Genomic DNA, 70,722 nt, shown 5'->3' on the forward strand with positions numbered 1-70,722 from the left:
ATAAATTCCAGATCTTTTCCCATAGGAACTATAGGATAATCATGACTCTGTCATACAGTATTTTGAATTTAGGGGGTTTTATTGTTGGTTTGGGGGAAGAAAACTTATATGAGTTAATATGGAGCAAAGTAAGCAGAACCACAAAAACAATATACCCAATAATCACGACCATGTAAAGAAAAGGGAGGAGACATAAATTTATTCTGTGTGCAGGGACTGTGCTATGTACTTTATGAATATTATCTCATTTCATCCCTACAACCACTCTGGTAAGTAAGAGCTACTGCTATCCCCATTTCATATTTGAGGAAACTGAGGCAAACAGGGTTAAGGGACCTGCTCAGGATCACAAAGTCAGAAATAGTCTGAGATCAGATTTGAACTCAGGTCTTCTGACTCCAAACTCAGGACTACTGTGTAGCTACTGTGTCACTAAGTAATTGCAGTAGTTAATCCTGTCCCAAAGAAAAGAGGAAAAGTCTCCTGAGAGCAAGAGACTCTCTTCTTATATTTTTTTGTGCCCCCTGAGCTTAGTACAGTGCCTGGCACACAGAAGACACTTAACAGTGCTTTTTAAAAATCCTTCATTTATTTGTTAGAGAAGGGGGGGTCTAGGGGTTTGAGTTGTTGCATATACCATCAGATGTGGTCACAGAAGTGTTGTTGGCTTGACTCTGCTTATTATTATTTTTTAACAAAGAAGTCTCTAATGAAGGGGCTGCATAGGGATCAATCAGAAGGACAGAGAGTCAGAAACTGTGGCTTCATTGTTTATTTTGTTTTGCTTTTAAATCTCCAGTGCAAATGAATATCAGTCTGTAACTTTGAACTTGAGGGAGTTGTTTGGCCCTCTGAGGAGTTAAATCATTTCCCATGATCACACAGAAACAGTAAGTGTCAAAATCCGGACTTAAATTCCTGATTCCGAGACCCACCCTCTATCCACCACAACATGCAGCCTCTCACTGGGAAATTATTGTGGTGTGAAAAAAATATATGTGTGTGTATGTGTGGGGATGTATTGAGTCAATCGCCCCACCCACGCTTAGAGTAGCAACCAAAATGCTCTAGCCCTGATACTTTTATCAGGTGAGATCATCTCTATTGAATCAATTAGCTAGAAGCACTCAAGTCATAGTCACCCTGACATATTTTATTTTTTGAGTCTTCTATAAAGAGAAGTCCAGATCAAAACCTAGTGTTGGAGAGAGCAGATCCAACCAAGACACTGAGAGGAGATCCCTTCTGAGAAGAGTCAGAGGAAAGGCTCTCTCTCCTTCCCCAACCTTGGTCAGAGAATGACCTTGTGATCTCAGAGGATCCAGGGATTTGGATAGCTCTCAGGGACCTTTACAATGTCTGTAGTGGGGCCCAGAGACAAACCTGACATCCTGAGTGGATATCCTCCTTTGTCACAGCTATCATCAACTTCTGATGATGGCAGAGCATGCCACAGAGTTCAGAAGGGACGTCTTGTACCCACTGTTCTGACCATATTATTTTTTAAAAACTCTTATCTTCTATCTTAGAATCAATACTGTGTATTGGTTCCAAAGCAGAAGAGCAGTAAAAGCCAGGCAATGGGAGTTAAGAGTCCTGCCCAGGGTCACACAGTTAGGAAGTGTCTGAGACCAGATCTGAACCCAGGATCTCTCATCTCTAGGCCTGGCTCTCTATCCACTAAGCCACCTAGCCCTCCCCCCCCCCAATTTTAAGTATCTGTAGTGTAGAAGGCACTCTGAAACTTTTGGCCTTTGGAGAAAAAGGAAAAGGGGTCCGAGAGACATAGTGAAGAGCTAGGATTCCAAAGGCACCTGGCTTCCTGTCTTAAGAGCTAAATTTCAAAGTGACTCAGTTTCCTCAGCTTTAAAATGGGGGTAATAACCCCTATACAACCTACTTCTTAGGTCTGTTGTAGTGATCACGGGGTTAACACTATGTAAAGGATCCCTCCTGCCCCTTTCCCTGGAGGCCCCAGACACTGTCTCCTTTAAGAACCTCAGCTCCCACTGGGGATCTAGGCAATGGACCCTCAGGCCCTAGACCTCGGGAGATCCAGCCCAAGTTTCTTGTGGGTCCAGGATCTTTAATGGCAGGTAAATCCTAAGGGGCAGGACCAGGCCTGAGGGTGGGGGCAGAAGCTCTCCATCTGCGTTAGGTTCAGTGGGCAGAGCTATAATTCTGGGGGGGAGGGGAGGAAACTGGAGTCGATGAGGACTAGGGCGGTCCAGAAGGAGGGGACTTTGGAAGAAGAGACCGACGACTAGGGTGGTCTCTAGTCTGAAAGCCTGGAGAGAAATATTCATGGAAGAGCACTGGGGAGAAGTGGGGTAAGGAAATGGTTGGGAGCGGGGTAAGACCACCAGACCCGGGTGTGGGCGGGGCTGGGCAAGGTCCCGCCTGGACTGGAGGATGTGGGCACGGAGGGTAGGACTTAATGGATTGGGGGCAAGGGGCAAAAGGAGCGGAGGGTGGAAATAAGGAGCCACGGGAGGCCTGGGAAGGCGGTACAATTTAGGGTGAGTAGGAGCACAAGAAGACAAGGAGCGAGGGGGCAGGGATGGGCAGGGCACCGCTGGGGGCGGGATGAGAATGCAGGGTTGGGGGCACCGCGGAATAGCAGGGCAAGGTGCAGGTGCCGGCTGGAGCTGAGCCAGGAGCACAGGCGGACCCGAGACCCAGGAGGCCGGGGAGGGAGGAAGGACGGGTCGTGGCTTGGCTTTTTCGAAGGTCGGACGCCCAGGAGCACTGCGCCCTTTATGGAGACTCTGAGAGCATCTCGGGAGGCATCTGGCGTCTCTGCTCCTGGGGCTCCTCCCTGCTCAGGGGCCCCGCCCGAGAGGACGTGCTCCCCGCGCCCTGGCCCCGGGACGGATTGGGAAAGAGGTGTCGCCGGGAGGAGAGCCAAGGGCCACCGAGGAGAAAGGGGAGGCTGCCCGAGTCAGGCAAAGGGGAGAACCCAGAGAACGCGGCCGGAGACAGTGGGGGCTCCGGTGGGAATGATGGCAAGGGGTCACCGAGCCAGAAGGGGAGAGAACCGAGCCAGAGGCCGCCAGAGATTCTGAACCTGAGGAAGAGCCCGGAAAACAGAAACAGCAGAGGCGCTGGAGAAGAGACAAAGACCGAAGGGGGGAACGAGGAAAGGACAGAAACAGACAGACACAGAAAGGAACAGAGAGGGAGAAGAAGAGGGACAGGAAAACAGATGGACCCAGATGGAGCTAACCATTGAGCAACACTCAACGTCTCCCCGAACCCAATCTCAAGGAAGGACTCAAGGAGAAAGAGAAAGGCGGACCCAGATGAGAGCCACATACTGCCACCACGGAGAGCCCTGGCTTCTGCCTCCATGGGCCAAGAGCTTAGCAGCAAAGTGCGGTCAGGTCTAGGGGGAGCGGGGCCCGGGCTATGTATTTATTGAGAAGGACCCCCCTTTCCCCATCCCTGTCCATTCCATTCCCCTGCCAGCCCGCCCTGGGCAGAGGGCTCAGTTAGCGTCCATAATCTTCTTAATCCAGGCAGTATAGCGGCAGACACTGGTGTAGACGCCTGGTTTATCCACTGCCCCACAAGGGTCTGCTCCCCAAGATGTGATACCCTGGAGAGCTCCCCCGCACACCAGAGGGCCCCCTGAGTCACCCTGAATGAGAGAGAGAGAGAGAGAAAACAGCCTGAGAATCCAAGACTAACACCAAAGGGAGTTCTGGTCCAGGGGAGGCTCATTATTGGGGGTGAGTGAGGGTGGCTTCCTCCTGGATTCCAGCCTTGACGTCCTGAGACTGCTTGAGGTCCCTCCCCAGGAAGCTTTCCTTTCCTTAGGTCTAGGGTACAACTGGCCTGCCTTAGCCAGTGGGGAAAGGGCTTTGTCCTGGTTCTTGGCAGTGCTTAACATCTAGCCTTAGTTATTGGGCCATTGGCCCAATCTCTGACTACTGGAAAGGGGGCACTGTCTCCTTTAGCCAATCCCTTGGGAGGGGGAGGGACCTCAACCAAGAAGCTTTAATTCTAAATAAAAGAATTAGTGATTCCCCTCCACCCCATACAGAGACACTGACCCTAAACAGCTTCCCTAGCTGCCTCTGTCCCCTGAAGAAGTGACCTTTAAACAAGATGGAGGAGAGACTCCCTGGTCTTCTCTTGTCCCAAGAACACTCTTCTCTCTCTTCAGATCATATGAGCATGACTGAAAGGGTCTGTTGAGGCCATCTAGCCCTACTTGTTTTACGGATGAGAAAACTGAGGTCCAGAAAAAGAGAAAGGCTTTACTAAAACCTTGCAGATAGGGAGGACCATATTCTGGATTCAAGCCCAGGAAGTTTGGTTTAGTAGGAAGAGGTATAGATTTGAAGTCAGAAGACATGGGTTCAAATCCCAGGACCTGCCATCAATTTATATCCACCACTATGACCCCATCTCTATGCCTATTTCCACATCAGTAAAATGGCAAGGTAGAGTCAGGAAGACTCGTGTTCCTGAGTTCAAATCTAGCCTCAGACACTAGCTGTGTGACCTTGGTAAAGTCACTAAACTCTATTTGCCTCAAATTTCCTCATTTGTCAAATGAGCTGGAAAAGGAAATGGCAAGCCACTCTAGTGCCTCTGTCAAGAAATCCCCTAATGAAGAGAGCTGGACACAACTGAAAAACCATTCATAAAAATGACTAAATGTGATCTCCAAAGTCCTATCCAGTGGCAAGATCCTATAGCTATGAGACATTGGAAACAGTACTGATGTAGAGTGAGAGGACCTGACAGAAATCATTTAACTCTCTGGGCCTCGGTTTCTTCATATGTAAAATGAAGTGGATGGCCAAAGGGCTTCTAAGGGCTTAAGAGCTTCTCTGGCTCCAGAGCTATCTGCCTAGAAATCCAAGCAAGGATTCCTTCCCCTGCACGATGGTCCCATGTTTCTGTGCTCCTCCAAGTCCTTCCATCCAAACCCAGTCTCACTCCCCTCTCCCCCAGCAGATTTCTTTCTTGTGAGCTCTGACCTGACAGGTGTCCGCACCATTGTTGTTCCCTGCACACACCATGCCATCTGAAATTTTGTCTGGGTATGCCTTTTCACAGCGATCCTGGGACCAGATGTACAGTTGTGCACAGTGCAGGGTGTCTGGAAAATTCTCTGGGAATTGGGTTGGGGAGAGAAGCTTGATTAGTTATGGAAGAACATAAATTATATCTGCAAAGTTTGAAAGACCAGCGACTGGAGACCTCACTGTTCTTGTAAAGTGAAATTCATTTGGCCAACTAGCTTGATGGTTGAAGGCATGACCCACTCTTCCTAGTCCCTCTTTTATATGGGAGGGGAGAAATGATTGGAGAAATGAGTAAATTGAATTTTTGAGAGGCTCCTATTCATGAATGCATATTATGGGGTAGAAGGACTCAGAAGGAAAGAAAAATAGCAATAAAATCAAAATCCCCAGAAGCCAATTTGGATTTGCTCCAAGAATTCTCAGCATATAAAGTTCAGGAAGGGAAATAAAGGCAACTCCTATTTCAGTAGAGATGGAATTAAAATCAGTTAAGGAAGAAGGAAAAAATAATAAACTTAAACCTTGACATTATAAAACATTTGGTGGAAAATCTTAATAAAACAGCTGATTTTCCCATAAGGAATACAGTACAGATAGATGGAAGGTCAAAATGCAGAAGGGAAAGAAGAAATAATTAAACAAGGCTTTTCAAAAAACACAACTTGAGGGGGCATCTGGGTAGCTCGGTGGATTGAGAACCAGACCTAGAGACGGGAGGCCCTAGGTTCAAATCTGGCCTCAGCCATTTCCTAGCTGTGTGACCCTGGGCAAGTCACTTGACCCCCATTGCCTAGCCCTTACCACTCTTCTGCCTTGGAGCCAATACACAGTATTGACTCCAAGATGGAAGGTGAGGGTTTAAAAAAAAAAACACAACTTGAATATTTGAGATCTTTATAAATGAAGGCAATATGGTACAGCTAAGTAGCTTGGTGGATTGGGAGCCAGGACCAGAGAAGAGTGGTCTTGGGTTCAAATCTGACCTCAGTTATTTCTTAGCTGTGTGACCCTGGGCAAGTCACTTAACTTCCAATGCTTACCCCTTACCACTTTTCTGCCTTGGAACCAAAACACAGTATTGATTCTAAAAAAGGAAGTGGGTGGCTTTTTTTAATAAGGTAATATGTTTGAAAGACAAATCTTGATGATATAACCTGTATATTCTGGTTATAGGGTGGCGTAGGAGTCAGCTAACAGAGACCTTTTCCTGAATACAAGCTTTTTACCATAACAGGGTAGAAGAGCTTAAAGTCCAGATACTTTACCAAGCCACTCTTTTATAACCATGTCAAATAACATTACTCTTTTATCCCCTCACTATCCCAATTTCTCAGTCCAGAAAAGTGACTGCTTAGCCTCACCTGCAAAATCCTCCAATCACATCATTAAGAAGAATTCTTTAACCAACTGACCCTTTGTCTCTTTTTCTATCTCTTACTACTTCTGTGTATACCTTCTCGGTATTATTTTTCTCTAACCCCAGAGCAGTTCTCTCCTCTCCTCCCCTTCCTTCTCTCCCTCCTCTTCTCCTCTTCTCTCCTATCTTCCACTTTTCTATCTTTTCTTCTTTCTCTTCTTACTATCTCTCTGACACTCTTTATGTCTCTCCAACCTCTTCCTAAATGTGTTAAGGATGAAAAACTCACTGCCTTATAAGGCCATTACACTCTTAGACAGTTCATTTATTAAGTACCTGCTCTGGGCCAGGCACTCTAACCTTCCTTCAAGCTGAAATTTGTCTCTTTGAAACTCCTCATTATTTCTAGTTTTGCCCACTGAGACCAAAAAAGAACCAATCTAATTTCCATTCCACATGATGACCACTGGGAGGCTTGAGGACAGATATCATGCTCTCTCCCCTCTCCTGGCCCCACATGTAGACTTCGAGGTGCTGTTATTTCCTTTTCCAGGCAAAACATTCTTACTTTTTCAGGCATCCCCCCTTATGCCCTGCTTCCCAGTGTCTTTCTTGTCCTGGTTATTCTCCTCTGCATCTGCTCCAGCTTTGCTAAACTGTGTCTCCCAAGAACTGGCCAGCAAATACTGGAAGAGTCCTGATCAGATCTAGCTCCAATGCTAGATACCCTTTGTGTGGCCCAAGAGCTAATTAACCCTTTGGGCTATGTCACACTGTGGAATCTCATTGGATTTTCTGACTAACTAGACACTTTGCTCCTTGTCACAAAATATGATCTCTCTATGCCTTCCCTAGAATATGCTCAGCAGACTTAAGGATGAACCAAAGCTGGGAGGGATGTCTCAAACACTAGAGGACAGGGTGTCAAGAAGCTTCACAGACCAAGACATGAGGCTAAATCCTGCTGCAGCTGCTGCTCCAGCTACTACTACCACCTCACCATCACCTCTACTACTACTACTATTACTACCTACTGCTAACTACTGTTTCATATTATTTACTTGGGCAATGGATAAAATACCCAGTCTAGAGTCAGGAAGAATCATCTTCCTGAGTTTAAATCAGATCTCAGACACTTACCAGCTGTGTGGCCCTGGGAAAGCCACTTAACCCTATTTGCCTCAGTTTCCTCATCTGTCAAATGAGCAAGAGAAGGAAATGGCAAACCACTCCAGGATCTTTGCTAAGAAAACTCCAAATGGGATCATAAAGAATTGAACACATCTGAAATGACTGAACATTACTTATTACTCCTATTATTATTGTAATTGCTGCTGCTACAATTACTACCATCAACTCCACCACCACCACCACCACCACCACCACCACCACTACTACTACTACCACTACTGCCAGAACTACCACCACCACCATCACTATTACTACTACTACTACCACCAAAACTACTACCACCACTACCACTACCACTACTACTACTACTACCACCACCACTACTCCACTACTACTACTACTACTACTACTACTACTACTACTACACTACTACTGAGGCAGTTAGATGGCACAGTAGATGGCCCTAGAATCAGAAAGATCTGAATTGCAACCTGATCTTAGACAGTAACTGTATGACCTTAAGCAAAGCATATAACCTCTCTGCCTCTGTTTCCTCACCTATAAAATTAAGATAATAGCACTACCTCACAGAGCTGTTTTGAGGATCAAATGAGATAATCATTGTAAAGCAGTCAGTACATTCTGGTACATAGTAAATATTAGCTATTATTATTATTACTCATCATCATTAAAAATATGTACAGTTGCCAAACACTTTGCAAATATGATCTAATTTTATTATCACAACAACCCCGGGGGGTATAGCTATTATCCCCATTTTTATAAGTCAAGAAACTGAAGCTAATATTGGCTAAGTGACTTGCTCAAGGTCCTAGAACTAGTAAGTGTATGAGGTCATATTTGAACTCAAGTCTTCCTCACTCCAGGTCCAGTACCTACTGTCTAGCCACTTAACTATAAAGAAGATGAAGTTTACTAGGATTAAACATCATTTGGGGTTCAGAAGAGTTGGTGTTGCCTATTGGTTAGTTTGGATGTGAAAGATCCAGGCAGGGGCGTGAGGGAGGATAGTTAATTATAAGTTCAATATTGTAGACAAAAATGCTAATGTGATTTCTGGTCACATTTAAGTAAGAGAGGAATCTTTCAGGAATAGAAAGTGATAGTACTACTGAATTCTGCCCAGGCCAAAATAAGTCTACTGTTCAGGTGCAAGCACCATATTTTAGAAAAGACTTTGATATGTTAGAGGGCATTTATATGAGGTCAACCAGCTTGGTGAAGGGCCTCCAATCCATACACTAAAAGGATTGATTAAAGGAATTGAGATGGAATTGCACCCAAATTCCTAAAGAAGAAGTTACAGGAATTATAGAAGGAAGTAGATAATAAAACTATATTAGTAGGGGACATTAACCATCCACTCTCAGGGTTAGATAAGTCAAACCAAAAAAGTAATGGAATTGAGGATGTTCATAGAACTGATGAAAGAGAAGGATGATAACTGCCTTTGGGAAGATGAAAAGCTACAATTGGGAAGAGCAGTTTGGTTTATTCTGTCTGGGGACAGGAACCATGGGTAGAAATTACAGAGATCAATTTAATCTTGATGTCTGAGGAAATTCCCTAATGATTAGAGTTTTTCCAAAATGAAATGGACTGCTTCAGAAGGTGATGAATTCCTCCTTCACTTGAGCTCTTCCAGGAAAGACTGTATAATCAACCACTGGTCCAGTAGATAATAATAGGCATTTTGTTAGGTACATATTAGACTATAAGGCTCCTGCCGAGGTCCCTTCTGATTCTAAAACCTTATAATTCGCTTTGTGATTTTTGGTATGACTGTTGTTGTTGTTGTGTGTGTGCTTAATCAAGCTCAAGAACTGATTACTTATTCCTATAAAAGTTCACCTATTTATAGGCTTCAGCCCATCATTTCAGCTTAATGAGATATTTTTGAGTCCTAAACAATGATCTTATATCTAATAATGCTACCGTCCATTCCATATTCTATCATACTCAATTTTTAAAATTGATTTGGAATGTCAGAGCTTTGCTTGACTTGTTCTACAAAAGTCAGCTCAAATCTCATTTGGTTCTGGATTTAGGATAGTAGTATAATAGCAATAGGAATGACAATAACAGCTAACATTTAGATAGTACTTTAACATTTCCAAGGCACTTTGTAAATGTTATCACATTTGATACTCATGACAACTCTGGGAAGTAGGTGCTATTAATGCACCATTTTACAGATGAAGAAACTGAGGCAAACCAAAGTGACTTACCCAAGGTCGCACATATGGTGTGTCTAAATCACATAGTAAAAAAAATATCAAATTTGTCTCTGTATCCCCAATACTTAATAATCCAGTGTCTATGCAAAGTAGACATGTCAATGAATGAGCAAATGAATGAATGAATTGCAGTCACTGGGTGTGGTTTGGAGTCCTGACTTTGTTACCAACTAGCTGTGTGGAAAATCATTCTGTGAACCTCAGTTTCTTCAGTTGCAAAGTCCAAGTAACACATTCCTACATCACAGAATTGTTGGGAGGATCAAGCTGGTTCACAGGTGTCAAACAAGCAAAGTGTCAACCTGTCAAGGATCTATGATTTTCTCAGCATGCTTACTTCTTTGCAAGCCTATTCTTTCGATGAGTTTAGTCTTAGAGATTCCCCTGATATTCATAAAGCTTGAGGGATTTTCCCAGGGTCACACAGCTAGTAAGCGGTAGAGGCAGATTTCAACTTTACCTTCCAAGAAGCAAGACCATCACTCAGTCCACTCTGTGGGGCTTCTCTTACCCTTTCAGAGTGGTACAGAAATGTTACTACTTTCCCCTATTTCATATATCATTTGGATGAACTACTACCATGAGGAGTATGCACCATCTAATTTCCCATTTGGTTGCATACTACTAAGATTTCTTGAGACACCTAGGTGGCACAGTAGATAGAGCATGGGGCCTGGAGTCAGGAAGATCTGAGTTCAAATCTGGACTGAGATACTTACTAACTATGTGACCCTGAACAGGCCACTTAATCTTGTTTGCTCAGTTCCTCATCTGTAAAATAGGGACACACTGGAGAAGGAAATGACAAGCCACTCCAGTATCTTTGCCAACATGGACAACATCCATGGCATTGTGTACAGTTGGACATGACCAAAGGACAACAATAGCAACAAGGGTTTCTTAATTCCATACCTATGTTTTCATTCTTGTAAAGAAATACTAGTGTAGAAACTCTCTCCCCAAATGCAGAGTATCAGCTCATGTAAAACTTAGAGTATTAGAGAGCCTGAGCTGTTAAGTGACCTGCCACTGGGTTCATAATATTTGTGAGAGAGAGGACTCGAACTGACAGAGTACTGCATTACTTAAAGGAGGGCCATCGACCAACTATACCAGTCTTCTGTATGTTAACCTTATTACCTCATTGGGACTGTGAAGATTTTTTTCTGTTTCCCCCAAAGTGTGGAAGGAAAAGAGGAAGGAAGGGAGGAAGGAAGGAAGGAAGGAAGGAAGGAAGGAAGGAAGGAAGGAAGGAAGGAAGGAAGGAAGGAAGGAAGGAAGGAAGGAAGGAAGGAAGGAAGGAAGGAAGGAAGGAAGGAAGGAAGGAAGGAAGGAAGATAGGGAGGGAGGAAGGAAGGAAGGAAGGAAGGAAGGAAGGAAGGAAGGAAGGAAGGAAGGAAGGAAGGAAGGAAGGAAGGAAGGAAGGAAGGAAGGAAGGAAGGAAGGAAGATAGGGAGGGAGGAAGGAAGGAAGGAAGGAAGGAAGGAAGGAAGGAAGGAAGGAAGGAAGGAAGGAAGGAAGGAAGGAAGGAAGGAAGGAAGGAAGGAAGGAAGGAAGGAAGATAGGGAGGGAGGAAGGAAGGAAGGAAGGAAGGAAGGAAGGAAGGAAGGAAGGAAGGAAGGAAGGAAGGAAGGAAGGAAGGAAGATAGGGAGGGAGGAAGGAAGGAAGGGAGGGAGGGAGGGAGGGAGGAAGGGAGGGAAGAAGGAAGGAAGGGAGGGAGGAAGGGAGAAAGGAAGGAAGGAAGGAAGGAAGGAAGGAAGGAAGGAAGGAAGGAAGGAAGGAAGGAAGGAAGGAAGGAAGGAAGGAAGGAAGGAAGGAAGGAAGGAAGGAAGGAAGGAAGGGAGGAAGGGAGGAAGGGAGGAAGGGAGGAAGGGAGGAAGGGAGGAAGGGAGGAAGGAAGGGAGGCAAAGGAAGACAGGAAAGGGAGAACCCAATCTCTGATTTATCTTCTTTCCTTTTATGATCTTAGACAAGCCATTCTCCTCTCTATGTCTTAAGTTTCCTAATATGTTAAATGAGGATGTAGGGCTACATCAATACTTCTCAAGTGTTTTCATCTTAGGACCCCTGTACAAAGTTATTGAAAACTCCTCCCCACCAAAAAAAGACCTTTTGTCTATATGTCTATTGATAGAAATGAAAGCATTTTAGCATTATTATGAAAACGTTTTTGACCTGGTGTAAACTCCATGATATGATTTTGGGGAACCCCAGGGATCTCTGGAATAAACTTAGAATTATTGGCCTAAATGAAACTAAATTTTCTTCCATTTCTGACATTCTAGGTTCTGAAGGTTTGCCCAGCTCTGACAGTCAATGTTCTAAGGGCTATGTGACCACCAACATTCCAAGTTCTATATTCTAAAGGTTATTTCTAGCTCTGAGTCCACATAGACACTTCCAATTTTAATATTCTACTTGCCAAGAGCTCAAAAAGGCTGGACATTCTATGTTCTACAGCCTAAAATCTGGGATGCTTCTCTACTCAGTATCCCTGGTTGGCCTGGGGTCTCAGTTTCCTCACTTGTAAAATGAAGGGATGGGATGCCATAACTTTGGAGGACCTATTTTCAGCTCTCTTAGCCTATTATCCCTCCTCTTGGAGCAGTACCTCGGGGGCTGGTGGTGGTACCCCAGCCTGACACCGTACATTCCTGATTAGGCTGAGGGCATCTGGAGGCAAGTCCAATGGGTTGCACATTCCTGTTCACCTCAGCTGGTTTGCGAAGTCTAAGCAGCATCAGATCGTGCTTGTTATTGGATGAGTTGTAACAGGGATGAGGGATTGATTGAGCTACTTCAATCTCTTGCTCAGAGTCTTCTCGTTTCTCCAGGCTATTTTCTCCCAGACGGACTGAGTAATTCCTGGTAGGGGTGTGGGGAGAAGTCCATGTATCAATACTCCCAGCACCCACCCTGGCATCTGTACCCCTACCTATTTGGGAACTTTGTCTCCTTCTCTTCTCCCTCAGGGATCCAGGTGACTGCATCCCTAGCCTTTCTCCCTCAGAGACTCAAGCATCCAGAATCTCAGTTCCCACCCCTAGGGACGAAGGCCTTTAGGTGCTCAGTCCCAATCCCACTTAGGGACCCAGGCATCTGCACCCCTGCCTCCCACCAGGTCTAGCCCCTGTCACCTCAGAGACTTGCCTAACTATAAAACCAGTCCATGCCCCTGAGGACCCACAGAGCTGTGATGCCGGCTCCTGTCCCCCTCCCCCAGAGCCGAAGGTCTCTAAGTCCTAGGCCATCCTTCCAATAAATCATTCCCTCAGCAGCACAAAGGAGCAAAGACACACCCTGGTACATAGACACCGGGGGCAGATAAGCCAGTCCTTCAGAGAGGCAATAGCTCCTCCCATCTTCCCTAGTGAAGTAGCCACTCCATAGCCCCCTGCGGGGACCCAGGCTCTTCCTCCCCCACTACCTATGGAAAGTTTTTAATCTAGGAAGATGAAGAAAGGGTCAGAAAGAAGCCTTTTTCTGAGGTGCCTGCCCCACCCCCATGCCTCGAGGCAGACACGTGGTCCCGGCTTCAACTTCCCTCCAAGATCAAGGCATCATCCATCCGCCAAGTCCCAAAGCCCTGGGAGGAGATTCTTCCCCCACCCTTCAGTGAAGTGATCTGTCACTGAGACAGAGAGGTAGAAACCAGCCTGTTTCCCCCAGGCTCTGCCCCCTCCTTAGGGACCCAGGTGTTCTCCTCCCCCAGTCTTGCGCCCTTAGGGACCCTTGCATCAGGCTCACGGTTTCTGACAGTGGGCTGCTGTGAGTACCCACTGAGGGGCCACCAGGACCCCCCCACAGAGGAGCCGCACGCCCTGGAACAAGCCTGCTTGCCAGGGCTGGGAGTGGGGTTCACAGGGTTGTCCCTCTAGCACTCTGGAATCCTGCACCCAGAGGGACCCTGCAATAGCAAATGAGGAAGAGGTGGTTACTGAGGTGCCCAGAGCAAGAGGAAGGGGGGCATGACTGCTCTTTCTGGGGTACCCCCCTCAATGCTACCCTTAAAATTCTCCCTCGGGGGTCAGCTGGTGGATTAGTGGATTGAGAGTCAGACCTAGAGATGGGAGGTCCTGGGTTCAAATGTGGCCTCACACTTCCCAGCTATGTGACCCTGGGCAAGTCACTTAACCCCCATTGCCTAGCCCTCACCGCTCTTCTCCCTTGGAGCCAATACACAGACGGAAGGTGAGGGATAAAAAAAAAATAATTAAAAAAAAATTCTCCCTCGGCCCATGAGTCATCCCAAAACTGGCCCACTGTGTTGTTGTAGAGCCTATCAGAGACATTCTCAATCCCACATCGACATAGGCATTGGCACCCTCCAATGGGCTCTCAGAAAGGGTCCCATAATCTCTCCCACAGCCCCTCAATGCTCCCAGACTAGCCCCCCCTCCTTCCCACAGGCTCCCATCTGTTTGTTTGCCTCTTCCCCCCAGCCCAGTGTTCAGCCATATCCCTCCACCGTCCCACATAGCCTCAGAAGCACAAGGAAAACTAGGCTTGGTACCGGTCCCCCATGCCAGAATCCGCTCCCCACCCTCACCTGCACAGGTTGTCAGCAGCAGCTGGAGGAAGGCCCAGCGCTTCCAGGCGTGGAAGCAGGAGCTCCAGGAGCCTGAAGAGGGTCCCATGGCAGGGCCTGCTAGGCTGGGCAGTGGGAGGAAAGTCAGGGGGAGATGAAGCAACGCAGGAGGGAAGAGCTGGAGGGGAGAGGGGCCCCTGATCGAGTCCCAAACATCTAGGAAGGGGCCTGAGGGTGAGAGATTGGAGGAGAGAAGGGCCACGAGCTGGAGAACCTGGGTGATGAGGCCTCTGACGGGGGTAGGGGACGGGATGCCTGGGTCCCTGTGGGAACCGTGGCCTGGATGTCTAGTGCCTGAAGGGGAAGGGGAAAAGGGGAAGGGCTAGCAGTAAGGATGCCTACAGGTCCCTGCTGGGAAGTCTACTCTCCTGAGGCTCTAAGAGAGGCTGAGGGCTGCTCAGTCTTGGCTTCCTCACCTTAAGAACTCCTCCGGGGGGAGTTCTGGGCTCAGGCTCCTGGCTGGTTCCCCCCTTAGGGCTCCTATGATGCTTCAGGTCGCTTGGTCCCCAGCTATCACCAGCGTTTGGGGCCAGAGCCTTTTAAGGGGCGGACCCAGCCCGCCCCGGCCCGCCCCGGCCCGCCTCCGCCCGCTCCGCCCCTTCTTGCAAGGCAATCCCTTTGCAGAAAGGCGGCGTGGGAGCCAGAAGTCTGCCTATATCCGAGGGACTGGGAATCGGTACTCCTGGGTCCCTAAGAGGCGTGACGCTTGGTTTGGTGTCTCCGTCACTACAGGAGGTCCGGAGGGGGTAACCGCTGGCCGCATTCGGACCCTGAGCAGTAAGTTTAGGGCGCGGGGGCGGGTTAGAAGTCCGGGGGACCTGAGTCCCAGGAGCGGCGGGTGGAGAGATCCGGGACGGCTGGTTTGGGAGGCGCCATGACCCGGTTTCCCCTTCCCCTCCTGCCGAAGCAGCGACTGGGCGGGTTAAATTCTGACCCTCTCGCGACCGGCCTAAGAGAAGAGTCGAGGCTTCGCCGAACTAGAGAAAGTCAGCTCGGACGCGGCGCTTAGAGATCCGCCGCCAGGCCACCCCGTCGCCAACTAGTCTTCGCCCGCGTCACCACGGATTGGTGTTCCACAGAGAAGGTAACCGAGGTTCAGCTGGGTAACGTGAGTCCCCGGGTCACACAATCCGTTTGGGACCAAGCCAGGCTCCTCGGCGCCCAGGTCTGGGGTTTTTCCCCATCACACCTGCTGCCTCTGAGCCAAATACTGACAGTCATCTGCAGAGATCGGGAGGGAAATCTATAGTGATGCAGTCAGGTTGGGTCAACCCTAGGAGGCTTACAGAGCACCCCGTCCTGGAGTCCCGAACCTGCAGTTCCGCTGCAAGTGGAGAGATTGCGGGGCATCCGGACATTTGGTTGGCGGAAATACCTCCTTATCTTCCCTAACCTCGAACTAGCATGGAGCATTTCCAGGCACAAGAAAAAATGTTTTAGGGGACAGCTGGGTGGCTCAGTGGATGGAGAGCCAGGCCCAGAGATGGGAGGTCCTGGATTCAAATCCGATCTCAGACACTTCCCAGCTGTGTGACCCTGGGTAAGTCACTTAACCCTCATTGCCTGGCCCTTACTGCTCTTCTGCCTTAGAACCAATACACAGTATGGATTCTAAGACTGAAGGGTAGGGGGTACAAAATGTGTACAAAATATTTCTAGCAGCTCTTTTTATAGTGACAAAGAATTGGAATGTGAAAGAATGCCCATCAGTTGGGGCTTGGCTAAACAAGTAGTGATATACGATTGTGATGAAATACAGTCGTGCTATAAGAAATACTGAGAAGAATGTGTAGCATCTTGGAAGTATGATTGGTGTATTGATATTATATCTTATGTGTTCATATACCAGATTCCTGGTCATGTTACTTATTGATTATTGTGTTTCCAAATCTTCAATCCAAAGGACAAAAGAGTTCCTGAGCAGGATATTATTTGGTGCAGGGTCCTAAAGCTCCCACCTTGTTAGACCACATTCCTTACCAAGTCACATGTTTGATTAACCTCCTCCCCTTTGATTACCTGATTGTCAATTGAGCCAATGTCAAAGCCTATGCCATGTCCCATGTTCATTAGCTACCTCCCACTCCACTTTCCTAAACTCTCCAATAAAAGTTTGAGGGCCCGTGTGGAGCTCTCTCTCAATTCCATCAGAGGGGCATGCACAATGGAGACGATTTTTGTTAACCTCTTGTCCCTGAGTCTTTATTCCTTTGTCTCTCTCTTTCTCTCCTCTATCCATTTTCCCTCAGTTTCCAATCTCTTTCTCAGGTATCCACCCACAAAAATAGTAATATGTAGCTGCAGGAAGTTACAGAATTCTTTCAGAAAAACCTGGAAAGACTTGCATGAACTAGCAAAGGGAAGTGAACCAAGAGAACATTGTGCACAGTAACAGTAACACTGTCCAATAATCAATTTTGATTGCCTTAGCTATTCTCAGCAATACAAGGATCCACAATTCTGAAGACGCTATGATGATGAAAAATGCTATCTCCATTCAGAGAAAGGACTGGTGGAGTCTGGATGCAGAACATAGCAAGCGTATGGTTTTCTTAAACACACACACACTTTTTTTGGTCTGTTTTCTTTTACAATATGCCTAATATGGGAAAAAAATGTTTTGCATGACTATATATATATATATATATATATGTATATATATATATATATAAAACCTTTATCAAATTTCTTGCCTTCTCAATGAAGAGAAGGGAGGGTAAAAGAGAATTTGGAACTCAAAATGGGGAAAAAAAACCCTAACATTAAAAATTATTTTTACATGTAACTGGAAAAACTAAAATTTTAAAATAAAATATTTTTTTCAATTATCTAAAAAAAAATCTGAAAAAGTACCCATAGGCTTCACCAGATCCCCAAAGGTGCCCATAATACCCACACATACAGACACACAAGGTGAAGAATTCCTGATTTAGTCAAACCTCCCTTCTTTTTCAGAGGGGGAAACTGAGTTCCAAAGAGGCCTAATGATTTATCCAAGTACCCACAAGTGGTAGAGCCAATGTCTCTTGTCTTTTCTTGATTATTCCTACTAGACCACACTGCTTTAAAGGAAGAAGAAAAGAAGGGGGCTTCTCTGCTTGATACTTCTTTCTTCCCCTGTTCCCCTCATCTCCTCTAAGAAAGGTCTCAATAGAGGCACTGACTAGATGCTCATTACCAGGAGGGATTGTTTCATTTTTTTGTACTTGTAGTTACAATGCCTAGACCTGTGATGGTGAACCTATGACACAGGTGTCAGCATTGACATGCATAGCCATACAGAGAAGTATGGTGCACATGCCAAGAAGGACAGTTTTTTCTTGAAGTGACACACCACCCAAGTTATGCTCTTTTTTTTTTTTTTTAGCAAATTTTGACACACCAAGATCAAAAGGTTGCCCATCACTGGCCTAGACTATAGGTTTTTGATAGGTTGATTTACATAATACTTTCCAGACAAGAAGTATCCCTCTTCCTCCTTCCGTCACATCCTTTTCTCAATAAGACACTAAATATAGGATAGAACAAACTTGAGTGGGTCAAGGGAGGGTGGGACACCAGTTACAGATTGTCTTGTGTTTGTTTAGTCATTTTTTAATCATGTCCAACCCTCCAAGGCTACCCCCCTTTTTTGGGCAAAGATACTAGAATGGTTTGATATTTCTTTCTCCAGCTTATTTTATAGATGAGGAAACTGAGGCAAATAATTGATTTGTCCAGGTCACACAGCTAGTAACAGACTGTCTAGAGTCAGATATCAAATGAAATAGAAGGAGCTAGGAGGTGGGGGTGGGGAGCAAGGAGCAGAAGTCCCCAAAGGAGTGGAATCTTTGGGGAATTTGCCTGGGGAAAGGGGCGGGGGACTCCATGGGGAGTAGAGCCTAAACAAAATGTTTCCTGTGAGGAACACATTTATACAAGTACAAAGCCTGACACTTCCAGTTCAAGAAATCAACTTCACAAGTGTGAGACAGGGTTAGGTGTGCCCAGGTAATCAAGTTTTCGAAAGACCTGCAAGTTTTGTGAACCACAAGCTCATCATGAGGCAACAAGGTGATGAGGCAGCCAAAAACAGCTATTGCAATCTTGGGCTATATTCAATTCCATTCAACTCTACAAATATTTATTTTAATGCTATCTAGGTGCCAGGTACCCACTATGCCAGGCCCTGGGTGGAGTTTTGAAGTATCTCCCCATCGTACATTGAGAGATGTGGTGTCCAGGAGTGAAGGAGTAATAGGAGCGTGGTGGGGGCCCACATTTAAAGAACATCGATGAGCTGGAGGGCATCCAGAAGAGGGTGGCCAAGATGGAGGAGAGCCTTGAGTTCATGCCACATCCAGACTGATGGGAAAAATTTGGAATGTTCAGTTTGGAGAAGAGAAGACTGGAGGAGATGCAAGGGAGATGAAAGCTGTCTTTGGGATTTGGAGGGGCTGGCATACTTCAGAAGGACTGTACTTTTTCTCTTTACCTCAGAGTTGAGGTCCAGTGGCAATGCTCAGAACGTGCAAAGAGGTACCGTTAGGCTTGATATCAGGAAAATGAGAGCTGCCCCAAAGTGCAATGGACGTGCATCTCAAAGGTTCCCGAGTTCCTCATCAGAGGCGGGATGACCCTATGATCCGTGGATTCCTCTTCAGGTTTGAGTGGATGATAGTCACTTAGTCTTTGCAGCTGTGAGATTCTGAGCCCTCTCCTCTTCCCCCCGCCCCCCCTCCCAAATCCACATCAGAACGCTTCAGAACGTGGATGGTATGGTTAGTGTATGGTTAGTGTATAATTAGTGGGTGGCAGTGGCAGTGTTCTCAAGCGTGGGTAGCATAAGAGAGGACAGTTCTTCCCCGCTCATTCCATGGAGTCCCCAAGTTGCTCCTTGGAGTCTATTAGCCAATAGGTAAAGCCCTCAATAGGAAGGAGGCACGTGGAGGGTCTGAGCTGGGAGGCTTGAGTGGGTGGAGTCAGAGGCTGAGGGCGTGGTCACAGTTGCGGGCTTCACAAGGGAAATTCCCCCATAGGGCAGGACCTGGGGGAGTAGGGCAGAAGGGGAAGGTCCCAGAGGAATCCAGTCACGTAGAGTTCTCCCTCATTGTCTTGCTGATCCATTTTCTGTACTGGCAGACTGAGGTGTAGACCGATGGTCGTTTGGGTTTAGAGCAGGGCTCGGCTCCCCCCGACACTACGCCGGCTAAGGCACCGTTACAGACCAGAGGGCCCCCGGAGTCTCCCTGTATCCCGGGGGTGAGGGCACGAAAGAGGCGGAGGCAGTGGAGAGAGGAGAAGGGAGATGGTCATATGAGAAGAGAAGGGCAGAGACAGAAATACAAAGTATGAGGTTAATGTGCCCGGCAGAGTCCGCCACCCACCTGCCCCGGATCCCGCAATTTAAACTAAGTGCCTATTTCTAGAGCCCCAACCCTGGATCCGAACTGGGAACCGGGTGCTCTGCCTCCTCTCGAGGATGCGCGCTCCTCCCCAGCTCTCAGAGCTCGTGGAAAGTCAGAGGTCCTAATCCCCCAGTTCCTGCCCCTCTGGGGCCCGGGCATCCCCCATCCCCTACGTCCTTCAGGAGCTCAAGTTCCGCTTTCACCTTCCCCTATCTATCCCCCAAGGGTACCCAGAGGCCTGATCCATAGCCCGCCCCACTCCCTCCTTCGAATCCCCGGTTCCTGATCCTTTGAAAGACTAAGGGACCCTGCTGTGTGACCCTGGGCAAGTCACTTGACCCCCATTGCCTAGCCCTTACCACTCTTCTGCCTTGGAGCCAATACACAGTATTGACTCCAAGACGGAAGGTAAGGGTTTTAAAAAAAAAAAGACTAAGGGACTTCCCGGTCTCACCTGGCAGGAGCCTCGGCCTCCCTCCCAAAGACCAGCACAGACCATATTGGAAGTTATTCGACCAGGGTAGGCTTTATGGCACAGTCGGGGATCCAGAACGCTGATGTTCGCGCACTGAAGCGAGAGCGGGTACTCCACTGTGGGAGGACAGGAAAGCAGCACTCAACAATAGGGAAAACAGGACACAAGAGGGCACCACCACCCTCCAGCCACAACGTAGGCTCCAGGAGCTCCCAGGCATTCCCAGTATCTTCCCTAGCATCAGCCTCCTCGTCAGTTCAGCTCCCAAACCTATCGCCATTCCTGTCCTCAACCTCAAGCAAATTGCCATCTCTAACAAATTGGCATCTCCATTGCCGTTCTCTCTTTACCCCATATCCGCCCATTCCCGCCCTCATCCTCATCCTCATCCTAATCTCTGATCTTTATCTTTAATCCCAACTCCATTTCCAATCCCATCCCCATCCCTTTCTTCTTCCATCTTTGTGCCCCAGTTCCATCCCTGTGCTCATGCCTACCCCTCTTCCCTCCCTCTTTGCCATCCCCATCATCTTTTATATTCACCCCTCCCAATTATTGACCTCCAATCTCATTTCCATCCTTGGCTTTCTTTTCTACCTTTCCATCCATTCCCTCTCTGCCTCTATTCTTGTCCTGATCCAGATGCTTTCTTTCCATTGACCCTCATCCAATCCCTCTGGCTTCATCCACTATCTTTCCATCCCCATCTGCCTCCTCCTCCCCATCTCAGCGCCCACCTTCAGGACTGGAGGTGGCCCCCCAGCCAGAGATCAGACAAGTGGTGCCAGGTCGGACACAATTATTGCTGATGTTGAGGGGCTGCACAGCTGGACCCAATTTGGCTGGACGCTTCAGGCGGATCAGCATAATATCATGGTTATGATCATGGGCACTTAGGTCACTGTTAAAGCCTGGGTGGGGGAAGAAATCAGTGACACGGAACAGCTGCTCTGGACCTTCCCATTTCCACAAGTGATGTTCCCCAAGCCGCACCCATAGGTACCTGTGGGGAGAAGGGAGTGTGGTGGGAGGGGGCCACTGAAGGAACCTGGATAAACATCTAGTCCTCTCAGGGCCTCAGTGTTCTACTTCTGTCCATCACCAGTGACAAGCCACACCCTCTCATAGCCTCCAGCCTTTCCAAAGTGCTGTGTGTGATCCTGAACCAGTCACATGCCTTCTGTGGGTTCCCCTTTCTTTCTCTCATACCATGGAGTGAATCACCACTGTTGTGTGATTAGGAATGCACACCCTCCCTGGGCTTCCACTCATAAGCTTAGATGAATCAGAGATTCATAATGTCAAAGCTGAAAGGATTTGCAGAAATCATTAGGTCTACCCTCATCATTTGATAGATGAGGGAACTGACAGAGACTGATTTGCCTGAGTCCTCCTTTGGGGTGGGAGCCATAGGCTAGGGGCTAGAAAAACAAGCTGACTTCTATAGGGTTTTTTCTGTTGCTGTTTTTTCTGGGTGGTCTCCATTAAAAAAAAAGAATCCTTATATTCTGCCTTATAATAAGTACTATATGTCGGTTTCAAGGCAGAAGAGAGGAAGGGATAAAGAGGTAAGGCAAACTTGGGTTGGTTTGCCATTTCCTTCTCCAGCTCATTTGACAGATGGGGAAACTGAGGCCAACAAGGTTAAGTGACTTGTGGGAGCATATGGCTAGGTAGTATCTGAATCCAGAGTTGAACCCAGGACCTCTCGTCTCTAAACCAGGTTCTCAATCCACTGAGCCACCTAGCTGCCCCCTTGAGAGATCTCTTCATTGAGCAGGTTGGAAGATAAATGCCAGCAGAGCAGGAATCCCTGACTCCAAGTTCTGGAATTTTCCACAGTATCCATCGTATCTCCATGGGAAACTAAGAAAAGCAGCCTCCCCAAGCTTCCCTCCTCCATTTGTACAATGGGATGAATTACATCACTGCCCTTCTTTGGGCATCCATTGTGTTATTTGGTACCATAAGTGTTTTGGATACCATGTAACAGTGGGTGTCATTCACTCCCTCTGGGCCTCTGTTTCCCCTGGAAACAAAGCATGAGACTTGTAGTTTTAGACCAGTCCTATACCTCTGTACTCTGGGTAAATTTTCTTTTTGTTTGTTTGGTTTTTTTTTGTTTGTTTTTACCATGATGGAGAGGGGGATGAAGGGGATGGGAGAATCCAGGGCATGGTGAAATCTGGGATATCAGAGACCAATGACTTACCTTTGTAGAGAAATCAAGTCTCTCTCTCTCTCTCTCTCTCCCTCTCTCTCTCTCTCTCTCTCTCTCTCTCTCTCTCTCTCTCTCTTTCTCTCTCTCTCTCTCTCTCTCTCTCTCTCTCTCTCTCTTTCTCTCTCTCTCTCTCTCTCTCTCTCTCTCTCTCTCTCTCTCTCTCTCACACACACACACACACACACACTCACACACTCACACTCACACACACACACACACACACACACAGATCCCAAGACTCTGGTGCTCTTGTTTTCTCGGCTCCCTAATAATTTGGGGACCTGCTAGGCCCAACAACAGGAACATTTAGACCTGAGCAGCTTCAGCTCAATCACCCTTTAAGTCCCTAAAAACTCCTAGCTCCTGACCCTCCAAGCCCCCAGGTCCCACATCCCTGATCCCTCAGTTTCCAGAGCTTCTTGGTTCCTGGATGACTTGGATCCCATGACCCTTTTTGATCTGAGATGGATGTCTCATTTCCTTGGTTCTCTGGACCCTGACCTTTTAACTCTCAGATCCACTGGTTCCTAATTCTCTGGCCTTTCAGACCCCAGATAGCTACTCTCTTAGCTCATTGACCTCAACTCCACGACTCTCTGGACTCATGTTCCCTGGCCCTCAATTTGTAGCCATCTTTTAGTTTCTGAACCTCAGTCAGTCAATCAATCAAAAGTTACTACTCTGCTACCATTATGGGCCAAGCACTGTGTTAAGCAGTGGGAATACTAAAAAGGGGTAAAACCTATTCCCTGCACTCAAGAAACTCACAGTCGAGCAAGGGAAACAAGAATATAATATGTCCAAGCAAGATATATCCAGGCTAACCTGGAGATGATCAGTAGAAAGAAGACACTGACATTAGAGGGGATCTGGAAAAACTTCTCACAGAAGATGAGATTTTTAGCTAGGAGCTGGAGGAAGTCAGGAGGTGGAGGAATTCCAGGCATGGTGGAGAGCTAGTAAAAATTCCATAGGGGCAGGAAATGATGTGTCTTATGGGAGGAATAGTAAGGAGGAGAACAGGGTCACTGCATTGCAGTGTTATTGGTACTGTTTAGTCGTTACAATTGGATCTGACTCTTCCTGACCCCATTTGAGATTTTTCTTGGCAAATATATTAGGGCAGTTTGTCATTTCCTTCTCCAACTCACTGGACAGATGGTGAAACCGAGGCCAAAAGAGTTAAATGACTTGCCCAGAGTCACACAACTAGTAAGTATCAGAGACCATATTTGAACTGAGAAAGATGAGTCTTCCTGACTCTGAACCCAGCACTCTGTGCATGATGGTACGTACCATCTAGCTGCCAATAACCATAGTAGCTGTTAATTATATGGCACCTCACCATTTATATACATTATCCCATTTGATCCTCACAACAATCCTGCAAAGTAGACCACAAATATTTCCCCCTGTTTTAATAACGGACTCCAGGCCCCGTGCTCTATGATGGAGAAATGGAAGGAAATAAGCCATAAGATTCACTGAAGGGTAAGAGGGAGACAGAACTTTGTATGTGATGGATTTTTTACATTTGATCCTGAAGGTCATAGGAAGCCATTGGAGTTCATTAAATGGGGGATAGAGGAGGAAGTGGTGAGATCTGCAACTTGGGAAGATGACTCTGACAGCTGAATGGAAGATGGACTGGAATGAGGAGATATTTGAGACAGGGAGACCAACCAATAGGTTGTTTGCAATAGTCCAGTCAGGAGGTGATTAGAGCCCAGAGCAGGGTGGTGGCAGTGTCAGAGGAGAGGAGGCATATTAGAGATATTATAAAGATAAAATCAACAACATTTGTTAAGAGATTCTATATGGGAGGAGGTAAGCTAGCAGGGTTGAGATGAAGCCTAGGTTTTAAACCTGGGTGACTGGGAGGATAATTCTGCCCTCAACCCTAAGGTTGGATAGTCAAGGGGACCATTTCCAGCCATGAGAGTGGACCCCAGTCTGAAGTAGCAGCATCAAGATGGAAAGGGGGGTGGAGATGGGAAATGGGAATGGTGTCAGAGGGAAGGGTCAGGATGAGAATGGAGATGGAGGGTGGGGTAAATATGAAAACACAAGACAGAGATAGAGATGGCCCTAGGAATGGCGGATAATAGGAAAAACAGGAAAAGGGAGAGTTCTGGGGGGAAAGATACCAAGTTCAGAACACATTGAGTTTAAGACACCTCAGGGACATCAAATATGAAATATTCAATAGGTGGAAATGGGAGCCTGGAGTTGGGATGGAGATCAGGGTCAAATGAATAGATCTAGGAATCATAGCATAGCATAGAGATAATGATTGAAATAATCCAAGCTGATGAGATGACCAAATGAAACAATATGGAAAGAGAGGAGAAGAGGGCTGAGGAAAGAGTCATAGGGGACATCCTCCTTTGTTGGGTGTAACCTGGACAAAGATTCTGCAGAGGAGTTGAAATGATCAGAGAGGTAGGAGGAGAACTGGGATAGGGTCGTGTCATGGAAATCAAGATAAAAAACGATTATCAAGGAGAAAAGGGTGAATCAATAGTGTCAAGGCTGCAGAGAGGGCAAGAAAGACCAAGACTGAGATGGGGTCTGGAGACAGGAAGACCAGAGTTCAATCTGGCCTAAGAAACTCTTTAGATTTGACAGTTAAGAGAATATTGGCAGCTTTGAAAAGTTTTAGTTATGATCACATGGATTGATGGGGACTCTAAATGATCACCTGAGTGCAAATATCAATAATATGGAAATAGGTCTTGATCAATGACACATGAAAAATTTTAGTTAAATGATAAGGGCAAGAGCCTGGCTGCAGAGAATTAAAAAGAGAAAGGGACAAGGAGTGGGGGCATTAAATAGACAGCCTTCTCAAGGAGGTCAGCTACAAAAGGGACAAGACTTAGGGGTTGATGATGGGTATGGATAGATCAAAAGAGAATTTGAAGATGAGGGCTTGGGGGTGGCATGGCTTGGACATGTTTGTGGATAGTAGGGAAATAGCCAGGAGATAGGGAAAGATTGAAGATAAATGAAAGGACAGAGATAATGGCAGCTGTGCCTCAGTGGTCCAAGTCCTGGTGCTAAGTAAGACAACCTAAGTTCAAATCCTACTTCAGATATTTCTGAACCTGGGCAAGTCATTTAACCTCTAATTACCTAACAAAAGGATCCTGGAGGAGGAAATAGCAATTCACTCCAATGTCCTTACCAGGAAAACCTCACCACTTGCTATACTTGGTCCACGGGGCCATGAAGAGTTGGACATGACTGAACATGGACAAAGTGATAATGGAGGGGAAAATCTGCTGGAAAATTTTAGATATAATGTGATCATTTGTATAGGTAGAGGGATTTGCCCTGGTAAAAAGGAGGAATCCCCAAGAATCTGACCCTCCGAACCTCAGCTCCCTGGTCCTCTCAACTATCTTATCCTCCCAACTCATGGCTCCTGTGGGCTGCTGTCCATTATACTCACTCCCTATCACTCCCCTCACTTTCAGTCAGTTCCTGCTCTGTAATTTTCTCTAATGCCCCTCATTTCCAAAGATCTGAGATCCTCCTCTTATCTCCTTCTTCTCTTTCCACCCACTATAGCTGGATTCTAGAATCCTTTAGTCTGACCATTCTAGGTTCTCAGGGGATTGACCTTTGCCTCCATAAGAAAAGTTCCTTGGGCAGGTTCCTTGCACCTCTGTTTTCTCTCTAAGTATCACCAAGAAAAACCTGGGTGCTCCCTCATCTTAGTCACATGACTCTCTGGGCTTCCATTCAATCCCCTAGAATAGTAACATGAGCTGCACTTAATACCACTTAATACCAGGGATTTTTGTTTCCCCTTCTGTGAAAGGAGGGTGAGTCTTGGGTGCTCATATGAGTGCTGACAAATCACCCAAATTCTCTGAGCTTCCAACTCTAATCATTAGCCTTCCAACTCAGAAGGGAATAGTAGAGGGAGTAAACGGCCAGAAATCATAGAATCAGCTGGAAAGGACCTCAGAGATCATCCTCATTCCACATAGGAACAAACTAAGGTCCAGAGGAGAGAAAAAACTCACCCAAGGTCTCCTAAGGTCAGCCAGTCATTAAGTGGCAGTGTGAGGACTAGAAACCTAGACTTACTTCCAAACCGAAGGCTCTTTCCAACCCATTTGGCTTCTCTCTGGTGGGTTCTCCAGAGAATTTTGTTGCAATCTGGGAACCACATTTTAGGAAGGATATCATTGGGCTGGAGAGTGTCTGGAAGGAGCCAACCAGGTATGTGAAGGGTCTTAAGTCCATAGCATATAACTGGGAGTGCTTACCCTGGAGAAGAGAAGGCTTGTGGCAGGTTGGAGAGTTTTTCTAAGTATTCAAGAGGCAGTGATATAGAAAGGGGGCAGCTAGGTGGCTCCATGACTAGAGCACTGGTCCCAGAGTCAGGAAGACTTGTGTTCAAATCCATCCCCAGCTACTTCCTACCTGTATGATCCCAGGCAAGTCACATAGCCTCTTCCTGACAAAAAGTTTCCACTAGATCCACTAGAGATGGAAATGGCAAACCACTCCAATATCCTTGCCCAGAAAACCCCATTGACAGCTCTGGCTGACTAAGCTACAACAGGTAGGAAACCAGCCTTCTTCTGATTGGCAACAATGGAAACACCTTGGAGCAGTATGTTATAAGCTAAAAGGGAAGTGGGGATATGAGTGCAGATTTAGCTTTGAGAAAAGCAAGTATCTCCTGCTGCTCTGGATTCTATTAAAGATAGGAGGACTCCTGTAGGAGTCAGTGCTCCTTCCCTTGAGGTCCTCAAATGTAGGTTGGACAACTACTTCTCAACACTTTTGTAGAAGGGCTCCCTATCCAGGGGTGGGTCAGGCTAGATGCCTCTGGTGAGCTTCTGTGAGCTTGAGCTTCAAAAAAATAAAGGTAATAACAGAAAATGCAGTTGTGAGTTTAATAATCATAATGGTGTTATTCAATCACTTTTCACTCATGTCTGACTCTTTATGAACCCAAACAGGGTTTTCTGGACAAAGATACTAGAGTGGTTTACCATTTTCTTCTCTGGCTCATTTTATAGAAGAGGAAACTGAGGCTAACCAGGTTAAGTGGCTTACCCAGGGTCACACAATCAGGAAGCATCTGAGACCAGATTTGAACTCATGAAAGTGAGTCTTCCTGACACCAGACCCAGCACTCTAAACTATGGTACCATCTAGCTGCCAATAACCATAGTAGTTGTTAATTATATGGCGCTTCGCCATTGACATTCATCATCTCACTTGATACAATAATCCTGCAAAGTAGACTGCAGATATTTCCCCCTATTTTATGAATGGGAAAATTGAGACTTTGAGAGCTTAAGTGACTTGCCCAGAGTCCGGCAGGATTTGAACCCAGGACTCTCTCAGGCCCATACTGTCTCTCAAGCAAGGCTATCATAGAATCTCAGAATTTTATTTAGAAACAGAAGAGACCCTACAGAATATCCCTCTTCTCAGGTTATAGACCAAGAAGACAAGGCCCTGAGATAGGAAGTGACTAACATGAAGTAATATAATTGGAAAATCATGAAGGCACGATTTGAACTTGGATCCTCTGGCCCAAATCCAATATTCTTTTCCTGCACCACAACCTTACAGTTTATTTTGTCCAACTTCTTCAATGTCTTTGTCAACTGATGATTTAGAAACTGTTGAACCCCTTGAATAAAGTGGATTGGAGCCCATTCCTGTGTGACCTTAGCAAGCCACTTTTTCACTATGGATCATGGTTTCCTCCTTCTAAAATGAAAAGTTTGGAATAAAAGCTTCAAAGGTTCCCTTCTCATTCTGACATTCTCTGATTCTCTAATCTCTGGCTCTCAGAAACCCTGGTCTGCTCTTCCTGACATGGCATCTCTAAAGGAGAATCTTCCTTCTATGGAGCTGACATCTCCCTTTTGGCAGTTTCTCTCCTGGTGTTCCTAGTTTTCTTCCCTGTGAGAAGGTAGAACAGGAAGTGTCAATATCTCCCCCTCCAAAAGATATAGAATCAAGGGAGGCCCTCTAGACCAATCAGGGGAGGAAAAAAAAAAACCAATGATGGGGAGATGCATCTCTGGGTCTCTGGAAATGCTTGCAATCACTCTTCCTAGACAAGTCTTCAGTTGTGTCCCCTTAATCATCTCTTCTCTAAACCAGCTATCTCTATTTTTGTTTCTGTGTGTCTCTCCATTCCCCTCCCTTTCTGATCTCCTCTGCTTCTGTATCTGGCTTATACCCCTTTTTTTCTTTCTCTTCTGTCCCTGTCTCTGGGTTTCTGTCCTCTCTTCTGTCTATCATTCTATTTCTGCCTTCATCTCAGTCTCAATCTTATTTCTCTGGTTATGCCCTTTTTATTCCATTTTTTTCTCCTTATGACTGTCCCTCTGTCTATGTCTCTATTTAACCCTGTTTTTCTATTTCCCTTTCTTAGCTCTGACCCCATCTCTTTCTTCTTTCTTTTTCTCTTTTTTTCCAGATCCTTCAGCCCACTTCCCAATTTGTGGACTTTTGTTCAACCCTCCCTCCTCCTTATCCTGTGTAAATTGGGCCTTCCCCATCTCTTTCTGGGCCCAGAGAATGTGTGGGCTGGAGGGGACCCCACCCACCAGAAATAATCACCCTATCTCCAACAGGTCTGGTGACTTAAAAGGGGAGTGGCCCCATGGAGGGAGTGTGGAAAGTCCCCAGCTACAGTGGTGGCCCTTAGCCCTACAGCTAACCCTTAGCATCCAGGACTTCCTGTAGTCCAACACCAAGCTCTGTTACAATAGCAGAATTTCTGAACTTAAAGGGACATCAGGACCATCTAGCTCAAGACACTAATGTACAGAAATCCCTTCTACAACACACCAGTAAATGGTCATCCAGGCTCCACATAAAGATTTCAGTAACAAGGAAATCAGTACTTCCTGAAACAGTCCATTCCACTTTTGGGAAACTCTAAATGGATGGGTAATTATTCCTCCTCCCATAAGAAATCTTCCTCTGCAGTTACCTCTCCCTACTACCACCATACTCCTTATGATGTCCTCAATGGCCAAGCAGAAACACCCTAATCCTTGATCCCTTATGCCAGCCCTTCCTGTCCCAGGCTTCTTTCCTCCAAGATAACTCTCGATTGAATCTACCAGTCCATGTATTACCCTTCCTCAATTACCCTCAGCATCTGGGAACTGCTAGTTCCATCTAACTAGTAACCAAAGCTCAAGCAAAACCACCTGATTAAAAGGCTAATGCCCCAGTGGAATAGCACAAACCTGAGAAATGGAGAAGAGAGAACCACCTCCATTTTTCCTTTGGAAATCTGGTCTGTCTCTGTTCTTTGTGCATGTCTCTGTCTCTTCTCTGTGCCTTTGTCTCTATCTCTGTCTCCCTTTGTCCATCATTCTGTTCTCTCTCTCTCTCTCTCTCTCTCTCTCTCTCTCTCTCTCTCTCTCTCTCTCTCTCTCTCTCTCTCTCTCTCTCTCTCTCTCTCTCTCCCCTCCCTCCCCCTCCCCTCTTTCCTGTCTCTTAATCTATCCCTGTTTCTCTTTATGTCTATCACTGAGCCTCCCCTATCCCTATCCATCTCTCTGGGTTATCCAGTGCTTAGTAGAGCGCCTGATACATAGTAGGCACCTAATAGATGCTTATTGACTCTCTAACTGATATTTCATCCTTGTCTCTGGGTCTCTCAGGTTTCTCTATTCCCTTAGGGGGAACCCCTTTAGAATGGAGTTTGGGACCCAGGCATCCAGCTGGGGACCAAGGCTGAGGGTGTTCTCACTAGTGAAGAGGTGCAAGATGAGATTCCTTCAGAATATGTGGAATGGCCTTCTAGATCAAACTCTGAAGGACTTTGCTCCTTTGTCCCAAAATAATCTGCCCTCCCCACAGACCCTTCTTCCTCACTGGGCATTATAAGAGGGTCCTCCCATCCTTGCCCCTTTCACCCTTTCAAGCTCCCCAGACACCCCCCCTACTATCTGACCTGAATCTCTTTATTTTTTCAGCTTTCTTGATTTTGCCTGCTTCCTATACCTCCTGAGTTTGTGGATCTCCTCATATCCCCCATTTCCCTGTCTCAGTTTCCATTTCTTCTGCTTTCTCTCCCTCTCTACAATGTGGATTATAATAGTGGGAGTCAAGACATCACTCCCACAATGTCACTGGTTTCTCTTCCAAAATGAAATGATGAACCACCTCTACCAACAATGCCTCTGTCCCTTAGGCTGCCTCAACACATTTGATGTTTCATTAGTCTCCCCAGTCTCCTCTCTCTCCCTAGCCTCCTGGATTCCTGGGGGCCCTAAAATCCCTGGTTTCTCTGACTTCTTGAGCCTCCTGGCCCCTCTCTACACTCTTAAACTTTATATATTCTCTAATGCCTTTTCCTCCTCAAATGTCCCAAATCCTCAGTCTGAGACTCCCTTATCTACCCAGCCTCCTCAGTCTCTCCCACCTCCCAGGCTTTTCCCAGCTTCTTTAGATTCTATAATCTCTCTAATTCCTCCAGGCTCTGGACTTCCCAGTCTCTTCAAACTCCCCTCAGGTGTAGCCTCCATGACTTTCCATCTTCCTCAAATTCATCAGACCCCAAGGCTTCCTGTCACCCTCAGTCAGCCTCCCTGTCCTCTTGAGCTCCCTCACTTCTCTAGCCACTTGGCCTCCAAGTCTCAATGATCTCCCCAACTCCCTCAGCTTCCTGGGTTTCTAGGGTCCTTCACTGCCTTCCCACTTCCTTGAGTCCCCTGGTCCTAATCTCTCTGGCCTCCTCCACATTTACCCTAACGTTTTTAGCCTCTACACATTCATCCCTCTCATTTTTCCATACATCTTGGCCTTTATCTCTGACCTCCTGAGCCACATCAAACCACTATTACCTCTTGGGCATCTGAATCTTCTTCTATCCCAGAACCTATTAGGCCTCCTCTGATGGCACACTCCTTCAGATTATAAGCCTTCTTTGACCTCCTCAAGCTTCATGGTTGTCCTTTTCTCCTCCAGGCTCCTTCTCTTCCTCCCTGAACTCTCCGGATAATAAATGAAGGGATCTTAGAGCCTTCCTCATATGATAGTTGAAGAAACTTAGTCCCACACAGTTTAAATGACTTGACCAAGGTCACAGAGAAAGTAAGTGGCTGTAATTTCTATTACATTATTCTGTCAGCTTCCTTGATCTCTACAAACTCCTCAAAATCCTCCAAAGCTTTCCAACTTCTTCCCTCTCTAGTCCCAGTGTTCTTGACTTTTGGGTATCAAGGACCCTTTAGGGAGTCTGGGAAAGTCTATAGACCCTTCTCAGAGTACTGTTTATAAATACCTAAGATGAAATACATAGAATTCCACAGGAAGCCAATTGAAATAAAGATGTAATTTTCTCTTCTTGCCCAAGTTCATAGATTCTCTGAAATCTGTCCATGAAGCCTTTGGACATCTGAGGATGCAAGTTAAGAATCTCCATTCTAACTTCCCTGGCATTTTGGCCTCCAAGCCTCTTAGCCTCTTGATCCCAGCTTTTCTGACTTCCATCCTCTTAAACCCCCAAGACCTGTAGAACATTTTGCCAGTTCCCCAGACATGCTTTCCTCCCTCCCCTGCCTGACAGGATCCAGCTCCCACTCACGGTTTTCGGCAATGGGCAGCGGTGAGTAGCCATTGGTCATTGAGCAGAGTGGCCACCACAGAAGAGACGGGTGAGGAAAAAGAGGCCAGCTTGCCAGGGCTGAGAGTTTGGGGTGCATTCTTCTGCCCCAATGGCCCTCGTGTCTGTCCAACCCTGCCCTAGGGAGATAGAAATCAGGTCAAGGGTCAGTGGAAATTGCTAGTTGAGCCAGGACCTTGGAGAGATGCCAGTGGTGTCATGGTCTTGGGGGCAGGTAGGTGAGCATACAGACTGACAGATGGGCAGTCACATAGGCAGGAAGGCAGAGAAACAGAAGATTAGGCCAATACCCACATAAACCAAACGAGAGCCAAAGAAGCAGGCAAGCAGATAGACAGACACAAGAAAGCTCACCTGCCCAAAGGAGCATCAACAGTGACACCCACATGCCCTGGCTCATGGTGTCTGGCTCCAGGGAGGAGAGCCCACTCAAGCTGGCTGAAGTGGGACGAATGAAGGAGCCCAGCTGTGAGGCCCCAGATGCCTGGCCCCTTAGTCCTGCCCTCTCCCTGGATGCTTTATGCACTGGCTGGGGGCCATCCCCTCCCTCCTTCCTCCTCCTTCAGTGATTAATCAGGTTGGGAAATTGTCTTGAGGGGAGGGAGCCCTAGGGCCTGGGGGAAGGTGGGGACACAGGCGTTCATACCTCTGGGCTCAAGGGGAGCATCCTCCTAGCCACAACCTCAGACCATGGCTATGATACTCAGGATTAGCTGGCTGCTTACTGGAAGGCTGCTGTATTTGCACGCTGGCTTGTGGTGACCTGGGTGTGTGGGTGTGGCCAGGGGGCCAGGATCACGCCCCAAAGTTCCCTCAGGGTAAGCCCTGGCAGCCCAGGGGGACTGATGAGATTCCATTTTTCCTTCTTCTTGAGAAAGAGAAGGAAGGGGAAGAGTTGGGAGAAGTCAGGCGGTGATTCCCTCAAAGCTGAGTCAGGTACAGCGAGTTTAGCCTGTATGTGATGTGAATGGCCTGTGACCTCACCAGGACGATGGGATGGTCTGGTGGCAGCATGGACTCAGTTAGGGCTAGAGAAACTCCCTGAAGACATAGAAACTGAGGGAGGGAGAGAGAAAGAGAGAGAGAGAGAGAGAGAGAGAGAGAGAGAGAGAGAGAGAGAGAGAGAGAGACAGACAGACAGACAGGCAGACAGACAGGCAGACAGACAGAGAGGGAGGAAGGGAGGGAGAGAGAAGGAGGGAGGGAGAGAGACAGAGAGGGAGAGGGAGGGAGGGAGAGAGAGAGAGAGAAAGGTGGGGAAAGAGGAAGCAACAAGAAGATTAGGAAAATGCAGAGATAGAAAGAGAGATCTAGGGACTTGCAGTGAGGGGAGGCCCACATTCAAATTGAGGCTCCCCATCCCAACCCTTGGGGCCCTGGGAGCAGCTCTGAGAGGCAAAGGCATGCTGGCGTCAAACCAGGGTTAAGAAATTGTGAGCCACTCCCCAGCAGAGGTAACCACCTCCTTGCCCAGGGTAGAGAAATGTACAGCAAGTGGGGAGGGGGGCAGGCAGAGAAGCCCCACATCTCCACATCTGCTTTCCTTCCTCTCCTTATCCCTTTATCTCCTCCATAGCTTTACCTCTCCTCCTCCTCTTCCTCCTCATTTGCTTAGCATCCTGAGCAGACCTCTATGGCTCCTAAGCAAAAATGGTCCTGTCCTTGCAATCAAGGTGTCGATATCCTGACAGGGATGGTCGGGAATGGGCACAAGAGTACAGATGGTATGTGGGATCAGTATCCCAAGTCAGAGTTGGGAAGAACTTCTGAGATGTTCTGAGAGTTTGGCCTTACCACAACCGGTAAGTCTTCAGCATATCCAGGATATAGTTTTGGTCTTTTAACAGTCCTCTGGCATGAGGGAGTCCCTTCTGAGAATAATTTCTCCTTTTGACTCTTATTCAGAGTGCTCAAGCCCCTGCTGTGGATGTGACTGTCAAAAAGAAAAGTTCCTGTCCAGGGACCAGGTTTATGCCTAAGGAAAGGTCCAGGCCAGCCACTGCTCAAAGGGAGTATGGTCTGAGACCATGCTGGCAAACCTATGGCACATGGGCCAGTGAGGGCTACTCTCCTCCCTTTCTCCATGTGCACCTGAGGACATTTTTCTCATCACCCTCCCCTCTGCCCAGCTGCCCAATGGGAGCAGCCAAGGGGAGACAGGGATCCTCCCATGTCTGGGGTAAGATGTGGGGTGGGGGGTGAGGCTCACATCAGCGTGAGGGTTGCAGTTTGGGCACTTGATCTCTAAAAGGTTCCCCATCACTGGTCTGAGATCTGTTGTAGGTCTGTGCCAGGGGAGGGTGGGGCTTGAAAGGATGACCTTGCATATGGGAAGATAGGAGCCTCTTGACTCAGTTTCCATATTATACTACTTCTTTTTTAATAGGAAAATTTTCTCACCTAGTTAATTCTGAGCATGACTAGGATACACCATGAATAATGTAGAACTTTCTTGCACATACCTGAATGACTGAAAAACAGCTACAAATGCATCTCAAGACAACCCACATATCTCTTCTGGAAATTGCCTCCATGCTGGCCAAATGGCTGCTGGTTTTTTTTTTTTTGGTTCCTTTGTTTGAATCCCATATAATATGGAATTTATAGATACTGATGAATGGACCAGTGTTTTTCTCCTCCCTCCTTTGCTGAATGACCAATAAATATCTTTCTAAATTATTTCTGTTTGGAGTTTTCTTCTCAGCTAACAATATACACAAGACAAGTCATTCTCCATAGATAGTTGATTAGAGGAAATAAACAAGTGGTTCTTAGGGGAGAAATCCAAGTTATGTACAATCATATTTAAACAAGCTCCAATCACTACTACCTGGAGGAATGCATTTAAGTGATTCTGAGGTTCTACCTCATACCCATCAGTTTGGCAAAGATGATTGAAAAAGGGCAATTGTTCAGAAATTTTCTAGTGACCTTATTTGTAGGAGGACACATATCCAAATGCAATGTTGGTAAAGTTATGAATTGATCCAGCCATTCAAAAAACAATTTGAATCTATGTTTGAAAAGGTCACTAAACTGTGTATATCCTTTGTTCTGGTGTATACCTTTAGACTTATACCCCAAAGAAGTTAAAAAGAAAAGAAAAAGGCCCATATATCTACAAAATAAATTATAACAGCATTTTTATTGTAGAAAGAAATGGACAGTATTGGGCTACCCATCTGTTGGACACAATGACTGCCTACTTATGGTATATGTATACAGTAGAATATTTTCATGTCAAAAAATGGCTTCAGAGAAAAACTTGGGAGGATTTAGAACGAATGGAGAATGAAGTCATCAGAACCAGAAATGATTTATACATTGATTATAGCATTATAAAGAAAAATAACTTGAAAAACACTTCCTGATTGTGTAACTCTGGGCAAGTTACTTAACTTCCATTGCCTAGCCTTATCACTCTTTGGCCTTGGAACCAATACATAGTATTGATTCTTAGACAGAAGGTAAAAGAGGAGAGAGAGAGAGACAGAGACAGAGACAGAGACAGAGACAGAGAGACAGACAGAGACAGACAGAGATATATAGAGAGAGACAGAGACAGAGAGACAGAGACAGAGAAAGAAAGAAAGAAAGAAAGAAAAGAAAGAAGAAAGAGAGAGAGAAGGAAGAAGAAAGAAAGAGAGAGAGAGAAGAAAGAAGAAAGAAAGAAAAGAAAGAAAGAAAGAAAGAAGAAAGAAAGAAAGAAAGAAAGAAAGAAAGAAAGAAAGAAAGAAAGAAAGAAAGAAAGAAAGAAAGAAGAAAGAAAGAAAGAAAGAAAGAAAGAAAGAAAGAAAGAAAGAAAGAAAGAAAGAAAGAAGAAAGAAAGAAAGAAAGAAAGAAAGAAAGAAAGAAAAAGAAAGAAAGAAAGAAAGAAAGAAAGAAAGAAAGAAAGAAGAAAGAGGGAAAGAGGAAAGAGGGAAAGAGGGAAAGAAAGGAAGAAGAGAGAACGAGAGAACGAGAGAAAGAAAGGAAGAAGAGAGAGAGAAAAAGAGAGAGAAAGAGAGAGAGAGGAAAGAAAGAAGAAAGAAAGAAAGAAAGAAAGAAAGAAGAAGAAAGAAAGAAAGAAAGAAAGAAAGAAGAATAAGAAAGAAAGAAAGAAAGAAGAAAGAAAAGAAAGAAAGAAAGAAAGAAAAGAAAGAAAGAAAGAAAGAGGGAAAGAAAGAGGAAAGAGAGAAAGAAAGGAAGAAAGAGAGAATGAGAGAAAGAAAGGAAAAAAGAGAGAAGAGAGAGAGAGGAAAGAAAGAAGAGAGAGAGAGAAGAACGAAGAAAGAAAGAAAGAAAGAAAGAAAGAAAGAAAGAAAGAAAGAAAGAAAGAAAGAAAGAAAGAAAGAAAGAAAGAAAGAAAGAAAGAAAGAAAGAAAGAAAGAAAGAAGAAAAGAAAGAGAAGAAAGAAAGAAAGAAAGAAAGAAAGAAAGAAAGAAAGAAAGAAAAGAAAGAAAGAAGAAAGAAAGAAAGAAGAAAGAAAGAAAGAAGAAGAGAGAGAGAGAGAGAGGGAGGGAGGAGGAAGGGAGGGAGGGAGGGGAGGGAGGGAGGGAGGGAGGGAGGGAGGGAGGAAGGAAGGGAGGGAGGAAGGAAGGGAGGGAGGAAGTAGGAAGGAGGGAAGGAAGGAAGGAAGGAAGGAAGGAAGGAAGGAAGGAAGGAAGGAAGGAAGGAAGGAAGGAAGGAAGGAAGACAATGATTTATGCAATGATCGCCAATGACTTCAGGAAGGAAATAATGGGAAGCATGCTATCCACCTTCTAAATGGAGAGGTACAAGACTCAAAGTTCAAAAAGAAACCTGTATTTTTGCATGACCAATTTGTGAAGCTGTTTGATTTAACTAATCTTAAAGAAATCTGATTATCACAAAGACTAGCCATGATTCCAGAGGATAGTAAATGAAAAATGCTACCCACCACCTAAAAGACAACTGGTGGATTCAAGAATGAGGCATTTTTTTGGACTTGGACAACATGTGAATTTGATTTGCTGGATATATGTGTGTGTTTTGCACAGGTTTTGATCTCCCCCCTTTAAATTGGAGAGAATGAGAAGAAGAGTAAGTAATTGCTGTTAGCTTCAAAATAAAATATAATTTCATCTAATCTATAAAAATAAATATAATTTCATCTAATCTATAAAAATAAAATATAATTTCATCTAATCTATAAAAATAAAATATAATTTTATCTAATCTATAAAAATAAAATATAATTTAAAAATAAAAATTAAATAGATCAAAAGAAAAGTTTATTTTTTTCTTCTTTTACTCCATTGGGGAACATAAGGATCAAAGAAGGGATATATGGGTTAGGTAGGTGGGGAAGTGATAATGACAATAGAGAAAAGCAAAAGATGCTCAAATCCCATTTTTTTCTTTTTTTTTCCTCTGCCAAAGAGAATGATGGTTCCAGTGGAACAGAACAATTACTAATAAATCCCCCATTATCCTTGATGAGTTCAAGTAAGTAGGCCCAGATGAATTATATCCCAGAATATTTATAGCTTTGGCAGAGATAGTTCTCAAGCTTCTATCAGCAATTTTTCAAAGATCATAGAAAACTAATAAGGGAACTCAGAATTTGAGAAGGGCAGATATTGTCCATATTTTCAAACACCTAAATAGAATGGATTCTGGCAGACATCAGGTTGGTAAGTTCAACTACTATCCCAGATACAGTTTTAGAGTATATTATATTATTAAAGGGTTACTCAGGTGAGCATCTAGAAAAGGAAACCGGCAATCATGAAAAGCCAGCATGGCTCTATTAAAAAAACAGTTCATAAGGGAATAACCTAATTTTCTTCTTAGACAGGGGTTACTTGAGTAATAGATATATTTTATCCAGAATTTAGCAAAATATTTGACAAAGTTTCTAATGCTATTACTGGAGATAAGATTTGTGGGCTCTATGATAAAACAAGGTAAATTTAGAATTAGATGGTTTTGCCTAAAGGCTAGTTATTACATTTTTAATGTCCACTTTTCTTATCTATGTTTCTTTAAAATTATTTTCATGTAGAGTGTTTTTTACATCAACTTCATTTCCCAATACAACCCTCCTTCATGTCTTCCATAGTGAGTAATCCTTGAAAACAGAGGTTAAAAGAGAAAGAAGGGGGCAGCTGGGTGGCTCAGTGGATTGAGAGCCAGGCCTAAAGATGGGAGGTCCTAGGTTCAAATTTGGCCTCAGACACTTCCCAGCTGTGTGACCCTGGGCAAGTCACTTGACCCCCATTGCCTAGCCCTTACCACTCTTCTGCCTTGGAGCCAATACACAGTATTGACTCCAAGATGGAAGGTAAGGGTTTAAAAAAAAAAGAGAGAGAAAGAAAGAAAAAAAGACAGCTCAGCAAATGTAACCAATATATCAACTGAGTCCTAAAGTACATACAACATCCAAGTGCCATAATTCCCCACTTCTGAGTGGAAAAGGTTATTTTAAAAATCTCTTCTTTAGGGTCAAATTCGAGCATTATTTGCACAGCCTTCATTCCATTTGCAATAGTCACTGTCTTTATCTTTCTTAGTTGTTTATCTCACTCTGCATTAGTTCATATAAATTATCCTATGCTTCTTGGAATTTTTTATATTCATTCTTTCCCATGGTGTTAGTACACTATATTCAAGCACCACAATTTATTTAGCTATCCCCCAGTGAATGGGTTTTTGTGGGGTTTCCAGTTCTTTGTTACCACAAAGAATGTTACTATAAATATCTGGGGGTATCGATGCCTTTTTTTATTGACAATCTCCTTGGGGAATTCATCTAGCAACAGAATCTTTGACTCAAAGGGTGTAATTGTTTAATTTTTAGCATAATTTTTTAATTGTGTTCCAGAATAACTCCAGTAGTTTGCATCTTTACCAACCAACAAGGTACAGAGAGGGACTGAAGTGCCCCCAACCCTGCCAAGTAGCTGCAAACAATGAAAAGAACATGGAAACAATAACTAGTTGATTAGCATGGGGCCACCTTTCAGATAAGACATATGGGTTACGTAGATTTACAATTATGAGAAAACTCCTCACATTCGCATAACCTCAATCCTTGGTTGAGGGGTTCAGAATCCCAACCACAAAGAACTAGGTCCAAACAATGCTCAGTTTCCACAATCACTGCCTTCCTTAGAGACTGGGCAGAAGGGCAAATTTGACCAAAAGTTGCCCTGGGCGTGTTTAATATATCATTAACATCCCATTTACATTGCTCTTTTCCTCTCCCAAATGGACAGAGTGAATCATGGGCAAAGTGACATCAATTCCTTGGGAACACCAGGGCAAACAACCACCCAAATGATCCCTTCCCTAGTAACAAGTCAAAATAAGAAGCATCCCTGAAAAATCCTTATGCACTTTACTTTCCCTCCCCTACCTTACCTACTCACTTGCCTTCCTTACACTCCCTACTAGCTAACTCTATTTTATACCATTGCTATATTATCTTATAATAAGCTTGTTCCCCCATCATGGAGTCAGCCTGAGCTTTCAGATCTTTGGATGAGGCCACATCAGTATTGGGCGCCTATCCAGCCACATGTACTCTACCTATTTTTTTTCTATATTAGCCAGTTTGTTGAATATTAAATGAGATCTCAGTGCATTTTGATTTATATTTCTACTATTATTGGTGATTTAGAGCAACATTTGCCATAGACTTCCAAAGAGGAATGTGTCAGTCATCTTTGGGAAGCCACCATTACATTTTTTATCATGTGACTTAGACAAAAACAAAGATGGCGCACCTTCACAACATTTTCAGAGGATTCAAGGATGATGGAAAGAAAATTAGTCTTAATCTGTACCCCTTTTTGGCACCCCAAGACAACCTTTGAATTTTAAAGGAGAAAAAAGTTAGATGTTAACACTGAAGCTATGAACTTGTTTCTCCCCACTTGTTGAAGCAGGGAGGAAACAAGTTCTTTGTTAATCTGTAAACAAGCCTCTTGGGTGGTGAAGCAATTAAATAAGATAGGCAGAGTCATGTGGAGAAGAGTAATACAGGTGCTGGTGGTGACTCCTCCTGTCCAAAGACCCACCTCTTGCCCAGGCTGATGTCAGAGTTCTCTAGTCAAAGAAGCTTGGGAAGGGGAATAAATTAGCATAAATTGGCAGAGGGGAAGGAGACAGCTCTCTCCTTAGAATCCCAGATTGAGGAGGCCCTGAGCTCTGGGTTAGGCAGCTCAGAGAGTGGCTGATGCTTTTTCTTTCTCTGACTCACTTTTTATTGCCTCCTCACTCTGTATTCCCAGCAAAAAAGCCCCCATTTCCTCTGGTATTCCAGTTTATGCTCTTCATAATGTCCCTTTCCAAAGCCCCTCTGATTGGAGGACTTGGACCTCATTCTGGGTACTAGATGGTCTTTCCAAACACCTTTAGAATAGCTGCCCTGTTTGCATGTCCAAGTCTCCCTAGTCCACTCTCTTTTCTCTTACCTACTATGTTAAAAGGTTTGTTTTCAGAGAAACAAAAGGCTTTGTCTCCAATCTTATTCAACTAGAGAGTTGGGGGAAGAAGCAAAGTTGTAGCTTTAATTTTAAGGTTAAACTTTCTCCCTTTCTAATCCAAAAGCTGTTTTGGGGTGCCAAAAAAGGGGTTTAGGCTAGTGTTAAAACTTGTACAGTATCCAGAATTAGTCAAAGGAGAAGAGAAGACATAGAGAAAGCATAAGTAGATATTCCAAAATCCAATTAATATAGATTTATAACCAACAATAACTTGCCCAGTAAATCTGTCTTCACTTTTCTGAAGGGTTTTCATCTTGGCAGAGAGATGAAAAGTTTGGGTTTCTTTTTCCTCTGCTTGATCTCAGATGTCAGAAATGGGAACAATGAGTGAAATTTGAGAAAGGGCAGATTGAAGCTTCCTGAGGAAAGTTCTGGATAGGAGCCATCCAAAAGGGAAAGGCTGCCTCCTGGGGAGGGGGGAGTAGTAGCTGTCACTGTCATAGGCATGGTAGTGGTGGAGATAGTGCCAGTGATGGTGGTGGTAGTAACATTCAAATTATTGCAGAAAACAGAACTGTGATGGATTGGCCATGTTGATTAAATGCCAAAGGTACATTTGCTTAAGAGACTATTTTATAGGGAACTCACACAAGGCAAGTCTCACCCAGAGGTCAGAAGAAGCACTATAAGGACATTTTCGAGGTCCTTCTGATGAACTTTGGTATCTATAGTGAGATATGGGAAACACTGGCACAGGGTACTTCAGTATAGTACATCTATCTGCATGAAAGGAGAAGCTCTGCTCTATGAGCAAAGTAAAATTGGAGTAGCTCAAAAGGAACGTGAGATGTTCCAAGTTAGAGACATCTCCATCCTAAGTGGTCATATGGATTATTTGTGCCTGACTTCTGGTAGAACCTTACAATTTCACATTGGATTGATCATCCAATCAGACACACTATTCATTGACCCTGATTTGATGCCATTTTGATCCTCTTCAACTAATAAGGACAACAACCAGAAGTATTGTAGAAGCAGCAGCAGCAACAACAACAGTAGTAGTTGTTCTTGTAGAAGTTTAGGTAACAAGAAATGACATTGATAAAATAATTTGAGGTTTATGAAACATTTTGCATATGTTGTCCTTTGATACAATAGCTAAAGCACTCATGACTTAATATGATTCTAGATATGATCTCACCCAGCATGTGAAGACTGCTTCTGCGGAACAGGCAGAAGAAACAAATAAGAAGGTTCAACAGCTGAGATGGCAACGCAGCGAAGCATTTAGTGCAGCAAAGTACTTAAGGCGTGTTGGAGCACAAAGGACAACATGGCCATCCAATGCAGCTGAGGAAGTCTCCAGGTGTAACGACTTTTCGTGCCGAGAGAGTGGGACTGTCTGTGCATCGACTTTTCCACTTAAATCTCCTTCACGCACAAGTGTCTTTGTGCACACTCATCTATATACCATAGATGAAAGTGCACAAAGACAATCGTCATCCTCGGTTACTGAGAGAGACTACTACTACTAGATATGATCTGAACAGGACAGAAGATCACCATTCACCTCACTATGCCTCCATCCCTCTCTCCTTCTCTCTCTCTCCCTCCCTCCCTCTCTCCCCTCCCTCCCTCTCTCTCTCTCTCTCTCTCTCTCTCTCTCTCTCTCTCTCTCTCTCTCTCTCTCTCTCTCTCTCTCTCTCTCTCTCTCTCTCTCCATCTCTCTCTATCTCTCTCTATCTCTCTCCATCTCTCTCTCTCTCCTTTTCTCTGTTTCTCACCCTTACCTTCCAACCTTCCATCTTAGAATAGTTACTAAGTATTTGTTCCAGGACAGGAGAATGGTAAGATCTTGGCAACTGGGGTTAAGTAGCTTGTCACACAGCTAGGAAGTGTCTGAGATCAAATTTAGACCCAAGACGTTGTAAATTTTGAAATTTCTCAGACTTGTGAATGTTAAAAATTTCCCCATTGGAGAATTCTCCATTGGAACAATTCCCTACTGGGAACATTCCCCATTTGAAATATGAGAACTCTACTTGGATCAGAAATGGGAGGACCTCTACTCCACCGGACTGCTTTAGGGGAGAAAACTCCTTGCTAAACAATGAAAGTACTTAAACCCATACTTATAATGAGGCAAAAAGTTCTTTAAGCCATGCCTATTTTTAGAATTAATGCAATGGGGTGCTAAGTACCTATTAATGGTCAGGCAACTTGTAAACTTGCCAGGAGCAAAGAGGTGAAACTTTCTCAGAAGTTTTTTCTGGTACAAACTTACTAAAGGGATTAGTAGACCCAGCAGTGTTTTTAGAATGGGCAGTCCTTTGGAAAACGTCTACTGTGATTGGTAGATGGAAGAACTTAGGGGAGGTGACATGGGAGAAAACCCCCTATATAAGAAAAAGCAGAATCTCTTGAGAATCAATCCTTTTGGAGATCCTTTTGAAGATTCTCTGGAGAAGGGAAGCTCTTGGAGGACAATCTCTAAGGAGGTCTCGCTGGAGCTCCTCTGAGGGGACTCTGTCCCTCTGGAGGCTCTGGAGAGAGACCCTTTGGAACAGTCTCTGGCTGGAAGGCTCTTTGAGGAGGACTCTGGCTGGAACTCTCTCTGAGGAGACTCTGTCACTAGAATCCTTGCTTAGACAGACCTTGTGGTGAGTGATAAAAGACTGACTGACTGATCTCTCTCTCTCTTAAGACTCAGGTCTAGGCCATGTTGGCTTAAGGCCCTTCATACTTATTTCCTTTTTCTCTCTTCCTCTCTTTTCTTTAATTCCTCAATTGTATTAATTAAATTCTCTATAAAACCCAGTCTACTTGGGTATATTCATAATTGGGAATATTTCCCTGGCGACCACCTTATATTTGATTTAAAACAAGACACTGTAGTGAAACATATTTTCTGCGGTCCCAAATTTACTCACCCACTCTTATATCTACAGTAATTTATATCTTCCACTATTTTACTCACTACAGTTTATAGCATTAACTCTTTTAACTTCCACAGTTTATGACATATACTATTTTAAATATAACAACGTCCCATTTCTAGACCCAGCTCTCTATCCACTGAGCCACCTATCTACCCCTCTGTGCCTCTCTTGATATAGCAAAAGATTGAGTTTAATGAATTTCCTGACTTTCAGAGAACAATTTTAATTCATATTTAGCATGTAGTCCACTAGAACCGCTAATTCTTTTTCAAATGAACTGCTACCTTGAAATACCTAACTTATAAATGAATTTAATGTTAGTCAAAGAAAGGACATTGTTTTCCTCATGAAACATTGTTTTCCTCATGAAATTTCAGCCTCTTGTTTTATTTCTCCCCATCTCCTCTCATCTAATCAATACTCCTCATCTTTTTTTATCCCACTCTCCCTCCATTTCCATTTTTTCATTTATACCCTCTCATTTCTCCTCACCTCTAACATATTCACATCACTCTCTGCCCTACCCCCAACTCTTTCCTTCTCCATCCCTTCCCCAGATGCCTTCCCCCCTTTTCCTGCCTTTGCCCTAATGCTCTCTTTTTTGTTGGTGAGACTCTAACCTGCATCATTATTTCATGAAGGACCCAGGCCATGCTTCTTCATACCTGGTGCCACTCCTCACTCTCCATACTCTTCTACCTCTAATACAGCAGCATCCCCTCCCTCTCTCTTCCACTTCTATTTTTTTTAATTTTTCCCTTCTTTAGAATGTAAGTGCCTTATACTAACATATGTAATGCTCCTTGCAAATTTTGCAGTACTATATAATACTAGCTGATATATAGTAGTTGTTATTTAGCTGTGTCCAACTTTTTGAGACCCCATTTGGAGTTCTCTGGACAAATGTACTGAAGTAGTTCACCATTTCCTTCTCCAGCTCTTTAATACTGGAGAAATTGAGGCAAACAAGGTCAAGTGACTTGCCCAGGGTCAAGAAGCTAGCAAGTGCCTGAGGTCAGATGAGTCTTCCTGCTTCCAAGTCCATTGCTCTATCCTCTGTACCATCTAGGCGTCCATGTAGTAGCAGTACCAGTATTAGTGTAGGAGTAGTGACTGACCTTTTTGCTTGCATTTATGTTCCCAGAACTTAACATAATACTTGGCACAAAGTAAACACTTGATATATGCTCTATCCATTTCTTTGTCTCTCTCCCTCCCTCCCTTCTTTCTTTACTCTCTCCCCCCATTATCCCTTCTCCCCCCCCATTATCTGTCTTCATCTATCATCTATCTACCTACCTATTATCATTATCTCTCTATCTCCACTCTCTTTCAACATCTCCATCCAAATGTACCTTCTCATCTTTCCCATCTTGCTTCTCCCTTACTTCCCCATCATTTCCTTATCATCTTTTCCCATCTAAATGTATTCTCTTCTACTTCTTCAATTGTTTCCATCTCTCTTGATCTACTCATTTCTGTCCATCTCATCTTATACAATGGAAAAAAGGTCTTGGTTTTGAGTCAGAAGATTCATATTGAAATGTTGACTCTAACACTTAATACATATGTGACCCTGGGCAATTCACTTCAGTTTTTTAGGTCTCAGCTTCTTCAACTGGAGTTCAACTTCCCGACTGCCCAAGCATGTACTCATATATTCCTTTCAAAGGTGTGATCCTATAATCTCTACATTTCTTCCCTTCTATCTCTGCTCAGATACTTTCTCATCTCCATCTTCCCCATCTTCCTTCATTCCTCCCCATCTCTTCCCATACTTACCCATGACAGTAATCTCTCCTTATCTTCCCTTACCTCATTATATCTATTCCATCTTTTCACCTATCCATTTCTTTCATCTTCCATATTGTTATAGGGAAGAGAGGATTTGAGCATATGAGGTGGGTCTGCAGGAAGATGCAGATGCAGGGAAAAGATTCTAGAATGGGGGTGGGGGTGTGAGACAGTTAACTGAGGTTGGAGCTGGATCTTTCTCTGGTTTGACCTGGAGGGACTGGCTGCTTTCCCTTGGTGGGTGTTTCTTGTCTTTCCCATCCTACCTGCTTACCTGCTGGCTTGTTGTCATTTACTGAGCTTCCTGGTGTAATGCTGAACCATTTGGACCACTTGTCTGTAATATCAGGTCTGGGATCATTCTGGATCCAGGATCTCTCCCTGGGCCCTGTCCTGCCAAACTGCCAAAACTCACTACCTCTATTACCATCAAAAGGATGTGGGGAGGGGGGTTGGGTTAGGGTAGATTTATCTATATTAGGGACTGGAGTCTTTAGACATAGAGGTAAGGATTAGGTTAGCTCAAAATCTGTGAAGACTTTCAGTGACAAGATATTTAGATCTGGGGGATGTGTAGGTAGTTGTTATTAGCTTAGAATTATCCAAATTCCCTTTTCACCTTCCTTGTCAAAATAAATCCAACATCCATATAGTGGTCTGTGTTTGTTATCTCAGGACAGGCTCTGCCTGGACTGGGTCTGTTAGCTTGTCAACTCTGGTTCTGTTGGCCTTCCCAAATCAGTTACATCTTCTGATACTGGCCCTACCTGAATAATCTAATCCCATCCCTAAATCACCCTCATAACAATATCTTTTCCCACTTTCTCTAATTTTACCATCTCTTGCCATTCCCCCCATTTCAATCCCTATTCCCCTTTTCCCCACATCTGAGAAGATGTTCTATATGTCAGTCATACATTTGGACATGACTATTGGGGGGGGCAGAAAGCTTTTAAAAATTAATGCTTGAGAATTTTGTACACATGTTGTTTCCTTTCATCTCCTCCATCAACCCTCATCTCATTATATTTCTTCCCATTTCTCCACATATGTCTTAAATCTCTCCATTTTCCTCCACCTCTTCTCAAACCCATCTCCCTCATCTTACCCTCTATATCTATATCCACCCTTTGTCTCTCCCCATTAACCTCCAGTTCTGGGAGGAAAGTGCCAATTTTTGCTAAGAATAAAGAAATAATCCATCTCTGTAATTTCCACATATTTTTCCTAATTCTGTATTCTAGAGCTAAGGTAATGCCAATATATTTTCCATATGATAGCCTATCATATCCTTGAAGACTGTTTCTAAATCACCCTTGATTATTCTCTACTCCAAGATAAACATTCCCAAGAATTCTTATACATTCTATTCACCCTACTCTGCTCATTATATAGAGTTTTCATCAACATCCTAAATTGTAGAATCCATATTGGAACCTAATACCCTGGGTGTGGTATGACTAGGACATTGTAAGGTGAGTAGAGATATGCTATTTTGTTGTTTTTCAATGATGTCAAGCTCTTTGTGTTCATTTGAGGTTTTCTTGGCAAGGCTATAAAAGTGGTTTGCCATTTCCTTCTCCAGATCATTTTAAGATGAGGAAATAGGCCAACAAAATTAAATGACTTGCCCAGGGTCACACACCTAGTTAGTGTTTGGACTCAGAAAGATATGTCTTCCTGTCTCCAACCCAGTACTCTATCCACTACACTAACTAGTTGTCCAAGGATATACTAAGGAGACTGTGAATGGTCTTGAAGGACTCAAGTGATTAAATATCAGAGAGTCAAAGAAATGGTAGCTGAAACTGGTGAGCCACTGTGACTTTTAAAGGATTCAGAAGAATGGAGAAGATCCTCTAGGTTTAGAAAAAGACATTTCCCATTTTTCAAAATATGAAGGAGAATACAATCTGCAAATTCTAATCTAGTGAGTTTATCCAGTTAATCCAGTGAGTTTAAGGAATCACCTAGAAAAGAAAGCTGTGATTACAAGTAACTTGCTCAGCTTCTTTGCGAACAGGTGAGATGGTATATTGTAGTTCAGTAGGTCCCATCCAGTGGTTCTCAAAACCATTGAGGTTTGAGATGGTGGGTCAAGGGATTCATGATAAAATGTCTTTACTATTAGCTTAAGCAGTAAATAATCTTTACAAATATATTTTTCTTCTTTGACAACAATTTTTTTTTTGCAGACTGTATTCTCCTTCATATTTTGAAAAATGGGAAATATGCCTTTTTCTAAACCTAGAGGATCTTCTCCATTCTTCTGAATCCTTTAAAAGTTACAGTGGCTCACCAGTTTCAGCTACCATTTCTTTGACTCTCTGATATCTAATCACTTGAGTCCTTCAAGACCATTCACAGACTCCTTAGTATATCCTTGGACAACTAGTTAGTGACAACAAGCATGTTTTTGTTTCTACAGTGATTCAAAATCATCATGTTCATGCAGAAATTACATCAGACTCTGACCACTTCTGATTATATGTAACCTGTTCTTGCAGTTTCTCAACATGTCATCAAATTATTTCCAAACCACCACAAGGGTTCAATATCAAGCCCAAATCAATTCTCAAATGATAGTCAGATATATGCACATTCTCCCATTTCCATTCTGTACATAACACTAGAGTATCTCTTTTGTTCTCCTTTATTACCCTATAATTCACATCTTATCAATAGTGTAATCATGTGATCAAGATGTTATATTTGCATTCTTACAGCACAAATATAAGATTATTAGAAAAAAAACATTGATCTTTGATTATATACACCTTGAAAATCTGACAGACCATCCTGAACATTTCACAAAAATATACATTACCTCTTATTTCAGTACTAAGGTTGTTTTCCAATTTAAACTTGGCATCTGCTCAAGGTACTATTCAGCTGTCTGGCAGAATTTCAAATGAATTGGCTGGCAACACTGATTAGTCATTAAGTAAAGTTTTTTAATGAGAATGTAGCTAGTGTGATACAAGTGGTAGAAGATAAGAAAATCATGTCTGAAGAGATTCTTTCCCTACAAAGATTAGTTTATATATAAATATTTTGAATGAAATAATACATGGAATTTTAATACATTTATCCTTGACTGCAATCCCTGTCAGACAATAGGGAATGTAATATTTTATATGTTAACTATTCATTTTCATTGATTGGCTAAGTGGATAAACATTTTTTAAATGGATTTCAATCTCTCAGAAAGAGAACTTATAAAATTCTCCTATCATTTTCCATGACATGTTTATGTATGAGCATTTTCACTTTATTCTTATTTTAAATCAAAATATGGAAATTAACTTGATATAAAGCCAGATTTTAGATTGCATTTATCTAGTATCAAGTCAAATATTGCAACCTTTGTTCAAATTTCTTTTAAAAGCACATCAAAATTAAATTTATAAATCATTATATTAAATATTATCTACATTGTAGCTTGTTTCACTAAAATGTTGTTTGTATATAAAATTTATGACAAAATTTACCAAAAAAATAATAAAGTCATGCAGATAAGAGTAAGCAAAAGAAGTTTTGCTGGATTACTTCTGTTAATTCTTACAAAAGGTCCGACATAAAATATATACAATTGTTTTATAATGCTGTATTTAGAGTTTTATTATATGTAACCCATATTTGAATATTTGTATATTTGAATTGATTTGATTATTTTGTTCAAGATATTTTGTTTTCTTAATTACATGTAACAACAATTTCAACAAATGTTTTCCAAAATTATAAGATTTTCTCCCTTCCTCCTTTGCCTCCTCCTCTTCAGAGACGGCAAGCAATTTGATCTATTATCTGTTAACTTCTCTGGGAATATTTTGAGCCTGCTCACCTAAGTCCATTGCATCCATTATCACATGGGTGAAGGTAGCCTCCTTTAATTGACTGTCTTGATCTCTAAAACACAGAGAACTTTACCCTTTCCCACAACTCCTGTATATTGCACCTAGTATGGGCATCATGACCAGAACTTTTGAGAGGGGAGGTATGTTCCTTCTCCTTCTCCCCCTCTTTTTTTTTTAAACCCTTACCTTCCATCTTGGAGTCAATACTGTGTATTGGCTCCAAGGCAGAAGAGTGGTAAGGGCTAAGCAATGGGGGTCAAGTGACTTGTCCAGGGTCACACAGCTGGGAAGTGTCTGAGGCCAGATTTGAACCTAGGACCTCCCATCTCTAGGGCTAGCTCTCAATCCACTGAGCTACCCAGCTGCCCCTCTCCCCCTCTTTTATCCGCTCTCTAAGGAATTGACCTGAGGATGCTTGTTTCTGTTCTGTAGTGTTTGTCCTCTGCTTCAGGGGCCAGATGTGATTCTCACATAGAAGGGAGTTTGAGCCACAGCAGCCTTGGAGTCGGGATAGCAGGTGAGAAGATGCAGTCAACCAGCCCAGCATGGAAGTCCCAAGAGAGCAGGGTACCTGGGACTCAAGCCAGAGGTGGGTTTTGGACTTGGAGCAGGAACTACCCTCTATGGGAATCACGCTAAACTACTAGCCTAGTGTGAAGCAGACAGCTTTTTGCAACTCTATCTCACTGAAATCCAATTCCCAGGCAAGTCAAGACATCACCCATGATGTCACTGGTCTTCTTCAAAAACGAAGGATGAATAAACAACAACGAGGTGCAAGGGTAGGGGAAAAAAGGTTATTTTTTATTATCTTTTGAAGAAAATATTCCTTTGTAAAAACTCCTCTCTTGCATATAGGTAGGATACATTTTTATATTTCATAAGAATAATTATACAATGCAAATTTCAATTTGGAGCTTTGGAGGCAAAAGTTATCGATGTAGTTATTATAACTATTTCATGAATAAATCTAAAAAGATATTGTGAGTAGTATATTAAATTGTGAGTATTTATTATGTGAGTATATTAAATTGTGAGCATATATTAGATTATCCTGGGCGTTCACAGAACATTTCTATTGTTATTAAAAGAGGTTCAAGAAAGAATGTTGGGAGCCACTAGTGTAGTGGACTAGACACCGTGCTTAGAATAAAAAGGAAACTGAGTCCAAATTACCCATCAGATACTTAATAACTATGTGGCTCTAGGTAAGACATTCAGCTCTGTACCTCGGTTTCCTCAAATAAAATCAAGGAGTTAGACTTGATGGTCTCTAAGAACCCTTTCGGCTTGCATCTACAATCTTAGGATAGAACTGCAGATTTGTAGCTGTCAAATGCATCAGACAAGTCTAGCCCAATCTCCTGCAAGGGCTGAGGAATCTGAGGGTCTTTGGATATTAGGTGACATACTGAAGGTCCCACAGCTAATACCTGGCAGTGCTGGGATGTGGATTCAGGCCTTATGATGAAATTCAGCCCTCTTTCCAACTGTGTTGCATTGTCTCCCTCATGAGGTCATACCAGACCAAACCCACTTCCCTTCTGGCAAAGTTCTTGAACTGGTAGAGCAGGGGAACGCTTCCTCAAACACAGAGACTTCTAATCTAAACAAGTTGGAGAGATGTGGGCTGAAGAGACATCAGACCTGGATGAATGATAAGACCCATAAAAGAGCCATTAATGGTTTGATGTCAGTGTGGACAGAATTTTCTTTTTTTTTTAATTTTATTTAATTAGATGATTTAGAATATTTTTCCATGGTTAGAAGACTCGTGTTCTTTCCCTCCCCTCCCCTCACCCCCTTCCCGTATCTGACGCACAATTCCATTGGGTTTAACATGTGTCATTGATCAAGATCCATTTCCATATTGTTGATAATTGCACTAAGATGATCATTCAGAGTCTCCATCCCCAGTCATATCCCCATCGACCCATGTGATCAAGCAGTTGTTTTCCTTCTGTGTTTCCGCTCCCGCAGTTCTTCCTCTGGATGTGGATAGTGTTCTTTCTCATATGTCCCCCCGAATAGTTCTGGACAAAACTTTCTGATGGAGTGCCCCAAGAGGCTCTGCCTGGCTCTGGTGAGCTCTTGGATTTGTACTATTTCTATCAATTCCACAAGCAAATATTCATTGAGTGTCTGCTACGAACAAAGCAATGGATAAGCTCTGGGGATACAAACATTCCCTGCTCTTAAAGGGCTTACTTATATTCTACTGGCTCACATAATTCCACAAAAAGATGAGATAAGATAAAAGATACCATTTATAGGGTACTTCAAGGTTTGCAAAGTGACTAACAAATATTATCTCACTCAGCCTTTACCACAATCCAGAAAGGTAAACCCTCTAATTATCATTATGATCCAAATGTTGCTGTTATCATTCATTCTTTGTTTGGAAGATGCCTTACATGGATCGATGCCTTACTTGCTTGGGAAATGGATTTAAGGGAGACTGTGGCACAAAGTCATCAGTTTCACTCTCTCTTCCAGAAGCACTGAATTCCAGTGACAAGATAAAAGTCAAGATGCAGTAAATGATTTTGGTGTCTCCAAAGCCTAACCAAGCCCTAAGCATTCCACAGAGCCCACTTCAGCCATGTCCATGACTTTAGGGCAGAACAGGCAGATGAGAACAATTTGTTCCAATGGCCATGAAGGTAGATGATCCTCATTTTACATAAGATCAAACTGAGGTACGTAAAATGACTTGTCCAGGGTTACACAGGTGGCCACAAAGTCAGCTCAATTACATTCTTAGCCCTATAACCCTGGGAAAGTCACCTAACCTTTGTTTCCTCAGTTTCTCCAACTAAAACATGAGGGTTGTAATAGCTCCTACCTCCTAGGATCATCGTGCAGATCAAATAAAACACTATTAGCAGTGCTGAGCATTGTGCCCGGCACATGGTGGATGCCAATAACTGCTAACTCTTATTATTTGAATGCAGGTCTGCCCGACTCCTTTGCCAGCATGCCACACACTGGGTTGCCTGGTTAACCTAAATGATGGCCACATAAGATAATTTGAGGCAGGAAGGTCAATAAAAAAGGGAGTAGGGAAGGATGGTACTGATCCCTTTAAAAATGATCCATTGTCGCCATTTATTATCCATTATCTGGGAGATCCTGAGGGTTTTTTCCCATCTGAAGTTGCTCAGAACTGGAGGAACTTCACAAGTGTCTAGTCTAATCCTCCCCATTCTACATTTGGGGACACAGAAACAGAAAGCTCAGATTTATCTGAGCTGCAAAGTTTAGCTGTTATGGAATCCTCAACTTTTTGATTAAAATAATCATAGCTAGCATGTATAGAGGGATTTCTGGCTTGTTAAGTGTCTTCTTTACACAAGCTAATTTGATTTAGGAAGGGAAGTATAATAAATGACTCATGGAGAGAGACCTGGATTGGAAAATAGGAAAATCCGAGTTCAAATCCTACCTCTGCTACATATTGATTGTGTGATTATGGGTAAGTTCATTAAACTCTCAATGGCCCTGGGCAACAGTCTAAGACTATAAATTAATTGCAAAGCAGGTTCAGACCTGCTTGGGTAGAGGGAGTTTTCTTCTGCCAATGAAATAATGGCTCTTATTATTGTTATTCAGTCATATCAGTCAGGTCCAACTCTTCATGACCCCATTTGGGGTTTTCTTGGCATAGACACTGGAGTGATTTGCTATTTTCTTCTCCAGTTCATTTCACTGATGAGGAAACTGAGGCAAGCAAGGTTAAGTGACTTGCCCAGGGTCACACAGCTAAGTGTCAGAGGTCAGATTTGGACCCTGAAAGATGAATCTTTCTGGACTCCAGACAATGCTCTCTATCCACTGTGCCACCTAGCTGTTGAATCTACTGGGGAACAGGTTAAGGTTAGCTTCAGAATAATCAATGATTATCTTTGCTTTTTCTGGATAATCTATGGATCTGCACTATTTGGAACTCTCTCTGCTATTTTCAAACATTTGTGCTAAGTTATTTTATGTTTCTGCTATTTGGGGATTTTTCATAGTTTTTTATTAGGTTGGTTCTAAAAATATTATTCATGGTTGGGGAAGAGAAGGAGTAGCAGAAGTAGCAGTAGCAACAGCTATGTATATCTATCTATATATCTATATATATACATATAAAATGCTTTAAGGTTTGCAAAGTTTGAAAAACATTTAATTTAAATTAAATTAAATTTATTTTAAAAATATTTTCCCCTCAATTACACGTAAAAGCAATTTTTTAACATTTAAAAAAATTTTGAGCTCCAAATTTTCTCTCCTTCTCTACTTTTCATCCTCCCCTCCTGAGATGATGAACAATATGATATAGATTGGACACGTGAAACATGTAAAACAGTTTTCTGTAGTAGTCATTTTCTGGAAGAGAACTTGAACAAGGATAACAATTTTAAAAAAAAACAAAGAAGAAAGTGAAATCTGGCATATTTTGGTCTGCATTCAGACTCCATCAGTTTCTAGAGATAAAGAGCATTTTTCATCATGAGTCCTTGGGGACTGCCTTGGATCATTAAATTGCTGAGTATAACCAGGTCATTCACAACTGTTCATCATAAAACATTGCTGTTACTATGTAATGTGTTCTCCTGTCTCTGCTTACTTCACTCTGCATCAGTTCATCTAACTCTTTCCAGGTTTTTCCTGAAATCATCTTCCTCCTTATTTCTTGTAACAATGTATTCCATTACCATCATATTCAACAATTTATTTAGTCATTCCCTCCATTTCCAATTCTTTGCAACCACAAAGAGTAGCTATAAATATTTTTGTACAAATAGGTCCTTTTCCCTCTTTTTTTTTTAAAATCTCTTTGGATACAGACTCAGGAGTGACTGATTGATCAAAGGGTATGCACAGTTTTAAAGTCTTTTGGGCATAGTTCCAAATTGCCCTCCAAAATGGTTGGATCAGTTTACAATTCCACCAATAATGCATTAGTGACCCAATTTTCCCAAACTCCTTCCAACATTTATCACTTTACTATCATATTGGCCAATCTGATAGGTGTGAGGTGGTACCTCAGAGTTGTTTTAATTAGTTTTGCAAAGTTTTTAATGTTATCTCACTTGCAATTCACAATAACTCGGAGAGATAGGTACTACTATTATCCTCATTTTACAGAAGTGAAAACTGAGTCTGAGAGAGTTTCAGTGATCTGTCCAAGGTCACACAGCTAGCAAATTTCTGAGGTTAGATTACAACTCAGATATTCCTAATTCCAATTTCAGATCTCTAAGCTCTGGGCTGTCTACCTAACCTAAATGTTTTCTATTAATGGCCATTTGAAGAAGGGGAGGTTACCAACAAGGAAGGGAATCAGAAAGGCAGCAGGAATTGGGGAACACTTCCTAAAGAAGGTGGATTTTAGTAGGAATCTTCAGAAAACCAGGGAGGTCACAGTCTAAGCAAAGGGTTGTAGACATGCAGAGTACAGCCATAGAAAATGCTTAGAGCTGAGTGATAGAACAAAACCCAGAAGGCCATTGTAACTGTATTGGAGAGTTATTGGGGAGCAAGAGAAAGAAGATTAGAAAGGGAGAGGGGAGCTAGGCTACAAAGGACTTCAAATGCCAAACAGAAAATATTGTGCTTGATCCTAGAGGCAATCAGAGATTCATCATTTTTTCAGTTGTATAATACTATTCATAATCCCACTTGGGGTTTTCTTGGTAAAAAATACTGGAGTGGTTTGCTATTTCCTTTTCTAGCCCATTTTACAGATGAGGAAATTGAGCCCAAAAGGATTAAGAGACTTGTCCAGTGCCATACGACTAGTTAAGATTTGAACTCGGGAAGATGAGTCTTCTTGACTCCATACCCAGCACTGTCTAGGGGCACTAGGATGATGGTTATCAAATTTCCAGATAAGACAAAACTAGGAAAATGGCCAACATATTACCAAAATAGAGGTGCTTGTTCTAAAGAGATCAATGTTGATTCGTGTAGAATTAAGATTTTTGCTTGAAATAAAGCCTGGGCAGAGAACAGAGGGTGAAGACAAAAGCATGGTATGAGATTGAAAGGATAAAGTAACAAAATTCAGAATGACTAAGAGGCTGGAGAACAAAACTGAGCATGACAAAAAAGACTCTTTAACTGAAAGGAAAAGAGGAAGATCAAAAAAGGGATAGGACTTTTACTTGAGAGAGAGAAAACAATGATGACTAACGGTAGAAGGAAGCCAGAATTGACAAATAGTAGAGCTTTGAAAAAGGACAGCAAGATTAGAGAAGGGCAAGACTTCCAATTTTTTAAAGTAGTTTATTTGTTTGTTGATTACATTAAAATTCACCCCCTCCATCCCCTCCCTACACCATTGAAGGCATCACCCAGCAAAAGAAAATGTATATATATCAATTCTGTCTCTCTTGTTATCAGTTCTTTCTCTGGAGGTGATCATTCACAAGTAAGTTATTCTTTAAATAGTAGTTCTAGAGCTGGTTTCTACTCATTTCACTCTTCATTATTTTATATAGATCTTTCTAATTTTTTTTAATAAACGTGCTAATCATTTCTTATGGTGCAGTAGTATTCTATCACAGTCATTTACCCCAATTTATTCAGTCATTCCCCAGTTGGTGAATATCCTCTAGATTTTTAATACTTTACCACCACAAAGATATCTGTTATAAATACTTTGGAACCTAGAGGGTTCCCCCTCCCTTTCCCCTGTTATTAGGAAACAGATGCAACTGTGGTATTGCTAGGTCTAAGGGTATACACACTTTTATGATTCTCTGGACAAAATTCCAAATTGTTCTCCAAAATGGGTGGATCAGTTCACAATTCCACCAGTTTTTCCACATCCCCTTTATCATTTGTCATTTTTTCTTTTTTTTTTAAATAATTTTAGCCAATCTGATAAGTGGGAGATGATACTCAGAATTGTTTTGATTTGTATTTCTCTAATGAATACTTTTTTTGAGCATTTTTTCATATGGCTTTAATTTCTTCATCCAAAAATTCTCTGTTCATATCTTTTGACCATTCATCAGTTGGAGGACATCTCTTACTCTTAAAATTTGGATGACATCTTTGTATTTTAAATGAGATCTCTATCTGAGAAACCGCTATAAAATTTTTCCCATCAATTTTGTTTTCCTTCTAATCTTGGCTGCATTTGGTTTTTTTTTTTTTTATATACAAACCCCTTTTAATTTCATGTAATTAAGATTTTCCATTTTACATTTCACAGTGTACTCAATTGCTTATTCATAAATTCCTCTCCTATCCAGAAATTTCATAGGTAATACATCCCCCATTCTTCTAACTTGCTTATGATATCTCCCTTTATGTCTAGGTCATGCATTCATTTTTACCTTACCTTAGTGAATGGTGTAAGACACTTGTCTACTCCTAGTTTCTGCCAAACTACTTTCCAATTGTCCCAGAAATTTTTACCAAATGATGAATTCTTATCCCTAAAACAAGTCTATACTTTTGTCAAATACAAGGTTACTATAATCTTTTATTGCTGTTTGTTTCATGTCTGTTATGTTCCACTGATATACCTCTCTATTTTTTAGCTATTATCTGATCATTTTTATAATTATTGCTTTATAATACATTTAAAATCTGGTACTACTAAATATCCTTCCTTTGTGTTTTTTCATTAATTCCTTGAATAGTCTTGATCTTTTGTTATTTTTGTCACATCAGTGTTATAGTATATGTTTTATATTATTTTTTATATTGTATACTCATATAATTTTGTTGTTTTTTTCTAGTTTGATTTTTTTTGGTAATTTAACTGAAATGGCATTAAATAAATAGACTAGGTTTAAATAGGACTGCTATTTTAATTATATTGGCTCTGTCTATTCATAACAAAATAATGTCTCCAATTATTTAAATCCAAATTAATTTGTGTATAAAGCATTTTATAACTACGTTTATGTAGTTACTGGGTTTGTTTTGGTAGGTGTATTCCCAGATATTTTATTCTATCTGTGGTTATTTTAAAAGGAGTATTTCTTTCTATCCTTTCTTTCAGGTCTTTGTTAGTGGCATATAAAAATGCTGGTGATTTATGTGAGTTTATTTTATATCCTGCTACTTTGTGCAAATGATTGCTACTTTAACTAATTTTTTAATTGGGTCTTTAGGATTTTCCACACATACCATCATATCATTTCCAAAAAGAGATAGTTTTATTATCTTTTTGCCCATTCTAATTCCTTCAACTTCTTCTTATTATTATTGCTATTGCTAGCATTTCTAGTACAATATTAAACAATATGGATGAGAATGGCCAATCTTGTTTCATCCCTGATCATATTGAGAAGACTACTAGCTTATTCCCATTTCAAATAATAGCTGCTGAAACTTTTAGGTAGATGCTTCTGATTGTTTTAAGAAAAAATCCATTTATTTCCAGTGAATAATGTATGAAAACGACCAAATAAAATAATATTAAAACTTTAAAAAAAAAAAAAAAGAATATTCATAGCTGCGCTCTTTGTGGTGGCCCAAAATTGGAAAACAAGGGGATGCCCTTCAATTGGGGAATGGCTGGACAAATTGTGGTATTTGTTGGTGATGGAATATTATTGTGCTAAAAGGAATAATAAAGTGGAGGAATTCCATGGAGACTGGAACGACCTCCAGGAAGTGATGCAGAGTGAGAGGAGCAGAACCAGGAGAACATTGTACACAGAGACTGATACACTGTGGTACAATCGAACGTAATGGACTTCTCCATTAGTGGCAATGCAATGTCCCTGAACAATCTGCAGGGATCTAAAAAACACTATCCATAAGCAGAGGACAAACTGTGGAAGTAGAAACACCGAGGAAAAGCAACTGCCTGACTACAGGGGTTGAGGGGACATGTCAGAGGAGAGACTCTGAATGAACACTCTAATGCAAATACTAACAACATGGCAATGGGTTCGAATCGAGAACACAGTGGAATCACGCGTCGGCTATGGGGGGGAGAAGGAAAAGAAAATGATCTTTGTCTCTAATGAATAATGCTTGGAAATGATCAAATAAAATATTATTTTAAAAAAGTAAAAAAAAAAAAAAGAAAGAAAAAATCCATTTATACTTAAAATGAGTGTTGTAGTTTGGCAAAGGCTTTTTCTGCATCTATTGACATAATTTTTGTTGCTTTTGTTATCCATGTATTTAATCGTGTTGTTTTCCTTACATTAAATTATCCCTGCATTCCTGGCATAAATTTTGTTTGGTTACAATATATAATCTTTGCCATATATTTTTGTAGTCTCCTACCAAATATTTTATTTAGGATTTTTGCAACCACATTAATTAATGAAATTGGTCTATAATTTTCTTTCTCTGTTTTGGATCCTTCTGGTTTAGGTATCAGCACCATATTTATTTTATAAGAAGAATTTGGCAAGACTACTTCTTTACCTAATATTTCAAATAATTTATTTCATATTGGAATTAGTTGATTTTTTACATTTACATTTTCAAGAAGGGGAAGAAACTAGGGTCTACAAACTATGAACCATTAAGCTTAATTTCTATTTTTAGAAAAATTCTAGTACATATTATTTTCAAATGTTATTGCTCACTGTTTGTTCCAGTTTTTTTAGTTTCTCTTTTTACATCACACACCTTTCTAAATATTGATCTGCCCTTTCAGATCTTCTCTTTTTTTTTTAAACCCTCACCTTCTGTCTTAGAATCAATACTATGTATTGGTTCCAAGGCAGAAGAGTGGGAAGGGATAGGCAATGGGAGTCAAGTAACTTGCCCAGGGTCATACAGATGGGAAGGATCTGAGGCCAGATTTGAACCTAGGAACTCCCATCTCTAGGCCTGACACTCAATCCACTGAGCCACCCTACTGCCCCCTAGGATCTTCTCTTGACAAAAAGAAAAGCAATAAAACAAAAATCAGCTGATGCTGTGACCTCATCTGACTCATCATGCAACATGCCATGCCTTTTTTCCCCCATGTCACACCTCCACCAAGAGGGTGGAAAAATACATTTCATCATCTGTCCTCTAAGACTAAGATGTGCCATTATATTTATTGAGTCCCAGTGATATTGAATGCTGACTCTGTTTATCCTATGTTGCATTATTCAGTTGAGTTCAACTCTTCATGACACCATTTGGGGTTTTCTTGGCAAAGATTCTGGAGGGGTTTGCCAATTCCTTCTCCAACTCATTTTATAAATGATGAAATTGATTCAGAGTTAAGTGATTTGCCCAGGATCACAAAGCTAGTAAGCGTCTGAGGCCAGATTTGAACTCAAGAAGATGACTATTCCCAATTCCAAGTCCAGTGCTCTGTGCACTTTGGTGCCACCTAGCTGTCCCTTGCCTTCCTTTTAGTCACCATGTGTATTGTTCTCTTGGTTCTGCCGTCTTCAGTCTAAATGTGTTCATACAAATCTACCCATGTTTTCCTGAATTCCTAGTGCCATTTGTTCTGGCAGCTCAAAAGAACATTTTCTCCAAAAAATGGGTAGTGAATATTTAGAAATAGCAGCAGTGATCACAATAAGCCTTCTAAGTTTCAGAGACAGGCTAAGCCAGACTAGCATGATTTCCTTCTTTGAGATGACAGGACTAATAAATCAGAGAAATCTTGTAGATAAGAATTCACCTAGATATTAAGAAAATGTTTAGCAAATTCTCATATTGCTCTTGTGGCAAATATGAGATATGGACTCCATGGAAGGTTTTCAGGAAAAGACTGGATAGCATTTCTGTTAGGGTAAGGGATTTTAAAGAGAGATAAGACCACACCCATCAACTAACTACAGAGTTTATAGAATAATATACAAACCAAGTGAACATACTCATACAAGTCTGCTCACACCAACCTGTGTGTCCCTGTCTCAGTGATCTGAGGAAGCAGAATCTGTTATCATTAGCTTAACCTAATGATGCTGAATAGGCTGCAGATGTTAGGGGTCATGGGGTTTTATAATAAATTAGGCAGACCTAGAAACATCAATCAAAGGTGAACCAATCCCAGCTACCTTTCTTTCTTAGTTTAAAACCTTACCTTCTTAGAAACAATACTGTTTATTGGTCCCAATGCAGAAGAGAGATAAGGGCTAGGCAATGGGGATTAAGTGACTTGCCTAGGTATACACACCTAAGAAATGTCTGAGGCTAGATTGGAACCTAGGAACTCTTGTCTCTGAGGCTGGCTCTCAATTTCCTGACTACCTACATGCCTTTTAATACTCCATTCATTAGGTAGATTAATAATGTAGCTAGTTCAGGTTATTCTGGAGTTTTCCATGGGTGTAGGCACTTCCTCTCCCTAGTGACTGCTATTGCTAAGTCTCAATTTTCAATCTCTTCCATTGCACAGAGAAGAGACTGGAACTCACCCCTAGAGGGTAAAGAACTGGGATGGGCAGTCCTCTCCTGCCTGACCTTATTAGAGGCTGGATTATCCTCCGGATTCCCTACATCTTTATTTTTTAATCAGCAAACTGAGTTTGTCCCAGATGAGTTTTTTATTATGGTTAGGACACAAACCACATAAGTACTTTCCTTTAGAGTCAAGGTCTCTGCTTAAGGATATTCATCAATCCCTCTAGTTGAATCTCCCCTAATATTCATGCCTCCTTATTTCTCACCCCAAAAGGGACTACCCCAACTTGCCAATATCAACATGTTGGCCTCAGTGGCATAGATTTAGAGCTGGAAGAGACATTAGTGGTCACTGAAATCAAGCCTCTCATTTAAAGATGAGGAAACTGAGACTCAGAGGTTAAGTAACTTGTCTTATCTCCATTTATCCTCCAATCTGTGTGGTCAAGTAGAAGGGCTGAACTTGAAATCAGAAACACTCTAATTAAATTCAGTTCTGCTGTATGACCTTGGAGAAGTAATTTCACCAGGGAACTGGAATTGATGGCCTCTAAGGAATCCTTGGTTGTTGCTATTTAGTCATTTCCTATCTGTGTCTGACTCATCATGACCTGACCTGAGGTTTTCTTGTCAAAGATTATGGGAGTGGTTTGCCATTTCCTTGTCCAGCTCATTTTACAGATGAGGAAACAAAGGCAAACAGAGTTTAGTGACTTTTCCAGAGATGCATAGCTCATAAGTGTCTGAGGCCAGGTTTGAATTCAGGGAAATGAATCTTCCTAACTCCAAGCCCAGCATTCTATCCACTGTACCACGTAGCTGCCTCAAAATCAGATTGCCTAATATTGCTATTGGGAAATAATGAAGTCAAAAGGAAAACAGGTCAGCAGAGGATGGGATGAATAGATAGTATCATGAAAACAATGAACATGAACTTAGACAGATTTTGAGAGATAATAGATGATGGAAGAACTTAGTGGTGCTGCTGTGGTCCATGGGATCATGAAGAATCACACAACTGAATGAAAACAACTAAATCTTGTATCCTGGTTTATATCCTGTCACTTGTTGGATTTTAATACATAAACATCTGTTTCCTCCTGTTTTGGGGGACCAGTGCCAATATGAGGAGGCCTGGCCCCAATTTGTTATGAAATTGGCATCTACTGCTTAATAGATTGATACACCAAGAACTTGAACCTTTGTTTCCTTGTTTTTTTTTTTCATATTTCACCCATCACATTCAAAATCTTGGTCAGGCAAAAAACCAACTCATTTGAGAAGATCTCAAGAATGTATTAGAAAACTAATGCTCCAAAATGTGAGGAATTTGTAGGGAAATTGACTTTTATAAAGGGTCTCATCTCCCAATTTCCAAGAATCCTACAAAAAGTCTTTGAAGATGTTTGCTTCAAAAATGTTTCCAAGGATGCTCTGACTGACCCTAAGAGTTGGGGTGGTGAAGAATATGAAGAGGCTGAAGTGGGGAGGAGGGGTTTTTAGGTCTCCAGGTGATTTAGAATTCTGTTCTGACAGGTGGAATGGTTATTGAGTAAGACCAGGAAACTGGAGATTGGAAGAGAGAGGAAGTGGTTGGAGATAAGGTGCCTGCCCTAAAACTCCCAAAGGAGGAGTGCAGCTGTTACTGAAGTCCTAGGTCAGTGATGGTGAACCCATGGCATGGTTACCAAAGATGGCATGCAGAGTGCTTTCTGTGAGCACTTGTCCCCCACCCCCCAAGAGTGTGTTACTAGAAAGGAAGAGGGACTCCGTGGAGCTACTCTCTTCCTCCTCTCCACCATGCCTGATAACATTTTTTTCATATCCCCCACCCCTCTATACGGTATCCCAATGGAAGCACATAGGAATTAAGGTGGGCAGCTCACAGGCAGAGGAGCTGGAGGGGAGAAGAGTGCTCAGGACACTCCCCTCCCTCTCTCTACACTTGCTGGGGATATTCCTCACTTCACCCACCCCTCTGCCTAGCAGCCCAATGGAAGCACTTTCTTCCTCTACTGTATGGGGTAAGTAGGAGGAGCAGGGTGTATCCGGCAGGGGGAAGGCATGGCACTCTGTCTGGTGTGGGGAGGGGAGCAGGGCCCAGCATTCCATCTTTAAAAGGTTAGCCATCACTTTCCTAGGTAGATTAATGATCAGGATAATTCTCTTAAATGGACTAGTATCTTTGGGAATCAATGCTTGACCATTTCACTGAAATAGAACAAGAGAGCTTGGATGCCCCAGTTATTCAAGGGCATGGGATCTAGGAGACCAGACCTTTGAGTCTAAGAGAGAAAGGCTATGGAGGGGGCCCAGATCCCTGCTTTTTTTTTTTTTGAGGGGAAAGAATATGAGCTTGGAGAGCTGAGGATTCCCTGCATCCTCAGACAAGCAAGAGCTAGACTGGGCAGAAAGCTGTAGGGCCAAATCCTCAAGTTCTGGATGAGAACAGAAGACATGAGGGTCACAAGATTATTGGGAAGATTGTAGAGGATGGGGGGGGGGGTCAGTGGCTCCGAATGACCTTCTGAATCCAGGAAGTATATTTACAAATCCAAGTATAGACAGCTGGCCGTTGAGCTGAACCACAGGGGTAATCACCCCAAGACATGATGCCCTGAAGGGTTCCGTTGCAGATCAGTGGACCTCCAGAGTCACTCTAGAGGAAGACAGAAAAAGAGCCTGGCTTGAGCTTCATCATGTCTTGATTATCTTCTTCATTCTAATGATGACTTTAGAATTTAAAGAAACCAAAATCCATTTCCCTCAGCTTTTCTATATTCTGCCTTAATTCCCTGTCTGACCTTGGACAAGTTATTCCCTCTGGGTCTATTTCTTCATATCTAAAAGGAATAGATTAGCTTGGATAATAATGCTCTGTGTTCTAAGATCACTCCCAACTCTAGCATTCTAAGTTCTAAAATCATTCCTAAATCTAACATTCTAAGTTCTAAGATCATTTCCATCTCTAATATTCTAAGTTCTAAGATCACTCCCAACTCTAGCATTCTAAGTTCTAAAATCATTCCTAAATCTAACATTCTAAGTTCTAAGATCACTCCCAACTCTAGCATTCTAAGTTCTAAAATCATTCCTAAATCTAACATTCTAAATTCTAAGATCACTCCCAACTCTAGCATTCTAAGTTCTAAAATCATTCCTAAATCTAACATTCTAAATTCTAAGATCATTCCCATCTCTAACATCCTAAGTTCTAAGATCATTCCCATCTCTACCATTCTAAGATCATTCCCAAATCTAACATTCTAAGTTCTAAGATCACTCCCAACTCTAGCATTCTAAGTTCTAAAATCATTCCTAAATCTAACATTCTAAATTCTAAGATCATTCCCATCTCTAACATCCTAAGTTCTAAGATCATTCCCATCTCTAACATTCTAAGATCATTCCCAAATCTAACATTCTAAGTTCTAAGATCACTCCCAACTCTAGCATTCTAAGTTCTAAAATCATTCCTAAATCTAACATTCTAAATTCTAAGATCATTCCCATCTCTAACATTCTAAGTTCTAAGATCACTCCCAACTCTAGCATTCTAAGTTCTAAGAGCATTCCTAAATCTAACATTCTAAATTCTAAGATCATTCCCATCTCTAACATTCTAAGTTCTAGAATCATTCCCAAATCTAACATTCTAAGGTCTAAGATCATTCCTAAATCTAACATTCTAAGTTCTAAGATCACTCCCAACTCTAGCATTCTAAGTTCTAAAATCATTCCTAAATCTAACATTCTAAGTTCTAAGATCACTCCCAACTAGCATTCTAAGTTCTAAAATCATTCCTAAATCTAACATTCTAAATTCTAAGATCATTCCCATCTCTAACATTCTAAGTTCTAAAATCATTCCCCAATCTAACATTCTAAGTTCTAAGATCACTCCTAACTCTATCATTCTAAATTAACTAACATTCTGATATTTTTTATTTTCTAGATCAAGGGTTTTCTTTGCTCTGATGATTTCAGTTTTATGTTTCCTTCCAACCTTGACATTGAGTGGTTTTAGAATCCCCTGGAATCCCTCTCTACTGGCCTATCCTTCTTGGTAAAATGGCCTGCTAGGCTCTCTCATCTCTGAAACTCTGCAGAAGGAAATATGGTCCCCCTTGACTGAGAAGCACCCCCTCCAGCCACCTCCTATGTACAGGCAGATATCACTTCCTAAATGAAATCTTTCCTATAGCATGTGAATTCCCTGAGGGTGATGGCCATCACATTTTTAATCTCTGTATCACCAAGGACTCGAACCCTTTCAGAGGAATGCCAGGTGCTTACCTAATGCTTCCTGATCCCCCAGGGGTTAGCAGGCTCTCTCAGCCTTAGAATCACTTTGGTGCTCTCAGTGTGTTGTACTCCTCACCCACTCACTCCACCCTCAGTAGAATAAGATGACATCCTCACTCTTAACAAGGGCTGTTTCTATTTGATCTGGGTATCTCCATGCCTGGCTTACAGTAGGTCCTTCATTAGCATTGGATAAATTGAAATCCTCACCTGACAGGCATCCTGGCCATTGTCCAATCCAGCACATAGCATATTGTTCGAAAGCACCCCAGGGTAGAAAGTCGCACACTCCTTGGGTGATAGAGTAGTGACTCCTGCACAGGACAGGCTCCTACTGTATTTCACTGGTGGGAGAAAGGCCAAGTTGGAGACCCAGAGACCTTGGCTGCCAGCCTCGATCCCTTTGGCGATCATAGACAGGTCTTTGAGCTGCCAGCCACCATCCCACTCAGTACCCAGGTTTCTGACCCCTCCAACATGGGCTATCTAAGAACCCTTTACCTTTGGGTTGGCTGGTAGTCCCCCAGCCTGCAGCCTGGCAGTGAGTCCCTGGTGGGACACAGAACCTGGGCAAAGGCAAAACCTGGACCCGAGGCCCCAGGATGGCTGGTTGCCGAAGTTTCATCATGAGGAGGTCGTGCTCATCTGTGCGGGCAGGCAGGGAGGGGCCAGAACCTGCCCTGTACTTGGGGTAGGGGATCATAAGGGAGCTGATCTTGAGCTGTTCACCTCCATCAGGGAGTAGCAGATGGTAGTCACCAACTTTGGCCCAGAGCCATCTGTCCAAGACAGAACACACAGGGAGAGGTCTAAGTGAAACCACTTTTCCTATAAAATTCCCACCCCACCCCCAGGAAGTCCTCCTGGTTCCACTTCCTTCCTCTTCCAGACCTTCTCACCAGTTCAGTCAGCCCTTCCTCCTCCCTCCTCCCTTCCCACAGTCCTCTGAGTCAGGAGGAGCACCATCAAAATGAGGGATCTGAACGAAAACGTCCTTGGTCCTGGATGTCCCTCCCAACCCTAAATCCTGGGATTCCGCGGTCTCCCTACTCTTCCACTTATTCCCCTTGAGACTGGGCAAGTTATTAACTTCCCTGGGCTTCAGTGTGCCTGTCTGCAGGGGAGTCTCTCCTTTCTGACTCCAGCTCCTTTGGCCCTCCCCATTCACAGAGAGCTCTGGGTCCTCCAATTTGGGTTTATCCTGAAAACAGCACCATGGTCAGGCCTGGCCAGCTCCATTTGTGTGTGGACGACCTTACCTTTCCTGGCAGTGGGCTGCGGTTAATACCCAGCTGCGATCCACCAAGACTCCAGAGCAGCGGAAGGAGAGGCCCTTGAAGAGTGAGACGTGCCAAGGCTGAGAGCCCCGGGGGCACTGGCTAACCTTGACATCCGGGACCTGTGGGACCTCCAGGGCCTCCGGGGTTGGGGAAAATGAGGGTCCAGGTGCAGCTACGAAAGGAGAGAGGGGGCAGAAGAACCCGTAAGGATGGCGGGCTGGGCCAAAGAGAGAAGGATGGGGATGTAGAAGGAGCAGAGGACAGAACCAGAAGAGGGGTCCAAAGAGGGTAGGGGAAAGAGAAGGGCGGGTCTCGGAAAGGGGAGGGGACAGGTACTGGTGAACTGAAGGAAGAAAAGGGGCAAACTAGACCGTAGAAATGCAAAGGCAACAACCAAAATAGCTCTCAAGTCTACAGCGCTGAAAGCGCATCACATCCATTAGCTCTGAATTCTCCCAATGCTGTGAAGTAATGGCTGATACTTTTATGAAGTTCTGAGGTTTTTAGCCCCTTCTTCTCTCCCAGCAATACGCTGCAGGAGTAGTTCGGGGATTACCCACTCCATTTTAGTGATGGGAAAACTGAGGCTGGAAGGCTGAAGGACTTGAACAGCCACGTTCAGCCAGCTATTAGCCCCGATCCCAAAGTCGGGGCTCTTTCTGCTAGATTGATGCCGAGTTTGAAAAGTGGAGATGAGGAGAGGAGAGGAGGTCGGCTTGAAGCTGGGGGGCACGGCTGTCAGTACGCTTGGAAGGCAGTAAAGACTTGGGGAGATGCGACAAGGCAGGATTTCGGGGTGGGGAAGATGGAAAAGGTGTGGGACCGGTGGAGGGATGGAGAGGGGCGGGAATGTGCGTAAGTGTTGGATTGGAGGCATGATGAATTCGAGGATGAGGTTTGGGATGGAGATGAGGTTAGGGATGCAGGATGGTGGCAAGGATGAAGACGCCGGTTTCTTGGGGAATTCGCTGGGGATCCGGGTTTCTTCTCCCACCCACTCCCATCATATCTTCTCCTTACCCCTGCACGAAGCAAGAACCAAGAACCATAACGCGAGGTGGATGGAGCTTCTATTTCTCATGCTTGGAATCTGGAGATGGGGAGGGAGAAAGAGGTTCTCTCAGAGCTGGGGAGCCCAGTGACACCCCCAGCTCTGCCCAACCCAGCTCAGCTCCGGAAACTGGAGAGCCTCCCAGTGCCCGGCCCCACCCCCCCAACCCGCTGATTAAACGGCCTCTCCATCTGATAACTCCCTAAATAGGGCCCCCAGGCAGGGTAGGAGAATATACTAATTGTGGCAATAATAGCAATAATTAGAATAATAACAGCCCCTTTTAGCGTCTCCTTTGCCATGCTAAAATCCAACTTGGCAAGAAGTCTCCCTAAATCCCACAGAGGGATACTGAAGCCCAAAGAGGGGCAGCCGCTGCTGGAAATTTGATAGCAGCCAACTGTTTCCCTACAGGTCCTATTGGGGTGGGCAGCTTTTCTTTCTGATCTGAAAATCAGAGAGTGGCTTGCCCAAAAGGCACACAGTGCAGCCAAGAAATTCCGTTCCCCACCTCCAAACCCACTGCTGCTTTTTGGCTCTGAAGGACCCTAAGCCTCCCCTTGTCCCATCCCTGAGGAGGGAGAGCACCCAATCTTACCAGGGGGTCATGGATAGTGTCTCAGAGAGAGGTTCTGGGTAGCTGGATAGCTGCCTAGTCTTGAGATGGTTATCAGGTCCTCTGCTCCCTGCCCCAAGACCAAGCCTCCCCTTTTAACCCCCAGCCTCCGGAAGCTGCTCTGCCCAGCCCCTAGGGGATTAAGCCCCTACCTCACCCCACCCTTCCTAATTAGACTTTCTGGGTGGGGCTGGCACCCAGCCTGCTCCCAGATTCCTGCCCAGGGAGAGGCCCTGGTTTAAAAAAAAAATTTTTTTTTAATTTTAAAAGGCTCCTTGTGCTCCAAGTTCACTTTGTATTCTCTATCTTCTAACAAAGCACCTTCCCTCCCACATCTGGAGGAGTTCATAATGGCCCCATCCTCCAGGAAGTCCTCTAAGATTGAATGAAAGGCAGGTTCATATCCACTAACTTTGGGGAGTGATGAATGACAATCCCTTCACCCCAAAGCAGACCCCAGAGTCATGGCTGGGGGGAAAGGCTGATGAATCCATCTTGCCTTTTCTTTTTCTTTCCCAACTAGGAGCTGTCTGGCTATGTTTGCACACCTAAATATTTGTATGTATGTTGGGCCAAGAATGATAGAATGTTAGACCCTAACTACCAGGTGCTTTTCTCTAGAGAAGGGAAGGAATGCCTGCAGAAAAACAACAGCAACAACCAGAATGACTGAAGAATTGACAAATGGGGTCCCTGACACCAAAGGGTTCTTTGTTGTTCAGTCATTTCAGTCATTTCCAGAGTCTTCATGACTTCATTTGAAGTTTTCTTAGCAAAGACATTACTGTGCTTTTCTATTTCCTTCTCTAGCTCATTTTACAGATGGGAAAACTGAGGCCGGCAGGGTTAAATGACTTACCCAGGATCACACAACTAACCAAGTGTCTGAGGTCACATTTCAACTCAGGTCTCTGACTCCATGACCAGTGCTCCATCCAATGCATCACGCCTAATCAGACCTAATCAGGATTTGTATATTCCAAAGTCTCAGTTGTTTGTTTATCCTATATTGCTGCATTTTCAAAAGGTTTCACTCTGGAATCAACTTTATTGTGAAAAACAAACAGTCTAATGGATAGCAAGGAAGGACCTTTGAGGAACCACCCCTAACTTGGATTGAGTCAATTGCCTGGGACAGTTACTTATGCAGCTTAACTTCAGTAGCTAGATCAAGATTAGGGCAAGTGGTGCAGGGGTTAGAGTACTCTGCCTAGAGTCAGGAAGGCTCATCTTCTCTAACTCAGATCTCGGACACATCCCAGCTGTGGGGCCCTGGGTAAGTCACTTAACACTTTGCCTCAGTTTTTTCATCTGTAAAATAAGCTGGAGAAGGAATTGGCAAACTGCTCTAATACCCTGGCCAAGAAAATCCCAAATGGGGTCACAAAATCAGGCATGACTGAAATGAATGATCAACAAGAGACCAAGATTGAGATTGGGGCCCAGGATGGAGGAGAGATAGATACAGGTCTCCTTGATTCCTTCTTGTAGGAGTTAGTTGACCATCAAAGTGGATGAGATGCCATCAGTTCCCACGATAGCTAGCTAGCTGAGAGAGACTGTGGTTGCTGTCCATATTCTCTGACCCAGCAGGCATAGAAAAAGAAAATGCCGGAGATGGAAAGATTTTTGAACATTGGAAGACTTAATAAATTCTAAATTAATAAATTTATTAATGAATAAAATAATAAAACTGGAAGGCACCTTGTAACACAAAATGCAGACCACTGGCAATTGGACAAAACCTTGGGACAAATAATATAGAAAATCTGAGATAATCTAGTCAAATACTTGCATTTTTTCAGTTAAAGAAATTGAAACCAAGAGACATTAAATGACTTACTGAGATTTGTCCAATGACAAAGTTGGACCTCAAGTGGAAGTACCTGAAACAAAGTCCAGTGGTTCAACCCAAACTGCTTCCTTGTGTTCTGGGTTCTAAGGAGATTCCTTTCTGTGACAGAAGGTTCTGGGTCTGATGATCTATTCTCTAAGGGCCCTCCCAGCTCTGACATTCCTTGTTCTACATTTTTAAAAATGAAAAATCGGATTATATTTGACCAGTTTAATTTTCTTTTTTTTGGCAAGGTTACTAGAATAGTATCTCTAGGGACTTCTATTGCTGTCGTTTCAGTAAATTTCAGCAAATTGTTTGATCTTTCTCATGGTTTCATTCCTTTGGACAAGATGTAGAGAAGAAGAGCTCAGTGGAAGTAGTTATGTGGATTTAGAATGCCAGGAAAAGAATGAAAATGAAAATGACTCACATTTGATCCTAAACCTTCTAGCTCATCAGTGCCATTTTGGACTTTGACTTTGTCATCCTATATTTTGACTCTATCTCCTAGCTTGTGACTCTTGGAAATTTGACAAAAATTCCATCTCTCCTTATCCAAATCACTGAGAAAAAATGTTAAATAACAAAGGACAAAGACCTGCTCTACCCGTTGTACTTTTAAGATAATAAGAAGAGAGTGAAGAGGTTGCCACAGCAGCTGTTCCTATAAACACAGGCATTCAGACACCACTTGGCCCAGTGCTTTGCCAACTTCTTTCATCAGGATATCCCAGGTTCCAAGATCTGGTCTGGCTTGATGGTACTCCATTCCTAAGCTTCCTTTGGTTTTCCTCTGTTCCATCTCTATTAGCTCTTTCTTCTTGGCACCTGACCTGGGTTAATTGTCCACATTCATTAACTGTCCCTGGGATCTGACAAACTGCCCATCTTCCTGGAACTGGTCCAGAGCCATGAGCATCCAGACTGGTAGCTTTGGCTCTTCTACCTTCTGAATCATGTGCCCAGCTGGTTGCCATAAGGCCTCAAGGTGGAGTTGGGGCTGCCCTCTACTGGTCCCAGGATCCTAGATCTAGAACCACCAGGGGATCTCTAAAGCCATCATGTCCAATGGGCATTCTTTACAGTTGACAAAACTTGAGTCCAAGGAAGAGAAAAGGGACTTGCCCAAGATGTCCCAGAGAGTCCATGGCAAAGATGGGATTTGGTCTCAGATTCTTAGGCAAGCAGTCTAGCATCCCTC

General features: G+C 43.2%; 3 protein-coding genes and 1 long non-coding RNA gene across 8 annotated transcripts; 1 reads left to right on the top strand and 3 right to left on the bottom strand.

Moving 5' to 3' along the window:
* Window positions 1-757: 757 nt before the first annotated feature.
* LOC103092918 (kallikrein-8) lies at window positions 758-14,905 on the bottom strand. 4 transcript variants are annotated; one of them, XM_056796944.1, is made up of 6 exons: window positions 14,791-14,905; window positions 14,336-14,439; window positions 13,534-13,693; window positions 12,398-12,651; window positions 4,992-5,125; window positions 758-3,640 (listed from the first exon to the last, which is right to left on the bottom strand). In XM_056796944.1, exons 2-6 carry the CDS (start codon window positions 14,421-14,423, stop codon window positions 3,488-3,490), a joined length of 789 nt encoding a protein of 262 aa, XP_056652922.1. In that variant the 5' UTR covers window positions 14,424-14,439; window positions 14,791-14,905; the 3' UTR covers window positions 758-3,487. The 4 variants fall into 4 exon arrangements, with proteins under 4 accessions (XP_056652922.1, XP_056652923.1, XP_056652925.1 ...); XM_056796945.1 differs by having other exon boundaries at window positions 14,336-14,434; window positions 14,791-14,885; XM_056796947.1 differs by lacking the exon at window positions 13,534-13,693 and having other exon boundaries at window positions 14,791-14,899.
* A 98-nt stretch (window positions 14,906-15,003) lies between these two features.
* Window positions 15,004-16,996, top strand: LOC103094763 (uncharacterized). Of its 2 annotated transcripts, XR_466629.3 has the most exons (3): window positions 15,004-15,151; window positions 15,282-15,458; window positions 16,624-16,996. It is a non-coding gene; the product is annotated as an uncharacterized LOC103094763 (long non-coding RNA). The 2 variants fall into 2 exon arrangements; XR_008911734.1 differs by lacking the exon at window positions 16,624-16,996 and having other exon boundaries at window positions 15,282-16,524.
* On the bottom strand, window positions 16,996-32,592 carry LOC100012180 (kallikrein-9). Its single transcript, XM_007492172.2, is given in 6 exon segments — window positions 16,996-19,602; window positions 20,216-20,352; window positions 20,974-21,239; window positions 32,050-32,102; window positions 32,104-32,207; window positions 32,443-32,592. Coding segments are annotated over 6 exon segments (765 nt in total). The 5' UTR covers window positions 32,489-32,592; the 3' UTR covers window positions 16,996-19,443.
* Window positions 32,593-61,660: 29,068 nt separating this feature from the next.
* Window positions 61,661-67,778, bottom strand: KLK10 (kallikrein related peptidase 10). The gene is made up of 6 exons (XM_056796948.1): window positions 67,667-67,778; window positions 67,038-67,107; window positions 65,997-66,189; window positions 65,239-65,516; window positions 64,948-65,081; window positions 61,661-63,091 (listed from the first exon to the last, which is right to left on the bottom strand). The coding sequence occupies exons 2-6, from the start codon at window positions 67,096-67,098 to the stop codon at window positions 62,939-62,941; spliced, it is 819 nt and encodes a 272-aa protein (XP_056652926.1). The 5' UTR covers window positions 67,099-67,107; window positions 67,667-67,778; the 3' UTR covers window positions 61,661-62,938.
* Between the last annotated feature and the right edge of the window lie 2,944 nt (window positions 67,779-70,722).

Source organism: Monodelphis domestica, chromosome 4, assembly GCF_027887165.1.
Source record: "Monodelphis domestica isolate mMonDom1 chromosome 4, mMonDom1.pri, whole genome shotgun sequence".
Lineage (NCBI taxonomy): Eukaryota > Metazoa > Chordata > Mammalia > Didelphimorphia > Didelphidae > Monodelphis > Monodelphis domestica.

Excerpts from the sequence above, each read along its gene's own strand:
- LOC103092918 (XM_056796944.1), bottom strand. The coding sequence starts at position 14,423 with ATGGGACCCTCTTCAGGCTCCTGGAGCTCCTGCTTCCACGCCTGGAAG. Across the intron at positions 13,694-14,335 it reads GCTGCTGACAACCTGTGCAG|GGTCCCTCTGGGTGCAGGAT; the intron begins GTGAGGGTGGGG and ends TTGCTATTGCAG. Across the intron at positions 12,652-13,533 it reads GCAGCCCACTGTCAGAAACC|GAATTACTCAGTCCGTCTGG; the intron begins GTGAGCCTGATG and ends CACCCCTACCAG.
- KLK10 (XM_056796948.1), bottom strand. The coding sequence starts at position 67,098 with ATGAGAAATAGAAGCTCCATCCACCTCGCGTTATGGTTCTTGGTTCTT. Across the intron at positions 65,517-65,996 it reads GCAGCCCACTGCCAGGAAAG|ATGGCTCTGGGCCAAAGTTG; the intron begins GTAAGGTCGTCC and ends TGTCTTGGACAG. Across the intron at positions 63,092-64,947 it reads ATGGCCAGGATGCCTGTCAG|AGTGACTCTGGAGGTCCACT; the intron begins GTGAGGATTTCA and ends GTCTTCCTCTAG.